The sequence below is a fragment of the Leuresthes tenuis genome, unplaced genomic scaffold, assembly GCF_036924035.1.
Source record: "Leuresthes tenuis unplaced genomic scaffold, fLeuTen1.0.hap1 SCAF_10, whole genome shotgun sequence".
In the NCBI taxonomy this organism is placed as follows: Eukaryota; Metazoa; Chordata; class Actinopteri; order Atheriniformes; family Atherinopsidae; genus Leuresthes; species Leuresthes tenuis.
Genome location: NW_027325364.1, coordinates 27,543,956 through 27,596,780, shown reverse-complemented (window position 1 = coordinate 27,596,780; position 52,825 = coordinate 27,543,956). Strand labels below are relative to the sequence as shown.

General features: G+C 43.3%; 12 non-coding genes across 12 annotated transcripts; 8 read left to right on the top strand and 4 right to left on the bottom strand.

Annotated features, from left to right (window-relative positions):
* Positions 1-7,603: 7,603 nt before the first annotated feature.
* On the top strand, positions 7,604-7,717 carry LOC140317363 (U5 spliceosomal RNA). Its single transcript, XR_011917684.1, has one exon. It is a non-coding gene; the product is annotated as a U5 spliceosomal RNA (small nuclear RNA).
* Positions 7,718-8,025: 308 nt separating this feature from the next.
* On the top strand, positions 8,026-8,209 carry LOC140317052 (U2 spliceosomal RNA). Its single transcript, XR_011917402.1, has one exon. It is a non-coding gene; the product is annotated as a U2 spliceosomal RNA (small nuclear RNA).
* A 2,272-nt stretch (positions 8,210-10,481) lies between these two features.
* Positions 10,482-10,595, top strand: LOC140317411 (U5 spliceosomal RNA). The gene has a single exon (XR_011917728.1). It is a non-coding gene; the product is annotated as a U5 spliceosomal RNA (small nuclear RNA).
* Positions 10,596-10,911: 316 nt separating this feature from the next.
* LOC140317477 (U2 spliceosomal RNA) lies at positions 10,912-11,102 on the top strand. Its single transcript, XR_011917775.1, has one exon. It is a non-coding gene; the product is annotated as a U2 spliceosomal RNA (small nuclear RNA).
* Positions 11,103-13,734: 2,632 nt separating this feature from the next.
* LOC140317007 (U2 spliceosomal RNA) lies at positions 13,735-13,925 on the bottom strand. Its single transcript, XR_011917361.1, has one exon. It is a non-coding gene; the product is annotated as a U2 spliceosomal RNA (small nuclear RNA).
* Positions 13,926-14,241: 316 nt separating this feature from the next.
* LOC140317362 (U5 spliceosomal RNA) lies at positions 14,242-14,355 on the bottom strand. The gene has a single exon (XR_011917683.1). It is a non-coding gene; the product is annotated as a U5 spliceosomal RNA (small nuclear RNA).
* Positions 14,356-20,248: 5,893 nt separating this feature from the next.
* On the top strand, positions 20,249-20,362 carry LOC140317361 (U5 spliceosomal RNA). The gene has a single exon (XR_011917682.1). It is a non-coding gene; the product is annotated as a U5 spliceosomal RNA (small nuclear RNA).
* A 308-nt stretch (positions 20,363-20,670) lies between these two features.
* On the top strand, positions 20,671-20,854 carry LOC140317103 (U2 spliceosomal RNA). The gene has a single exon (XR_011917450.1). It is a non-coding gene; the product is annotated as a U2 spliceosomal RNA (small nuclear RNA).
* A 1,465-nt stretch (positions 20,855-22,319) lies between these two features.
* Positions 22,320-22,510, top strand: LOC140317476 (U2 spliceosomal RNA). The gene has a single exon (XR_011917774.1). It is a non-coding gene; the product is annotated as a U2 spliceosomal RNA (small nuclear RNA).
* A 2,634-nt stretch (positions 22,511-25,144) lies between these two features.
* On the bottom strand, positions 25,145-25,335 carry LOC140317475 (U2 spliceosomal RNA). Its single transcript, XR_011917773.1, has one exon. It is a non-coding gene; the product is annotated as a U2 spliceosomal RNA (small nuclear RNA).
* A 316-nt stretch (positions 25,336-25,651) lies between these two features.
* On the bottom strand, positions 25,652-25,765 carry LOC140317410 (U5 spliceosomal RNA). Its single transcript, XR_011917727.1, has one exon. It is a non-coding gene; the product is annotated as a U5 spliceosomal RNA (small nuclear RNA).
* Positions 25,766-44,179: 18,414 nt separating this feature from the next.
* On the top strand, positions 44,180-44,294 carry LOC140317295 (U5 spliceosomal RNA). The gene has a single exon (XR_011917621.1). It is a non-coding gene; the product is annotated as a U5 spliceosomal RNA (small nuclear RNA).
* Positions 44,295-52,825: the final 8,531 nt, after the last annotated feature.

Below are 52,825 nucleotides of genomic sequence, written 5' to 3'. Positions count from 1 at the left end.
ATGTCCGACAATGTATGATCAAAAGAGAGAGCGGAGGTTTTCGGATACAAGAAGGTTTGAATGTCCCACCATAGTTTGTAAAAAGCGGGTAAGAAAAGGTTCGAATGCCCGACTATACACAATCAATAGCGGGAGCGGATGTGTTCGGCTACAAGAAGGTGTGAAAGTCCGATCATGGTTTGTAAAAACCGGGAAGAAAAGGCTCGAAAGCCCGACTATACACCATCAAAAAGAAGGTTTGAATGTCCATCAATAATTGCTTTAAAACAAGAAAGTAAATTTTCGAATATCAAACCGTACATGATCATAAGCGGGAGAGGAGGTGTTCCGCTGTAAGACAGTGTGAATGTCCGACCATAGTTGGTAAAAAGCGGGTAAGAAAAGGTTAAAATACCTGACTGTACACAATCAATAGCGGGAGCGGAGGTGTTCGGCTACTAAAAGGTGTGAAAGTCCGACCCTGGTTTGTAAAAAGCGGGTAAGAAAAGGTTCGAATGCCCTAACATACACCATCAAAAGAGGGAGCGGAGGTGTTCCGCTGTAAGACGGTGTGAATGTCCGATCATAGTTGGTAAAAAGCGGGTAAGAAAAGGTTAAAATACCCGACTGTACACAATCAAAAGAGGGAGCGGAGTTGTTCAGCTAAGAGAAGGTGTGAAAGTCCGACCATGGTTTGTAAAAAGCGGGTAAGAAAAGGTTCGTATGCCCGAATATACACTATCAAAACCGGAAGCGTAGGTGTTCGGCTTCAAGAAGGTGTGAACGTCCGACCAAAGTTTGTAAAAAAGCAGTTAAGAAAAGGTTCGAATATCTAACCAAACATAATCAAAAGCGGGAGCAGAGCTGTTCGACTGCAAGTAGGTGTGAATGTCAGAGAATAATTTGCAAAAAGCTGATGAAAAAGGGTGAGAAATCCCGACTATACACCATCAAATGCGGTAGCGGAGTTGTTCGGCTGTGAGTAGGTGTGATTCTCCAACCATAATTGCTGAAAAATGTGTTAGAAAAGGTAAGAATGCCGGTCCATACATCATCAAAAGCGGGAGAGGTGGTGTTCGGCTGCAAGTAGGTGTGAATGTCCATTAATAATTGCTTTAAAACATGAAAGAAAATTTTCGAATATCAAACCTTACATGATCATTATCGGGAGAGGAGGTGTTCAGCTGCAAGAAGATGTGAATATCCACCCATAATTACTGAAAAATGGGTAGGAAAAGATGCGAATGTCCAACCATAAATTATCAAAAGCAGGAGTGGAGTTGTTCAGCTACAAGAAGGTATGAAAGTCCAACCATGGTTTGTAAAAAGCGGGTAAGAAAAGGTTCGAATACCCGAATATATACCATCAAAAGCGGAAGCGGGGGTGTTCGGCTGCAAGAAGGTGTGAACGTCCGACCAAAGTTTGTAAAAAGCAGTTAAGAAAAGGTTTGAATATCCAACCGAACATAATCAAAAGCGGGAGCAGAGCTGTTCGACTGCAAGTAGGTGTGAATGTCAGATCATAATTGCTGAAAAATGTGATAGAAAAGACTAGAATGCCGGACAATACATCATCAAAAGCGGGAGAGGTGGTTTTCGGCTGCAAGGTCTGAATGTCCAACCATAATTTATAAAAATCGGGGAAGAAAAGGCTCGAAAGCCCGACTATACACCATCAAAAGCGGGAGCAGAGGTGTTCAGGTGCAAGAAGGTCTGAATGTCCGACCACTAATTACTGAAAAATGGGTAAGAAAAGGTGCGAATGCCAAATCATACATCATCAAAAGCAGGAGCGGATGTGTTCGGCTACAAGAAGGTTTGAATGTCCAACCATAGTAAGTAATAGGTGGGTAAGAAAAGGCTCGAATGCCCGACTATACACCATCAAAAGCGGAAGCGGAGGTGTTCGGCTGCAAGACGGTGTGAACGTCCGACCAAAGTTTGTAAAAAGCATTAAGAAAATGTTCGAATATCCAACCAAACATAATCAAAAGCGGGAGCAGAGCTGTTCGACTGCAAGTAGGTGTGAATATCAGATCATAATTTGCAAAAAGCTGATGAGAAAGGGTGAGAATGCCCGACTATACACTATCAAATGTGGGAGCGGAGGTGTTCGTCTGTGAGTAGGTGTGAATGTCCGACCATAATTGCTGAAAAATGTGTTAGAAAAGGTAAGAATGCCGGACCATATATCATCAAAAGCGGGAGAGGTTGTGTTCGGCTGCAAGAAGGTGTGAATGTCCAGCCATAATTACTCACAAACGGGTAAGAAAAGGTACTATTGCCAGACCATATATGATCAAAACAGGGAGCGGAGGTGGTTCAGCTGCAAGAAGGTTTGAATGTCAAACTAAAGTTTGTAAAAAGCGGGTAAGACAAGGTGTGAATGCCCGACAATGTATGATCAAAAGAGGAGCGGAGGTTTTCGGCTGCAAGAAGGTCTGAATGTCCACCCATAATTACTGAAAAATGGGTAAGAAAAGGTGCGAAAGCCCAACTGCACATGATCATAAGTGGATGAGAAGGTAGTAAGTAGTGCAAGTAGGTGTGAATCTAAGATCATAATTTGTAAAAAGCGGGTAAGAAAAGGTAAGAATGCCCAACCATAAATTATCAAAAGCGGCAGCAGAGTTTCGGCTGGTATTTATCAATGTCTAGATAGATTTCAACAAAAAACAACGTTGTACTTTGCAGTAAAAGAAAGTGCAAATCAAAAGTTTTAGGAATCCGAGAATAAGCTTATTTTCATGAGTTCTGCACGATTTCGGATTTTATGTATAAAATGAATTTCTTCCCGCAAACTAAGTTAACACTGCTTTGTCCTTCATATGTACCCATTTCTACATATATTTCAAGCATAAACTTCCTCATACTACCCTGAATGAGAAAGAGCCACACTTGTGATTAAGCCATACCTCCCTTTTGAGGAGTTCTGCATGATTTGGGATTTTATCTATAAAATTAATTCCTTCACTCAAACTATGTTAAAACGGCTTTTACCTTCATATTTATCAATGTCTCGATAGATTTAAACAAAAAAAACAACGTTGTACTTTGCAATAAAAGAAAGAGCAAATCAAAAGTTTTAGGAATCCGAGAATAAGCTTATTTTCATGAGTTCTGCACGATTTCAGATTTTATGTATACAATGAATTCATTCACTCAAACCAAGTTAAAACTGCTTTTTCCTTCATATTTATCAATGTCTAGATCGACTTCAACAAAGAACAACACTGTATTTTGCAGTAGAAGAAAGAGCAACACTGAAGGATCAGGAATCCGAGAATAAGCTTATTTTCTTATGGGCAAGTGGGAACTGCTTTGTCCTTCATATTTATCAATGTGTAGATGGATTTCAACTTCTTCTACTGCATCTTCTTCACACCTCCTTGTAGCCGAACACTTCCGCTCCCGCTATTGATTGTGTACAGTCGGGTATTTTAACCTTTTCTTACCCGCTTTTTACCAACTATGGTCGGACATTTACACCGTCTTACAGCGGAACACCTCCGCTCCCGCTTTTTATGGTGTATAGTCGGGCATTCGAACCTTTTCTTACCCGCTATTTACAAACTAGGGTAGGACATTCAAACCTTCGTGTATCCGAAAACCTCGGCTCTCTCTTTTGATCATACATTGTCGGACATTCGCACCTTTTCTTACCCGCTTTTTACAAACCATGGTCGGACTGTCACACCTTCTTGTAGCCGAACACATCCGCTCCCGCTATTGATTGTGTACAGTCGGGTATTTTAACCTTTTCTTACCCGCTTTTTACCAAGTATGGTTGGACATTCACACCTTCGTACAGCGGAACACCTCCGCTCCCTCTTTTGATGGTGTATGTTTGGGCATTCGAACCTTTTCTTACCCGCATTTTACGAACTATGGTCGGACATTCAAACCTTCTTTTAGCCGAACACATCCACTCCTGCTTTTGATGATGTATGGTTGAGCATTCGCACCTTTTCTTACCCATTTTTTACAAACTATGGTCGGACATTCACACCTTCTTGCAGCTGAACACCTCCTCTCCCGCTTATGATGATGTGTGGTTTGATATTCGAAAATTCTCTTCCATGTTTTCTAGCAATTATTGATGGACATTCAGACCTTCTTGCAGCTGAACACCTCCGCTCCAGCTGTTGATGGTGTATAGTCGGGCTTTCGAGCCTTTTCTTCCCCGATTTTTACAAATTATGGATGGACATTCAGACCTTCTTTCAGCTGAAAACCTCCGCTACCTCTTTTGATCATACATTGTCGGGCATTCGCACCTTTTCTTACCTGCTTTTTCAATTCATGGTCGGACTTTCACACCTTTTAGTAGCGGAACAACTCTGCTCCCGCTATTGATTGTGTACAATAGGGTATTTTAACCTTTTCTTACCCGCTTTTTGCCAATTACTGTTGGACATTCACACCTTCTTACAGCGGAACACCTCCGCTCCCTCCTTTGATGGTGTATGTTCGGGCATTCGAACCTTTTCTTACCCGCTTTTTACAAACTATGGTCAGACATTCAAACCTTCTTGTAGCCGAACACATCCACTCCTGCTTTTGATGATGGGTATTCAAACCTACTTGTTGCCCGCTTTTCATTAATTATGGGTGGACATACACACCTTGTCGCAGCCAAACACCTCCGCTCCCTGTTAGGATCATGTATGGTTGGGCATTCGTACCTTTTCTTACCCATTTTGCAGTAATTATGGGTGGACATTCACACCTTCTTGCATTTGAACACCTCCTCTCCCGCTTATGATCATGTGCGGTTTGATATTCGAAAATTCTCTTCCATGTTTTCTAGCAATTATTGATGGACATTCAGACCTTCTTGCAGCTGAACACCTCCGCTCCAGCTGTTGATGGTGTATAGTCGGGCTTTCGAGCCTTTTCTTCCCAGATTTTTACAAAATATGGATGGACATTCAGACCTTGTTTCAGCCGAAAACCTCCGCTCCCTCTTTTGATCATACATTGTCGGGCATTCGCACCTTTTCTTACCCGCTTTTTACAAACCATGGTCGGACTTTCACACCTTTTAGTAGCGGAAAAACTCTGCTCCCGCTATTGATTGTGTACAATCGGGTATTTTAACCTTTTCTTACCTGCTTTTTGCCAACTATGGTCGGACATTCACACCTTCTTACAGCGGAACACCTCCGCTCCCTCCTTTGATGGTGTATGTTCGGGCATTCGAACCTTTTCTTACCCGCTTTTTACAAACTATGGTCAGACATTCACACCTTCTTGCAGCCGAACACTTCCGCTCTACCTTTTAGTGTTCTATGGGGTATTCACACCTTTTTTTTCACCGCATTTTATAGATTATGGTTGTAAATTCTCACCCACTCTTATCCGAAGACCTCTCCTCCTGCTTTGGTTAATATATAGTCGGGCATTCGAACCTTTTCTTACCCGCTTTTTACAAATTATGGTCGAACATTCACACCTACTTGCAGCCGAACACCTCCGCTCCCGCTTTTGATGGTGTATAGTCGGGCTTTCGAGCCTTTTCTTCCCCGGTTTTTACAAATTATGGTTGGACATTCAGACCTTGCAGCCGAAAACCTCCGCTCCCTCTTTTGATCATACATTGTCAGGCATTCGCACCTACTTGCAGCCGAATACTTCCGCTCCACCTTTTAGTGATGTATGGTTGGCATTTGCACCTTTTCTTACCCTTTCTTACCCTACTGATTGCTTAAGATTAAGTTGTTTTTTCTCAAACTACAACATTTTTTTAATTGTTGAAACTTGATTTGAAGTGGATAAATAAGGAGGACAAACAGTTTTGAGTCAGGCTGATAGAAGGAATTAATTTTATAGCAAAATCTGTATTTCGTCATATGTCGAGAGATGCTTATTGCTGAAGAAGTACAAAGTACAACGTTGTTTATCGTTGAAACTTGATTAGACATGAATAAATATGAAGGACAAAGCAGTCTTAACTTGGTTAGAGTTAAGGTTTTATAGGAGAATCCGAATTCGTGCATAACTCGTAAAATAGAGCTTATTTTCGGATTCCTGAAGAATGAGTCTAGTTCTTTCTCATAATACAAAGTTTGTTGTTTATTGTTGAAACTTCATCAGAAGTGAAGAAGTAAATGAATGCCTATCAACAAATGTGGGATCTAAACTCTAGTGCTTCCTCTAAAATAATTTCCTTTCTCAATTCAGAAATGTGTGTGTGTAAGTTACAACACCCGTGACACCAAAACAGCTTTCTTTTCTCTCTTTTCTCTACACTCTGCACTGTGAGAACACACACCAAATCAGAAAGGCTTTTTTCTCTCTTTTCTACATTATGGACTGTGGGGACACAAAACCGCTCTCTCTTTTTTTTTTGATTGTGTGCCAGGGCGTTGTCTCACGTATTAGATTATGCTTACGATACGAATGGGTTTATCAGTCACATCAGAATCCATACATACTGATCCTCCCGTAATAAAATGGTCGGATCTTATCAAACACACTTTGTTTCTTGTGACAATCAAGTCAGCGAAACAGCGTATACACGTCAAGACACTGAATCAAGTTTGCCACAAGAACTCATAAGTTTGGCAGTATTGCTCTGCCGTCAGCAATCATACACCCATTTTATTTTCGTGAGACATGTGCAGGCACCTGTTCATCTACTGTTCTATCACTATGAATTAGTTTATCTATTATCAATAAGGATACTTCTACAACTACTATCAAAGTATGTCCAGACTTCTTATGTTGTCAGTTGCTATATATGAATAAGTGGGTAGCTACTGACAAGCATTAAGCATGTCACACAGCCCAAACATATAACATTTCAGGACACACCACACAGTTAACAACCACCGTGAAGTGTCAAAGCCCAAACATGTAACATTCAACAGGACACTTACACAACACATTCAAATCAAACAGTCAGACAACATACAAGAACATATACCCCAGCCGGCATTGCTCCCTGCCTATTTTCCTACAGCTCACTATGTGTGCGCACACCTTTATTCACAAATTCTTCAACTTATACTCTTTTACCAAAGCTGCTACAGCTCGATTGGCCGAATACCCTTAGATCCTATTTCGGTGAATTTGACATCTGCCTTACATGTAACAGATTAGCGGTTTAGCAGTTTTAATTTAGTTTGAGTGAAGGAATTCATTTTATAGCAAAATCCGAAATCGTGAAGAACTCATGAAAGTAAGCTTATTCTCGGATTCCTGAAACTTTAGATTTGCTCTTTCTTTTACTGCAAAGTACAACGTTGTTTTTTTTTTTGTTTAAATCTTTCTAGACATGGTAAATATGAAGGACAAAGCAGTTTTAACATAGTTTGAGTGAAGGAATTCATTTTATAGATAAAATCCCAAGAGTCTGCTGAGAAAAGAGAGTGAATGCGAAGTAGATTTTAACACGGCTCTGGGAGCGAGCCGAGTGTGGGCTAACCAGGAGAATTGCTTGAAAGAAACGCGACACCGAATGAGCGGTCAGAACAAAGCCTCAATACGGTGTTCCCGTGGTGTTTTTGTTGCTGCCTTGTCGATTGCACAGGGGCAAGCGTTTCAACCAAGCAACGCTCACCATGGGGAAGGTGGTTATGGCAACTAGCCTGATGCCCTGCTCCCGCAGTGACGGATAATCGTACTCTGGTTTCTCTTCATAACATACAAGTCTTTCGCCTTTTACTAAAGACTTTCGTGGAGAGCAGCACTAATGAGTTGTTTCTATTTTTGGCAGGCTTTACCTTTGCGGGTGAAGCCCTTTCTGTCTGTGCAAAAGAAATCTTGTTACTGTGCAGAGTGACTTCTCTGAGTAGAGTCGCCTTACTTGTTGCGATTGTGCCGATGTTCGAAGCTGGAGTGCAAAGTTGTTGCTTGAATGGTGCTTGCTGGAGCATGCGGGAGTGCAAAGTTATACCATTTAAAAGGGCTGAAGAGTGCTCAGTGCAGCGGGTGGGCGGAGGTGCAACGTGACACTCTGGCCACCTATGGCCATAAAAAGAACACTGCTACAAGTGCGCATTGTGCCAGCAAGGGCCCTCGGACCTGAAACAGTGGACAGTTATCGCTTCTCGGCCTTTTGGCTAAGATCAAGTGTAGTATCTGTTCTTATCAGTTTAATATGTCCTCTATACGAGGACTACATATTAAATGGATTTTTAAGAATAGGAGTTGAAAAAGAAGCTTGCTCCGTTCACTCCAAGCATCGACCCAGTACTGCAGTGCCGCTGGGAACGGTGCGCTCTTCTCTGCTCTTGTGAAAAAGCAAACAGCGGTGCAGGATGGAAGTTTCAGGGAGCCCAAGATGAAACTTTCTTTTAATCTGCTGAGAAAAGAGAGTGAATGCGAAGTAGACTTTAACACAGCTCTGGGAGCGAGCCGAGTGTGGGCTAACCGGGAGAATTGCTTGAAAGAAACGCGACACCGAATGAGTGGTCAGAACAAAGCCTCAATACGGTGTTCCCGTGGTGTTTGTGGCTGCCTTGTCTTTTGCACAGAGTAAAAGACAAGGCAGCCATCGAATAGGGCCCGATTGTTCCTACTTGGTCAGCCGAGGAGCAAGGGGGGGGAGCAAGCGTCTCAACCAAGCAAATCTCACCAAGTAGGAACAATCGGGCCCTATTCGATGGCTGCAACACCTGAAAGAGATATTGATGCGAGACCCGATCAAAAGCTTTTTCAAAGTCTAAATTTAAGATGACAAGCAGGGTGTTTCTGTCTCTAGCGTAATCAATGATGTCTATAATCAGTACGAGGCTGTCGGTGAGTTGTCTCTCTGAGATGGCACAAGCCTGGTCTGGGTGAATTACCTCCTCTAAAACAGAGGACATCCGTGTCGATAAAACCTTGCTAAAAAGTTTACAGTCAAAGTTTAAAAGTGTGATGGGCCTCCAATTCTTTAGGTCAGTCTTATCATTTTTATCAGAAGTGAAGAAATAAATGAATGCCTATCAACAAATGTGGGATCTAAACTCTAGTGCTTCCTCTAAAATAATTTCCTTTCTCAATTTAGAAATGTGTGCGTGTAAGTCACAACACCCGTGACACCAAAACGGCTTTCTTTTCTCTACACTCTGCACTATGAGCACACACACCAAATCAGAAAGGCTTTTCTCTCTCTTTTCTACATTATGGACTGTGGGGACACAAAACCGCTCTCTCTTTTTTTTTTATCATGTGCCAGGGCGTTGTCTCACGTATTAGATTGTGCTTAAGATACGAATGGGTTTATCAGTCACATCAGAATCCATACATACTGATCCTCCCGTAATAAAATGGTCGAATCTTATCATACACACTTTGTTTCTTGTGACAATCAAGTCAGCGAAACAGCGTATACACGTCAAGACACTGAATCAAGTTTGCCACAAGAACTCATAAGTTTGGCAGTATTGCTCTGCCGTCAGCAATCATACACCCATTTTATTTTCGTGAGACATGTGCAGGCACCTGTTCATCTACTGTTCTATCACTATGAATTAGTTTATCTATTATCAATAAGGATACTTCTACAACTACTCTATCAAAGTATGTCCGGACTTCTTACGTTGTCAGTTGCTATATATGAATAAGTGGGTAGCTACTGACAAGCATTAAGCATGTCACACAGCCCAAACATATAACATTTCAGGACACACCACACAGTTAACAACCACAGTGAAGCGTGTCAAAGCCCAAACATGTAACATTCAACAGGACACTTACACAACACATTCAAATCAAACAGTCAGACAACATACAAGAACATATACCCCAGCCGGCATTGCTCCCTGCCTATTTTCCTACAGCTCACTATGTGTGCGCACACCTTTATTCAGAAACTCTTCAACTTATACTGTTTTACCGAAGCTGCTACAGCTCGATTGGCCGAATACCAAATAATCCTAATTCGGTGAATTTGACATCTGCCTTACATGTAACAGATTAGCGGTTTAGCAGTTTTAATTTAGTTTGAGTGAAGGAATTCATTTTATAGCAAAATCCGAAATCGTGAAGAACTCATGAAAGTAAGCTTATTCTCGGATTCCTGAAACTTTAGATTTGCTATTTCTTTTACTGCAAAGTACAACGTTGGTTTTTTTGTTTAAATCGTTCAAGACATGGTAAATATGAAGGACAAAGCAGTTTTAACATAGTTTGAGTGAAGGAATTCATTTTATTGATAAAATCCCAAGAGTCTGCTGAGAAAAGAGAGTGAATGCGAAGTAGACTTTAACACGGCTCTGGGAGCGAGCCGAGTGCGGGCTAACCGGGAGAATTGCTTGAAAGAAACGCGACACCGAATGAGCGGTCAGAACAAAGCCTCAATACGGTTTTCCCGTGGTGTTTTTGTTGCTGCCTTGTCTTTTGCACAGAGTAAAAGACAAGGCAGCCATCGAATAGGGCCCGATTGTTCCTACTTGGTCAGCCGAGGAGCAAGGAGGGGGGGGGAGCAAGCGTTTCAACCAAGCAAAGCTCACCATGGGGAAGGTGGCTATGCCAACTAGCCTGATGCCCTGCTCCCGCAGTGACGGATAATCGTACTCTGGTTTCTCTTCATAACGTACAAGTCTTTCACCTTTTACTAAAGACTTCTGTGGAGAGCAGCACTAATGAGTTGTTTCTATTTTTGGCAGGCTTTACCTTTGCGGGTGAAGCCCTTTCTGTCTGTGCAAAAGAAATCTTGTTACTGTGCAGAGTGACTTCTCTGAGTAGAGTCGCCTTACTTGTTGCGACTGTGCCGATGTTCGAAGCTGGAGTGCAAAGTTGTTGCTTGAATGGTGCTTGCTGGAGCGTGCGGGAGTGCAAAGTTATACCATTTAAAAGGGCTGAAGAGTGCTCAGTGCAGTGGGTGGGCGGAGGTGCAAAGTGACACTCTGGCCACCTATGGCCATAAAAAGAACAGGGGTGTTAGCGGACAAGTGCGCATTGTGCCAGGAAGGGCCCTCGGACGTGAACCAGTGGACAGTTGTCGCTTCTCGGCCTTTTGGCTAAGATCAAGTGTAGTATCTGTTCTTATCAGTTTAATATCTGATATGTCCTCTATACGAGGACTACATATTAAATGGATTTTTAGCAATAGGAGTTGAAAAAGTAGCTTGCTCCGTTCACTCCAAGCATTGACCCCGTACTGCAGTGCCGCTGGGAACGGTGCGCTCTTCTCTACTCTTGTGAAAAAGCAAACAGCGGTGCAGGATACAAGTTTCAGGGAGCCCAAGACGAAACTTTCTTTTAGTCTGCTGAGAAAAGAGAGTGAATGCGAAGTAGACTTTAACCCGGCTATGGGAGCGAGCCGAGTGTCGGCTAACCGGGAGAATTGCTTGAAAGAAACGCCATACCAAATGAGCGGTCAGAACAAAGCCTCAATACGGTGTTCCCGTTGTGTTTTTGTTGCTGCCGCTGTTTGCTTTTTCACAAGAGCGCACCTGTTGAGGGGGGGCCTGGGGGGGCCTGGGTGATGGTGGGTCTCAGGCCCGGGCTGCTGCGACTGGTGTGACCGGGTGGTTTGTTTGTTTGTTTTTTGTTGTTGTTTGTTTGTTTTTTGTAGAGGTCCTCCGGAGTGGGGTTGGGTTGAGTGGGGTGGGGCGGGATGGGTACCTTCTGGGGGTACAGTAGCTCCCAGAATATGGTCGCTGCAGGCCCCGAGCCTGGTGGACATCAGGCCCTCCTGTCCTGTGTTGGTTCCCTGGTAGCGGGGATGCCTATTGCAGCCAGTCCCTGGCTGCCCCCAGTGTATATCCCCATACCCCTCTCCCTTCTGGCTCCTGTACACAGCACACACTCACACATGAAGGGTTTTGGGGGCGTGTGTGTTCGGTGGGGTGTAGTGGACTCTGCAGTAGTTGCACTCTGCAGTTCCCACCCCTGTTTTAATTACACCTTAGACATTACTACTTATCAAACACACTCACACACACACATTAGCTCTTGGGGGGTGGTTACACTGAGTGGCATCTGGTGGGCGGGGCTCTTTGGGTATGTAGGCTGCCCAGAGGGCCACGCTCCCAGTTCTACAAGTTTGGCTGCCCCTCAATTTTAATTGCTCACTATTAGAAAATATTGAAGAGCCAGAAGGGTGAGGGGAGGGGTCTTCTTCGCACACCCCTGCTTCCTGGTTGCTGCTCGGGGCGGGAGGGGCCAGGAGGATTAATTAATTGTTCTGCTGGTTTGGGGTCTGTGGTGGCTGGGGGGCTGCTGGCCCCCTGGTGTGCCCGCTGCACTACACCCCAGCGGAGTCGAGGGAGGGAGGACGTGTGGATGTATGGGACATGAAAGTGTGTGTGGTAATGATTGGGCCTGGATCTTGGACTTGCTGTCGCCTGGCCTGCCTGTGCTTCTCCCGATGGGGGGGGCGGCGTGGCCTCTCTCCGCTGCTCGCGACTTCACCCACCTGTGGGCACGTCTTGACTCCCAGGGCACTTGGCCAGGGGTGCTGGGGCAGGCGCTGACCCACTGTGTGGCTGTCTGGGGCGCTTGGCCCTCCTGGGTATTGGGTGGGGCCTCTGTCGGGGGGTTTGGGGGCGCTCGGGCTCCTGGGGCCCGGATCCAGTGCACGGCCCATGTCTGGGCGGCTGGGGCCTGGCGACGTCGGTGGGCTGTTGCCCCTGGCTCCCGGAGGGCCTCTGCCCTATGCTTATGGGGGCTCTTTCCGGGGGCTTCCTCTGCAGTCTTCTGGGTGGATGCGTGGTTGCCCCTGCGGTGGGCTTCCTGGGTTCTGTGCTCTGTGGGGACTGCTGGTGGCCTGGGTCTTGTGGCCCTCTCTGCCTGCTTCTGATTGCTTGGGGGGGCTGTGGATTGTGGCCCTGTACGCTTATACACTCATAACTAAGCACGGTTATCATGTAGGTCCTGTGCCATGGGTGTTGCATGTTCTCACACACACACAACCACATTCATTAGTCCAGTAGCATGGTCGCTAAGCAGTTGATGTATTATCATGTCGTCTCAGGTCATCTATATCCACAGCTGTGTTGTATGCGATGTATGTTCTGTTTTTCTCTTCTTTCCTCTTCTTCTTTCCTTGTCCCCCGGTCCGGTTCAGTTCTATTACATGTCATATATTGTAAACAGAAATAAATAAATGGGCATCAAGGGGAGCTTTACATTTATAAAACTTCCCTTGGCAAAGCAAATCTGTTTGGCATCAAAGGTATTCAGACTACAATTCTGCTGCCATAATGCTGAACACGATAAGGGGAAAAAAAAAAAAAGTAAAGAAGACAGTTCTGCCGAAAGCCAGACCTGTTCTAAGTTCTGTACTTTTTAAAAGGGAGCCAACACAGGACAGGAGGGCCTGATGTCCACCAGGCTCGGGGCCTGCAGCGACCATATTCTGGGAGCTACTGTACCCCCAGAAGGTACCCATCCCGCCCCACCCCACTCAACCCAACCCCACTCCGGAGGACCTCTACAAAAAACAAACAAACAACAACAAAAAACATACAAACAAACCACCCGGTCACACCAGTCGCAGCAGCCCGGGCCCAAGACCCACCATCACCCAGGCCCCCCCAGGCCCCCCCTCAACAGGTGCGCTCTTGTGAAAAAGCAAACAGCGGCAGCAACAAAAACACAACGGGAACACCGTATTGAGGCTTTGTTCTGACCGCTCATTTGGTATGGCGTTTCTTTCAAGCAATTCTCCCAGTTAGCCCGCACTCGACTCGCTCCCAGAGCCGTGTTAAAGTCTACTTCGCATTCACTCTCTTTTCTCAGCAGACTAAAAGAAAGTTTCATCTTGGGCTCCCTGAAACTTGCATCCTGCACCGCTGTTTGCTTTTTCACAAGAGTAGAGAAGAGCGCACCGTTCCCAGCGTCACTGCAGTACGGGGTCAATGCTTGGAGTGAACGGAGCAAGCTACTTTTTCAACTCCTATTGCTAAAAATCCATTTAATATGTAGTCCTCGTATAGAGGACATATCAGATATTAAACTGATAAGAACAGATACTACACTTGATCTTAGCCAAAAGGCCGAGAAGCGACAACTGTCCACTGGTTCACGTCCGAGGGCCCTTCCTGGCACAATGTGCACTTGTCCGCTAACACCCCTGTTCTTTTTATGGCCATAGGTGGCCAGAGTGTCACTTTGCACCTCCGCCCACCTGCTGCACTGAGCACTCTTCAGCCCTTTTAAATGGTATAACTTTGCACTCCCGCACGCTCCAGCAAGCACCATTCAAGCAACAACTTTGCACTCCAGCTTCGAACATCGGCACAATCGCAACAAGTAAGGCGACTCTACTCAGAGAAGTCACTCTGCACAGTAACAAGATTTCTTTTGCACAGACAGAAAGGGCTTCACCCGCAAAGGTAAAGCCTGCCAAAAATAGAAACAACTCATTAGTGCTGCTCTCCACGAAAGTCTTTAGTAAAAGGCGAAAGACTTGTATGTTATGAAGAGAAACCAGAGTACGATTATCCGTCACTGCGGGAGCAGGGCATCAGGCTAGTTGCCATAGCCACCTTCCCCATGGTGAGCGTTGCTTGGTTGAAACGCTTGCCCCTGTGCAATCGACAAGGCAGCAACAAAAACACCACGGGAACACCGTATTGAGGCTTTGTTCTGACCGCTCATTCGGTGTCGCGTTTCTTTCAAGCAATTCTCCCGGTTAGCCCACACTCGGCTCGCTCCCAGAGCCGTGTTAAAGTCTACTTCGCATTCACTCTCTTTTCTCAGCAGACTCTTGGGATTTTATCTATAAAATGAACTCCTTCACTCAAACTATGTTAAAACTGCTTTGTCCTTCATATTTACCATGTCTAGAAAGATTTAAACAAAAAAAAAACAACGTTGTACTTTGCAGTAAAAGAAAGAGCAAATCTAAAGTTTCAGGAATCCGAGAATAAGCTTACTTTCATGAGTTCTTCACGATTTCGGATTTTGCTATAAAATGAATTCCTTCACTCAAACTAAATTAAAACTGCTAAACCGCTAATCTGTTACATGTAAGGCAGATGTCAAATTCACCGAAATAGGATCTAAGGGTATTCGGCCAATCGAGCTGTAGCAGCTTTGGTAAAAGAGTATAAGTTGAAGAGTTTGTGAATAAAGGTGTGCGCACACATAGTGAGCTGTAGGAAAATAGGCAGGGAGCAATGCCGGCTGGGGTATATGTTCTTGTATGTTGTCTGACTGTTTGATTTGAATGTGTTGTGTAAGTGTCCTGTTGAATGTTACATGTTTGGGCTTTGACACTTCACGGTGGTTGTTAACTGTGTGGTGTGTCCTGAAATGTTATATGTTTGGGCTGTGTGACATGCTTAATGCTTGTCAGTAGCTACCCACTTATTCATATATAGCAACTGACAACATAAGAAGTCTGGACATACTTTGATAGTAGTTGTAGAAGTATCCTTATTGATAATAGATAAACTAATTCATAGTGATAGAACAGTAGATGAACAGGTGCCTGCACATGTCTCACGAAAATAAAATGGGTGTATGATTGCTGACGGCAGAGCAATACTGCCAAACTTATGAGTTCTTGTGGCAAACTTGATTCAGTGTCTTGACGTGTATACGCTGTTTCGCTGACTTGATTGTCACAAGAAACAAAGTGTGTTTGATAAGATCCGACCATTTTATTACAGGAGGATCAGTATGTATGGATTCTGATGTGACTGATAAACCCATTCGTATCGTAAGCATAATCTAATACGTGAGACAACGCCCTGGCACACAATCAAAAAAAAAAGAGAGAGCGGTTTTGTGTCCCCACAGTCCATAATGTAGAAAAGAGAGAAAAAAGCCTTTCTGATTTGGTGTGTGTTCTCACAGTGCAGAGTGTAGAGAAAAGAGAGAAAAGAAAGCCGTTTTGGTGTCACGGGTGTTGTAACTTACACACACACATTTCTGAATTGAGAAAGGAAAATATTTTAGAGGAAGCACTAGAGTTTAGATCCCACATTTGTTGATAGGCATTCATTTATTTCTTCACTTCTGATGAAGTTTCAACAATAAACAACAAACTTTGTATTATGAGAAAGAACCAGACTCATTCTTCAGGAATCCGAAAATAAGCTCTATTTTACGAGTTATGCACGAATTCGGATTCTCCTATAAAACCTTAACTCTAACCAAGTTAAGACTGCTTTGTCCTTCATATTTATTCATGTCTAATCAAGTTTCAACGATAAACAACGTTGTACTTTGTACTTCTTCAGCAATAAGCATCTCTCGACATATGACGAAATACAGATTTTGCTATAAAATTAATTCCTTCTATCAGCCTGACTCAAAACTGTTTGTCCTCCTTATTTATCCACTTCAAATCAAGTTTCAACAATTAAAAAAATGTTGTAGTTTGAGAAAAAACAACTTAATCTTAAGCAATCAGTAGGGTAAGAAAGGGTAAGAAAAGGTGCAAATGCCAACCATACATCACTAAAAGGTGGAGCGGAAGTATTCGGCTGCAAGTAGGTGCGAATGCCTGACAATGTATGATCAAAAGAGGGAGCGGAGGTTTTCGGCTGCAAGGTCTGAATGTCCAACCATAATTTGTAAAAACCGGGGAAGAAAAGGCTCGAAAGCCCGACTATACACCATCAAAAGCGGGAGCGGAGGTGTTCGGCTGCAAGTAGGTGTGAATGTTCGACCATAATTTGTAAAAAGCGGGTAAGAAAAGGTTCGAATGCCCGACTATATATTAACCAAAGCAGGAGGAGAGGTCTTCGGATAAGAGTGGGTGAGAATTTACAACCATAATCTATAAAATGCGGTGAAAAAAAAGGTGTGAATACCCCATAGAACACTAAAAGGTAGAGCGGAAGTGTTCGGCTGCAAGAAGGTGTGAATGTCTGACCATAGTTTGTAAAAAGCGGGTAAGAAAAGGTTCGAATGCCCGAACATACACCATCAAAGGAGGGATTTTTTTTTACAAATTATGGATGGACATTCAGACCTTCTTTCAGCCGAAAACCTCCGCTCCCTCTTTTGATCATACATTGTCGGGCATTCGCACCTTTTCTCACCCGCTTTTTACAATTCATGGTCGGACTTTCACACCTTTTAGTAGCGGAACAACTCTGCTCCCGCTATTGATTGTGTACAATAGGGTATTTTAACCTTTTCTTACCTGCTTTTTGCCAATTATGGTTGGACATTCACACCTTCTTACAGCGGAACACCTCCGCTCCCTCCTTTGATGGTGTATGTTCGGGCATTCGAACCTTTTCTTACCCGCTTTTTACAAACTATGGTCAGACATTCAAACCTTCTTGTAGCCGAACACATCCACTCCTGCTTTTGATGATGGGTATTCAAACCTACTTGTTGCCCGCTTTTCATTAATTATGGGTGGACATACACACCTTGTCGCAGCCAAACACCTCAGCTCCCTGTTAGGATCATGTATGGTTGGGCATTCGTACCTTTTCTTACCCATTTTGCAGTAATTATGGGTGGACATTCACACCTTGCATTTGAACACCTCCTCTCCCGCTTATGATCATGTGCGGTTTGATTTTCGAAAATTCTCTTCCATGTTTTCTAGCAATTATTGATGGACATTCAGACCTTCTTGCAGCTGAACACCTCCGCTCCAGCTGTTGATGGTGTATAGTCGGGCTTTCGAGCCTTTTCTTCCCAGATTTTTACAAAATATGGATGGACATTCAGACCTTGTTTCAGCCGAAAACCTCCGCTCCCTCTTTTGATCATACATTGTCGGGCATTCGCACCTTTTCTTACCCGCTTTTTACAAACCATGGTCGGACTTTCACACCTTTTAGTAGCGGAACAACTCTGCTCCCGCTATTGATTGTGTACAATCGGGTATTTTAACCTTTTCTTACCTGCTTTTTGCCAACTATGGTCGGACATTCACACCTTCTTACAGCGGAACACCTCCGCTCCCTCCTTTGATGGTGTATGTTCGGGCATTCGAACCTTTTCTTACCCGCTTTTTACAAACTATGGTCAGACATTCACACCTTCTTGCAGCCGAACACTTCCGCTCTACCTTTTAGTGTTCTATGGGGTATTCACACCTTTTTTTTCACCGCATTTTATAGATTATGGTTGTAAATTCTCACCCACTCTTATCCGAAGACCTCTCCTCCTGCTTTGGTTAATATATAGTCGGGCATTCGAACCTTTTCTTACCCGCTTTTTACAAATTATGGTCGAACATTCACACCTACTTGCAGCCGAACACCTCCGCTCCCGCTTTTGATGGTGTATAGTCGGGCTTTCGAGCCTTTTCTTCCCCGGTTTTTACAAATTATGGTTGGACATTCAGACCTTGCAGCCGAAAACCTCCGCTCCCTCTTTTGATCATACATTGTCAGGCATTCGCACCTACTTGCAGCCGAATACTTCCGCTCCACCTTTTAGTGATGTATGGTTGGCATTTGCACCTTTTCTTACCCTTTCTTACCCTACTGATTGCTTAAGATTAAGTAGTTTTTTCTCAAACTACAACATTTTTTTAATTGTTGAAACTTGATTTGAAGTGGATAAATAAGGAGGACAAACAGTTTTGAGTCAGGCTGATAGAAGGAATTAATTTTATAGCAAAATCTGTATTTCGTCATATGTCGAGAGATGCTTATTGCTGAAGAAGTACAAAGTACAACGTTGTTTATCGTTGAAACTTGATTAGACATGAATAAATATGAAGGACAAAGCAGTCTTAACTTGGTTAGAGTTAAGGTTTTATAGGAGAATCCGAATTCGTGCATAACTCGTAAAATAGAGCTTATTTTCGGATTCCTGAAGAATGAGTCTGGTTCTTTCTCATAATACAAAGTTTGTTGTTTATTGTTGAAACTTCATCAGAAGTGAAGAAATAAATGAATGCCTATCAACAAATGTGGGATCTAAACTCTAGTGCTTCCTCTAAAATAATTTCCTTTCTCATTTCAGAAATGTGTGTGTGTAAGTTACAACACCCGTGACACCAAAACGGCTTTCTTTTCTCTCTTTTCTCTACACTCTGCACTGTGAGAACACACACCAAATCAGAAAGGCTTTTTTCTCTCTTTTCTACATTATGGACTGTGGGGACACAAAACCGCTCTCTCTTTTTTTTTTTGATTGTGTGCCAGGGCGTTGTCTCACGTATTAGATTATGCTTAAGATACGAATGGGTTTATCAGTCACATCAGAATCCATACATACTGATCCTCCCGTAATAAAATGGTCGGATCTTATCAAACACACTTTGTTTCTTGTGACAATCAAGTCAGCGAAACAGCGTATACACGTCAAGACACTGAATCAAGTTTGCCACAAGAACTCATAAGTTTGGCAGTATTGCTCTGCCGTCAGCAATCATACACCCATTTTATTTTCGTGAGACATGTGCAGGCACCTGTTCATCTACTGTTCTATCACTATGAATTAGTTTATCTATTATCAATAAGGATACTTCTACAACTACTATCAAAGTATGTCCAGACTTCTTATGTTGTCAGTTGCTATATATGAATAAGTGGGTAGCTACTGACAAGCATTAAGCATGTCACACAGCCCAAACATATAACATTTCAGGACACACCACACAGTTAACAACCACCGTGAAGTGTCAAAGCCCAAACATGTAACATTCAACAGGACACTTACACAACACATTCAAATCAAACAGTCAGACAACATACAAGAACATATACCCCAGCCGGCATTGCTCCCTGCCTATTTTCCTACAGCTCACTATGTGTGCGCACACCTTTATTCACAAACTCTTCAACTTATACTCTTTTACCAAAGCTGCTACAGCTCGATTGGCCGAATACCCTTAGATCCTATTTCGGTGAATTTGACATCTGCCTTACATGTAACAGATTAGCGGTTTAGCAGTTTTAATTTAGTTTGAGTGAAGGAATTCATTTTATAGCAAAATCCGAAATCGTGAAGAACTCATGAAAGTAAGCTTATTCTCGGATTCCTGAAACTTTAGATTTGCTCTTTCTTTTACTGCAAAGTACAACGTTGTTTTTTTTTTGTTTAAATCTTTCTAGACATGGTAAATATGAAGGACAAAGCAGTTTTAACATAGTTTGAGTGAAGGAATTCATTTTATAGATAAAATCCCAAGAGTCTGCTGAGAAAAGAGAGTGAATGCGAAGTAGACTTTAACACGGCTCTGGGAGCGAGCCGAGTGTGGGCTAACCGGGAGAATTGCTTGAAAGAAACGCGACACCGAATGAGCGGTCAGAACAAAGCCTCAATACGGTGTTCCCGTGGTGTTTTTGTTGCTGCCTTGTCGATTGCACAGGGGCAAGCGTTTCAACCAAGCAACGCTCACCATGGGGAAGGTGGCTATGGCAACTAGCCTGATGCCCTGCTCCCGCAGTGACGGATAATCGTACTCTGGTTTCTCTTCATAACATACAAGTCTTTCGCCTTTTACTAAAGACTTTCGTGGAGAGCAGCACTAATGAGTTGTTTCTATTTTTGGCAGGCTTTACCTTTGCGGGTGAAGCCCTTTCTGTCTGTGCAAAAGAAATCTTGTTACTGTGCAGAGTGACTTCTCTGAGTAGAGTCGCCTTACTTGTTGCGATTGTGCCGATGTTCGAAGCTGGAGTGCAAAGTTGTTGCTTGAATGGTGCTTGCTGGAGCATGCGGGAGTGCAAAGTTATACCATTTAAAAGGGCTGAAGAGTGCTCAGTGCAGCGGGTGGGTGGAGGTGCAACGTGACACTCTGGCCACCTATGGCCATAAAAAGAACACTGCTACAAGTGCGCATTGTGCCAGGAAGGGCCCTCGGACCTGAAACAGTGGACAGTTATCGCTTCTCGGCCTTTTGGCTAAGATCAAGTGTAGTATCTGTTCTTATCAGTTTAATGTGTCCTCTATACGAGGACTACATATTAAATGGATTTTTAAGAATAGGAGTTGAAAAAGAAGCTTGCTCCGTTCACTCCAAGCATCGACCCAGTACTGCAGTGCCGCTGGGAACGGTGCGCTCTTCTCTGCTCTTGTGAAAAAGCAAACAGCGGTGCAGGATGGAAGTTTCAGGGAGCCCAAGATGAAACTTTCTTTTAATCTGCTGAGAAAAGAGAGTGAATGCGAAGTAGACTTTAACACAGCTCTGGAAGCGAGCCGAGTGTGGGCTAACCGGGAGAATTGCTTGAAAGAAACGCGACACCGAATGAGTGGTCAGATCAAAGCCTCAATACGGTGTTCCCGTGGTGTTTGTGGCTGCCTTGTCTTTTGCACAGAGTAAAAGACAAGGCAGCCATCGAATAGGGCCCGATTGTTCCTACTTGGTCAGCCGAGGAGCAAGGGGGGGGAGCAAGCGTCTCAACCAAGCAAATCTCACCAAGTAGGAACATTCGGGCCCTATTCGATTGCTGCAACACCTGAAAGAGATATTGATGCGAGACCCGATCAAAAGCTTTTTCAAAGTCTAAATTTAAGATGACAAGCCGGGTGTTTCTGTCTCTAGCGTAATCAATGATGTCTCGAATCAGTACGAGGCTGTCGGTGAGTTGTCTCTCTGAGATGGCACAAGCCTGGTCTGGGTGAATTACCTCCTCTAAAACAGAGGACATCCGTGTCGTTAAAACCTTGCTAAAAAGTTTACAGTCAAAGTTTAAAAGTGTGATGGGCCTCCAATTCTTTAGGTCAGTCTTATCATTTTTGTCAGAAGTGAAGAAATAAATGAATGCCTATCAACAAATGTTGGATCTAAACTCTAGTGCTTCCTCTAAAATAATTTCCTTTCTCAATTTAGAAATGTGTGTGTGTAAGTCACAACACCCGTGACACCAAAACGGCTTTCTTTTCTCTACACTCTGCACTGTGAGCACACACACCAAATCAGAAAGGCTTTTTTCTCTCTTTTCTACATTATGGACTGTGGGGACACAAAACCGCTCTCTCTTTTTTTTTTTATCGTGTGCCAGGGCGTTGTCTCACGTATTAGATTGTGCTTAAGATACGAATGGGTTTTATCAGTCACATCAGAATCCATACATACTGATCCTCCCGTAATAAAATGGTCGGATCTTATCAAACACACTTTGTTTCTTGTGACAATCAAGTCAGCGAAACAGCGTATACACGTCAAGACACTGAATCAAGTTTGCCACAAGAACTCATAAGTTTGGCAGTATTGCTCTGCCGTCAGCAATCATACATCCATTTTATTTTCGTGAGACATGTGCAGGCACCTGTAGAGTCGCCTTACTTGTTGCGACTGTGCCGATGTTCGAAGCTGGAGTGCAAAGTTGTTGCTTGAATGGTGCTTGCTGGAGCATGCGGGAGTGCAAAGTTATACCATTTAAAAGGGCTGAAGAGTGCTCAGTGCAGCAGGTGGGCGGAGGTGCAAAGTGACACTCTGGCCACCTATGGCCATAAAAAGAACAGGGGTGTTAGCGGACAAGTGCGCATTGTGCCAGGAAGGGCCCTCGGACGTGAACCAGTGGACAGTTGTCGCTTCTCGGCCTTTTGGCTAAGATCAAGTGTAGTATCTGTTCTTATCAGTTTAATATCTGATATGTCCTCTATACGAGGACTACATATTAAATGGATTTTTAGCAATAGGAGTTGAAAAAGTAGCTTGCTCCGTTCACTCCAAGCATTGACCCCGTACTGCAGTGCCGCTGGGAACGGTGCGCTCTTCTCTACTCTTGTGAAAAAGCAAACAGCGGTGCAGGATGGAAGTTTCAGGGAGCCCAAGATGAAACTTTCTTTTAATCTGCTGAGAAAAGAGAGTGAATGCGAAGTAGACTTTAACACGGCTCTGGGAGCGAGTCGAGTGCGGGCTAACCGGGAGAATTGCTTGAAAGAAACGCCATACCAAATGAGCGGTCAGAACAAAGCCTCAATACGGTGTTCCCGTTGTGTTTTTGTTGCTGCCGCTGTTTGCTTTTTCACAAGAGCGCACCTGTTGAGGGGGGGCCTGGGGGGGCCTGGGTGATGGTGGTTCTCAGGCCCGGGCTGCTGCGACTGGTGTGACCGGGTGGTTTGTTTGTTTGTTTTTTGTTGTTGTTTGTTTGTTTTTTGTAGAGGTCCTCCGGAGTGGGGTTGGGTTGAGTGGGGTGGGGCGGGATGGGTACCTTCTGGGGGTACAGTAGCTCCCAGAATATGGTCGCTGCAGGCCCCGAGCCTGGTGGACATCAGGCCCTCCTGTCCTGTGTTGGCTCCCTTTTAAAAAGTACAGAACTTAGAACAGGTCTAGTCCCTGGCTTTCGGCAGAACTGTCTTCTTTACTTTTTTTTTTTTTCCCCTTATCGTGTTCAGCATTATGGCAGCAGAATTGTAGTCTGAATACCTTTGATGCCAAACAGATTTGCTTTGCCAAGGGAAGTTTTATAAATGTAAAGCTCCCCTTGATGCCCATTTATTTATTTCTGTTTACAATATATGACATGTAATAGAACTGAACCGGACCGGGGGACAAGGAAAGAAGAAGAGGAAAGAAGAGAAAAACAGAACATACATCGCATACAACACAGCTGTGGATATAGATGACCTGAGACGACATGATAATACATCAACTGCTTAGCGACCATGCTACTGGACTAATGAATGTGGTTGTGTGTGTGTGAGAACATGCAACACCCATGGCACAGGACCTACATGATAACCGTGCTTAGTTATGAGTGTATAAGCGTACAGGGCCACAATCCACAGCCCCCCCAAGCAATCAGAAGCAGGCAGAGAGGGCCACAAGACCCAGGCCACCAGCAGCCCCCACAGAGCACAGAACCCAGGAAGCCCACCGCAGGGGCAACCACGCATCCACCCAGAAGACTGCAGAGGAAGCCCCCGGAAAGAGCCCCCATAAGCATAGGGCAGAGGCCCTCCGGGAGCCAGGGGCAACAGCCCACCGACGTCGCCAGGCCCCAGCCGCCCAGACATGGGCCGTGCACTGGATCCGGGCCCCAGGAGCCCGAGCGCCCCCAAACCCCCCGACAGAGGCCCCACCCAATACCCAGGAGGGCCAAGCGCCCCAGACAGCCACACAGTGGGTCAGCGCCTGCCCCAGCACCCCTGGCCAAGTGCCCTGGGAGTCAAGACGTGCCCACAGGTGGGTGAAGTCGCGAGCAGCGGAGAGAGGCCACGCCGCCCCCCCCATCGGGAGAAGCACAGGCAGGCCAGGCGACAGCAAGTCCAAGATCCAGGCCCAATCATTACCACACACACTTTCATGTCCCATACATCCACACGTCCTCCCTCCCTCGACTCCGCTGGGGTGTAGTGCAGCGGGCACACCAGGGGGCCAGCAGCCCCCCAGCCACCACAGACCCCAAACCAGCAGAACAATTAATTAATCCTCCTGGCCCCTCCCGCCCCGAGCAGCAACCAGGAAGCAGGGGTGTGCGAAGAAGACCCCTCCCCTCACCCTTCTGGCTCTTCAATATTTTCTAATAGTGAGCAATTAAAATTGAGGGGCAGCCAAACTTGTAGAACTGGGAGCGTGGCCCTCTGGGCAGCCTACATACCCAAAGAGCCCCGCCCACCAGATGCCACTCAGTGTAACCACCCCCCAAGACCTAATGTGTGTGTGTGAGTGTGTTTGATAAGTAGTAATGTCTAAGGTGTAATTAAAACAGGGGTGGGAACTGCAGAGTGCAACTACTGCAGAGTCCACTACACCCCACCGAACACACACGCCCCCAAAACCCTTCATGTGTGAGTGTGTGCTGTGTACAGGAGCCAGAAGGGAGAATGGGGATATACACTGGGGGCAGCCAGGGACTGGCTGCAATAGGCATCCCCGCTACCAGGGAGCCAACACAGGACAGGAGGGCCTGATGTCCACCAGGCTCGGGGCCTGCAGCGACCATATTCTGGGAGCTACTGTACCCCCAGAAGGTACCCATCCCGCCCCACCCCACTCAACCCAACCCCACTCCAGAGGACCTCTACAAAAAACAAACAAACAACAACAAAAAACAAACAAACAAACCACCCGGTCACACCAGTCGCAGCAGCCCGGGCCTGAGACCCACCATCACCCAGGCCCCCCCAGAGCCCCCCTCAACAGGTGCGCTCTTGTGAAAAAGCAAACAGCGGCAGCAACAAAAACACAACGGGAACACCGTATTGAGGCTTTGTTCTGACCGCTCATTTGGTATGGCGTTTCTTTCAAGCAATTCTCCCGGTTAGCCGACACTCGGCTCGCTCCCATAGCCGGGTTAAAGTCTACATCGCATTCACTCTCTTTTCTCAGCAGACTAAAAGAAAGTTTCATCTTGGGCTCCCTGAAACTTGCATCCTGCACCGCTGTTTGCTTTTTCACAAGAGTAGAGAAGAGCGCACCGTTCCCAGCGGCACTGCAGTACGGGGTCAATGCTTGGAGTGAACGGAGCAAGCTACTTTTTCAACTCCTATTGCTAAAAATCCATTTAATATGTAGTCCTCGTATAGAGGACATATCAGATATTAAACTGATAAGAACAGATACTACACTTGATCTTAGCCAAAAGGCCGAGAAGCGACAACTGTCCACTGGTTCACGTCCGAGGGCCCTTCCTGGCACAATGCGCACTTGTCCGCTAACACCCCTGTTCTTTTTATGGCCATAGGTGGCCAGAGTGTCACTTTGCACCTCCGCCCACCCGCTGCACTGAGCACTCTTCAGCCCTTTTAAATGGTATAACTTTGCACTCCCGCACGCTCCAGCAAGCACCATTCAAGCAACAACTTTGCACTCCAGCTTCGAACATCGGCACAGTCGCAACAAGTAAGGCGACTCTACTCAGAGAAGTCACTCTGCACAGTAACAAGATTTCTTTTGCACAGACAGAAAGGGCTTCACCCGCAAAGGTAAAGCCTGCCAAAAATAGAAACAACTCATTAGTGCTGCTCTCCACAGAAGTCTTTAGTAAAAGGTGAAAGACTTGTACGTTATGAAGAGAAACCAGAGTACGATTATCCGTCACTGCGGGAGCAGGGCATCAGGCTAGTTGGCATAGCCACCTTCCCCATGGTGAGCTTTGCTCGGTTGAAACGCTCTCTCCCCCCCTCCCCCCCCCCCCTTGCTCCTCGGCTGACCAAGTAGGAACAATCGGGCCCTATTCGATGGCTGCCTTGTCTTTTACTCTGTGCAAAAGACAAGGCAGCAACAAAAACACCACGGGAAAACCGTATTGAGGCTTTGTTCTGACCGCTCATTCGGTGTCGCGTTTCTTTCAAGCAATTCTCCCGGTTAGCCCGCACTCGGCTCGCTCCCAGAGCCGTGTTAAAGTCTACTTCGCATTCACTCTCTTTTCTCAGCAGACTCTTGGGATTTTATCAATAAAATGAATTTCTTCACTCAAACTATGTTAAAACTGCTTTGTCCTTCATATTTACCATGTCTTGAAAGATTTAAACAAAAAAACCAACGTTGTACTTTGCAGTAAAAGAAATAGCAAATCTAAAGTTTCAGGAATCCGAGAATAAGCTTACTTTCATGAGTTCTTCACGATTTCGGATTTTGCTATAAAATGAATTACTTCACTCAAATTAAATCAAAACTGCTAAACCGCTAATCTGTTACATGTAAGGCAGATGTCAAATTCACCGAATTAGGATTATTCGGTATTCGGCCAATCGAGCTGTAGCAGCTTCGGTAAAAGAGTATAAGTTGAAGAGTTTGTGAATAAAGGTGTGCGCACACATAGTGAGCTGTAGGAAAATAGGCAGGGAGCAATGCCGGCTGGGGTATATGTTCTTATATGTTGTCTGACTGTTTGATTTGAATGTGTTGTGTAAGTGTCCTGTTGAATGTTACATGTTTGGGCTTTGACACTTCACGGTGGTTGTTAACTGTGTGGTGTGTCCTGAAATGTTATATGTTTGGGCTCTGTGACATGCTTAATGCTTGTCAGTAGCTACCCACTTATTCATATATAGCAACTGACAACATAAGAAGTCTGGACATACTTTGATAGTAGTTGTAGAAGTATCCTTATTGATAATAGATAAACTAATTCATAGTGATAGAACAGTAGATGAACAGGTGCCTGCACATGTCTCACGAAAATAAAATGGGTGTATGATTGCTGACGGCAGAGCAATACTGCCAAACTTATGAGTTCTTGTGGCAAACTTGATTCAGTGTCTTGACGTGTATACGCTGTTTCGCTGACTTGATTGTCACAAGAAACAAAGTGTGTTTGATAAGATCCGACCATTTTATTACGGGAGGATCAGTATGTATGGATTCTGATGTGACTGATAAACCCATTCGTATCGTAAGCATAATCTAATACGTGAGACAACGCCCTGGCACACAATCAAAAAAAAAAAGAGAGAGCGGTTTTGTGTCCCCACAGTCCATAATGTAGAAAAGAGAGAAAAAAGCCTTTCTGATTTGGTGTGTGTGCTCACAATGCAGAGTGTAGAGAAAAGAAAGCCGTTTTGGTGTCACTGGTGTTGTGACTTACACACACACATTTCTGAATTGAGAAAGGAAATTATTTTAGAGGAAGCACTAGAGTTTAGATCCCACATTTGTTGATAGGCATTCATTTATTTCTTCACTTCTGATGAAGTTTCAACAATAAACAACAAACTTTGTATTATGAGAAAGAACCAGACTCATTCTTCAGGAATCCGAAAATAAGCTCTATTTTACGAGTTATGCACGAATTCGGATTCTCCTATAAAACCTTAACTCTAACCAAGTTAAGACTGCTTTGTCCTTCATATTTATTCATGTCTAATCAAGTTTCAACGATAAACAACGTTGTACTTTGTACTTCTTCAGCAATAAGCATCTCTCGACATATGACGAAATACAGATTTTGCTATAAAATTAATTCCTTCTATCAGCCTGACTCAAAACTGTTTGTCCTCCTTATTTATCCACTTCAAATCAAGTTTCAACAATTAAAAAAATGTTGTAGTTTGAGAAAAAACAACTTAATCTTAAGCAATCAGTAGGGTAAGAAAGGGTAAGAAAAGGTGCAAATGCCAACCATACATCACTAAAAGGTGGAGCGGAAGTATTCGGCTGCAAGTAGGTGCGAATGCCTGACAATGTATGATCAAAAGAGGGAGCGGAGGTTTTCGGCTGCAAGGTCTGAATGTCCAACCATAATTTGTAAAAACCGGGGAAGAAAAGGCTCGAAAGCCCGACTATACACCATCAAAAGCGGGAGCGGAGGTGTTCGGCTGCAAGTAGGTGTGAATGTTCGACCATAATTTGTAAAAAGCGGGTAAGAAAAGGTTCGAATGCCCGACTATATATTAACCAAAGCAGGAGGAGAGGTCTTCGGATAAGAGTGGGTGAGAATTTACAACCATAATCTATAAAATGCGGTGAAAAAAAAGGTGTGAATACCCCATAGAACACTAAAAGGTAGAGCGGAAGTGTTCGGCTGCAAGAAGGTGTGAATGTCTGACCATAGTTTGTAAAAAGCGGGTAAGAAAAGGTTCGAATGCCCGAACATACACCATCAAAGGAGGGAGCGGAGGTGTTCCGCTGTAAGAAGGTGTGAATGTCCGACCATAGTTGGCAAAAAGCAGGTAAGAAAAGGTTAAAATACCCGATTGTACACAATCAATAGCGGGAGCAGAGTTGTTCCGCTACTAAAAGGTGTGAAAGTCCGACCATGGTTTGTAAAAAGCGGGTAAGAAAAGGTGCGAATGCCCGACAATGTATGATCAAAAGAGGGAGCGGAGGTTTTCGGCTGAAACAAGGTCTGAATGTCCATCCATATTTTGTAAAAATCTGGGAAGAAAAGGCTCGAAAGCCCGACTATACACCACCAACAGCTGGAGCGGAGGTGTTCAGCTGCAAGAAGGTCTGAATGTCCATCAATAATTGCTAGAAAACATGGAAGAGAATTTTCGAATATCAAACCGCACATGATCATAAGCGGGAGAGGAGGTGTTCAAATGCAAGAAGGTGTGAATGTCCACCCATAATTACTGCAAAATGGGTAAGAAAAGGTACGAATGCCCAACCATACATGATCCTAACAGGGAGCGGAGGTGTTTGGCTGCGACAAGGTGTGTATGTCCACCCATAATTAATGAAAAGCGGGCAACAAGTAGGTTTGAATACCCATCATCAAAAGCAGGAGTGGATGTGTTCGGCTACAAGAAGGTTTGAATGTCTGACCATAGTTTGTAAAAAGCGGGTAAGAAAAGGTTCGAATGCCCGAACATACACCATCAAAGGAGGGAGCGGAGGTGTTCCGCTGTAAGAAGGTGGGAATGTCCAACAGTAATTGGCAAAAAGCGGGTAAGAAAAGGTTAAAATACCCTATTGTACACAATCAATAGCGGGAGCAGAGTTGTTCCGCTATTAAAAGGTGTCAAAGTCCGACCATGAATTGAAAAAGCAGGTAAGAAAAGGTGCGAATGCCCGACAATGTATGATCAAAAGAGGGAGCGGAGGTTTTCAGCTGAAAGAAGGTCTGAATGTCCATCCATATTTTGTAAAAATCTGGGAAGAAAAGGCTCGAAAGCCCGACTATACACCATCAACAGCGGGAGCGGAGGTGTTCCGCTGTAAGAAGGTCTGAATGTCCATCAATAATTGCTAGAAAACATGGAAGAGAATTTTCGAATATCAAACCGCACATGATCATAAGCGGGAGAGGAGGTGTTAAAATGCAAAAAGGTGTGAATGTCCACGACTATACACCATCAAATGCGGGAGCGGAAGTGTTCGGCTGTGAGTAGGTGTGAATGTCAAACCATAATTGCTGAAAAATGTGTTAGAAAAGACTAGAATGCTGGACCATACATCATCAAAAGCTGGAAAAGTGGTGTTCGGCTGCAAGTAGGTGTGAATGTCCAGCCATAATTACTCACAAACCGGTAAGAAAAGGTAGTATTGCCAGACCATACATTATCAAAACAGGGAGCGGAGGTGGTTCAGCTGCAAGGTGTGAATGTCTGACTAAAGTTTATAAAAAGCGGGTAAGACAAGGTGCGAATGCCTGACAATGTATGATCAAATGAGGGAGCGGAGGTTTTCGGCTGCAAGGTCTGAATGTACAACCATAATTTGTAAAAACCGGGGAAGAAAAGGCTCGAAAGCCCGACTATACACCATCAAAAGCGGGAGCGGAGGTGTTCGGCTGCAAGTAGGTGTGAATGTTCGACCATAATTTGTAAAAAGCGGGTAAGAAAAGGTTTGAATGCCCGACTATATATTAACAAAAGCAGGAGGAGAGGTCTTCGGATAAGAGTGGGTGAGAATTTCCAACCATAATCAATAAAATGCGGTGAAAAAAAAGGTGTGAATACCCCATAGAACACTAAAAGGTGGAGCAGAAGTGTTCGGCTGCAAGAAGGTGTGACTGTTCGACTATATTTGGTGAAAAGCAGGTGAAGCAAGGTCTGAATGCCCAACCTTACATCATCAAAAACGAGATCAGAGGTGTTTGGCTGCAAGAAAGCCATAGTTTGCCAAAAGCGGGTAAGCTGCGAATGACCGACTAAATATCAACAAAAGTGGGGGCGGAGGTCTTCGGATGCAAGTGGGTGTGAATATCCCACCATACAAGTATGGTGGAGAGGAAGCTGTGAATGGCCGACCATAGTAAAAAGCGGGTGAGAAAAGGTGCGAATGTCCAATCATACATGATCAAAACAGGGAGCGGAGGTGTTTGGCTGCGACAAGGTGTGTATGTCCACCCATAATTAATGAAAAGCGGGCAACAAGTAGGTTTGAATACCCATCATCAAAAGCAGGAGTGGATGTGTTCCGCTACAAGAAGGTTTGAATGTCTGACCATAGTTTGTAAAAAGCGGGTAAGAAAAGGTTCGAGTGCCCGAACATACACCATCAAAAGAGGGAGCGGAGGTGTTCCGCTGTAAGACGGTGTGAATGTCCAACAATAGTTGGTAAAAAGCGGGTAAGAAAAGGTTAAATTACCCGACTGTACACAATCAAAAGAGGGAGCGGAGTTGTTCAGCTAAGAGAAGGTGTGAAAGTCCGACCTTGGTTTGTAAAAAGCGGGTAAGAAAAGGTTCGTATGCCCGAATATACACCATCAAAAGCGGAAGCGGAGGTGTTCGGCTGCAAGATATTGTGAACGTCCGACCAAAGTTTGTAAAAAGCAGTTAAGAAAAGGTTCGAATATCTAACCAAACATAAGAATGAGTCTTTTCCGCTGTAGAATGCCCGACTATAGACCATCAAATGCGGGAGCGGAGGTGTTCGGCTCTGAGTAGGTGTGAATGTCCGACCATAATTGCTGAAGAATGTGTTAGAAAAGGTAAGAATGCTGGACCATACATCATCAAAAGCGGTAGAGATGGTGTTCGGCTGCAAAAAGGTGTGACTGTTCGACTAAAGTTTGTAAAAAGTGGGTAAGACAAAGTGCGAATGCCTGACAATGTATGATCAAAAGCGGGAGCGGAGGTGTTCAGCTGCAAGAAGGTCTACATGTCCATCAATAATTGCTAGAAAACATGAAAGAAACTTTTCGAAAATCAAACCGCACATGATCATAAGTGGGATAGGAGGTGTTCAGCTGCAAGGTGTGAATGTCCACCCATAATTCCTGAAAAATGGGCAAAAAAAAGGTGTGAATGCCCAACCATACATCATCAAAAGCAGGAGTGGAAGTGTTCAGCTACAAGAAGGTGTGAACGTCCAACCAAAATATGTAAAAAGAAGTTAAGAAAAGGTTCGAATATCCAACCAAACATAATCAAAAGCGGGAGCAGAGCTGTTCGACTGCAAGTAGGTGTGAATGTCAGATCATAATTTGCAAAAAGCTGATGAGAAAGGGTGAGAATGCCCGACTATACATCATCAAATGCGGGAGCGGAGTTGTTCGGCTGTGAGTAGGTGTGAATCTCCGACCATAATTGCTGAAAAATGTGTTAGAAAAGGTAAAAATGCCGGTCCATACATCATCAAAAGCGAGAGAGGTTGTGTTCGGCTGCAAGTAAGTGTGAATGTCCAGCCATAATTACTCACAAACGGGTAAGAAAAGGTAGTATTGCCAGACCATATATGATCAAAACAGGGAGCGGAGGTGGTTCAGCTGCAAGAAGGTTTGAATGTCAAACTAAAGTTCAAATATATTAACAAAAGCGGGAGGAGAGGTCTTCGGATGAAATTGGTTGAAAATTTCCAACCATAATGTATAAAATGCGGTGAAAAAAAAGGTGTGATAGAACACTAAAAGGTGGAGCGGAAGTGTTCGGCTGCAAGAAGGTGTGAATGTCCGACTATATTTGGTGAAAAGCAGGTGAAGCAAGGTCTGAATGCCCAACCTTACATCATCAAAAGCAAGATCAGAGTTGTTTGGCTGCAAGAAGGCCATAGTTTGCCAAAAGCGGGTAAGGTGCGAATGTCCGACTAAATATCAACAAAATTTGGGGCGGAGGTTTTCGGATGCAAGTGGGTGGGAATATCCCACCATACAAGTATGGTGGAGAGGAAGCTGTGAATAGCCGACCATAGTTTGGAAAAAGCGGGTAAGAAAAGGTTTGAATGCCCGAACATACACCATCAAAAGAGGGAGCGGAGGTGTTCCGCTGTACGAAGGTGTGAATGTCCGACCATACTTGGTAAAAAGCGGGTAAGAAAAGGTTAAAATACCCGACTGTACACAATCAATAGTGGGAGCGGATGTGTTCGGCTACAAGAAGGTGTGACAGTCCGACCATGGTTTGTAAAAAGCGGGTAAGAAAAGGTGCGAATGTCCGAAAATGTATGATCAAAAGAGAGAGCGGAGGTTTTCGGATACACGAAGGTTTGAATGTCCTACCATAGTTTGTAAATAGCGGGTAAGAAAAGGTTCGAATGCCCGACTATACACCATAAAAAGCGGGAGCGGAGGTGTTCCGCTGTAAGACGGTGTGAATGTCCGACCATAGTTGGTAAAAAGCGGGTAAGAAAAGGTTAAAATACCCGACTGTACACAATCAATAGCGGGAGCGGAAGTGTTCGGCTACAAGAAGGTGTGAAGAAGATGCAGTAGAAGAAGTTGAAATCCATCTACACATTGATAAATATGAAGGACAAAGCAGTTCCCACTTGCCCATAAGAAAATAAGCTTATTCTCGGATTCCTGATCCTTCAGTGTTGCTCTTTCTTCTACTGTAAAATACAGTGTTGTTCTTTGTTGAAGTCGATCTAGACATTGATAAATATGAAGGAAAAAGCAGTTTTAACTTGGTTTGAGTGAATTAATTCATTTTATACATAAAATCCGAAATCGTGCAGAACTCATGAAAATAAGCTTATTCTCGGATTCCTAAAACTTTTGATTGGCTCTTTCTTTTACTGCAAAGTACAACGTTGTTTTTTTGTTTAAATCTATCGAGACATTGATAAATATGAAGGTAAAAGCCGTTTTAACATAGTTTGAGTGAAGGAATTGATTTTATAGAAAAAAATCCCAAATCATGCAGAACTCCTCAAAAGGGGCGTATGGCTTAATCACAAGTGTGGTTCTTTCTCATTCAGGGTAGTATGAGGAAGTTTATGCTTGAAATATATGTAGAAATGGGTACATATGAAGGACAAAGCAGTGTTAACTTAGTTTGAGAGAAGGAATTCATTTTATACATAAAATCCCAAATCATGCAGAACGTATGAAAAGAAGCTTATTCTCGGATTCCTGATCCTTCAGTTTTGCTCTTTCTTCTACTGCAAAATACAATGTTGTTCTTTGTTGAAGTCGATCTAGACATTGATAAATATGAAGGAAAAAGCAGTTTTAACTTGGTTTAAGTGAATGAATTAATTTTATACATAAAATCCGAAATCGTGCAGAACTCATGAAAATAAGCTTATTCTCGGATTCCTAAAACTTTTGATTTGCTCTTTCTTTTATTGCAAAGTACAACGTTGTTTTTTTGCTTAAATCTATTGAGAAATTGATAAATATGAAGGTAAAAGCCGTTTTAACATAGTTTGAGTGAAGGAATTAATTTTATAGATAAAATCCCAAATCATGCAGAACTCCTCAAAAGGGAGGTATGGCTTAATCACAAGTGTGGCTCTTTCTCATTCAGGGTAGTATGAGGAAGTTTATGCTTGAAATATATGTAGAAATGGGTACATATGAAGGACAAAGCAGTGTTAACTTAGTTTGCGTGAAGAAATTCATTTTATACATAAAATCCGAAATCGTGCAGAACTCATGAAAATAAGCTTATTCTCGGATTCCTGATCCTTCAGTTTTGCTCTTTCTTTTACTGCAACGTACAACGTTGTTTTTTGTTGAAATCTATCTAGACATTGATAAATACCAGCCGAAACTCTGCTGCCGCTTTTGATAATTTATGGTTGGGCATTCTTACCTTTTCTTACCCGCTTTTTACAAATTATGATCTTAGATTCACACCTACTTGCACTACTTACTACCTTCTCATCCACTTTTGATCATGTGCGGTTGGGCTTTCGCACCTTTTCTTACCCATTTTTCAGTAATTATGGGTGGACATTCAGACCTTCTTGCAGCCGAAAACCTCCGCTCCTCTTTTGATCATACATTGTCGGGCATTCACACCTTGTCTTACCCGCTTTTTACAAACTTTAGTCGGACATTCAAACCTTCTTGCAGCTGAACCACCTCCGCTCCCTGTTTTGATCATATATGGTCTGGCAATAGTACCTTTTCTTACCCATTTGTGAGTAATTATGGCTGGACATTCACACCTTCTTGCAGCCGAACACAACCTCTCCCGCTTTTGATGATATATGGTCCGGCATTCTTACCTTTTCTAACACATTTTTCAGCAATTATGGTCGGAGATTCACACCTACTCACAGACGAACACCTCCGCTCCCACATTTGATAGTGTATAGTCGGGCATTCTCACCCTTTCTCATCAGCTTTTTGCAAATTATGATCTGATATTCACACCTACTTGCAGTCGAACAGCTCTGCTCCCGCTTTTGATTATGTTTGGTTGGATATTCGAACATTTTCTTAATGCTTTTTACAAACTTTGGTCGGACGTTCACACCGTCTTGCAGCCGAACACCTCCGCTTCCGCTTTTGATGGTGTATAGTCGGGCATTCGAGCCTTTTCTTACCCACCTATTACTTACTATGGTTGGACATTCAAACCTTCTTGTAGCCGAATACATCCGCTCCTGCTTTTGATGATGTATGATTTGGCATTCGCACCTTTTCTTACCCATTTTTCAGTAATTATTGGTCGGACATTCAGACCTTCTTGCACCTGAACACCTCTGCTCCCGCTTTTGATGGTGTATAGTTGGGCTTTCGAGCCTTTTCTTCCCCGATTTTTACAAATTACGGTTGGACATTCAGACCTTGCAGCCGAAAACCTCCGCTCCCTGTTTTGATCATGTGTGGTCTGGAAATACTACCTTTTCTTCCCCCGTTTGTGAGTAATTATGGCTGGACATTCACATCTACTTGCAGCCGAAAAACAATCTCTCCCGCTTTTGATGATGTATTGTCCGGCATTCTAGTCTTTTCTATCACATTTTTCAGCAATTATGATCTGACATTCACACCTACTTGCAGTCGAACAGCTCTGCTCCCGCTTTTGATTATGTTCGGTTGGGTATTCAAACCTTTTCTTAACTGCTTTTTACAAACTTTGGTCGGACGTTCACACCTTCTTGCAGCCGAACACCCCCGCTTCCGCTTTTGATGGTATATATTCGGGTATTCGAACCTTCTCTTACCCGCTTTTTACAAACCATGGTTGGACTTTCATACCTTCTTGTAGCTGAACAACTCCACTCCTGCTTTTGATAATTTATGGTTGGACATTCGCATCTTTTCCTACCCATTTTTCAGTAATTATGGGTGGATATTCACATCTTCTTGCAGCTGAACACCTCCTCTCCCGCTAATGATCATGTAAGGTTTGATATTCGAAAATTTTCTTTCATGTTTTAAAGCAATTATTAATGGACATTCACACCTACTTGCAGCCGAACACCACCTCTCCCGCTTTTGATGATGTATGGACCGGCATTCTTACCTTTTCTAACACATTTTTCAGCAATTATGGTTGGAGAATCACACCTACTCACAGCCGAACAACTCCGCTACCGCATTTGATGGTGTATAGTCGGGATTTCTCACCCTTTTTCATCAGCTTTTTGCAAATTATTCTCTGACATTCACACCTACTTGCAGTCGAACAGCTCTGCTCCCGCTTTTGATTATGTTTGGTTAGATATTCGAACCTTTTCTTAACTGCTTTTTTACAAACTTTGGTCGGACGTTCACACCTTCTTGCAGCCGAACACCTACGCTTCCGGTTTTGATAGTGTATATTCGGGCATACGAACCTTTTCTTACCCAGCTTTTTACAAACCATGGTCGGACTTTCACACCTTCTCTTAGCTGAACAACTCCGCTCCCTCTTTTGATTGTGTACAGTCGGGTATTTTAACCTTTTCTTACCCGCTTTTTACCAACTATGATCGGACATTCACACCGTCTTACAGCGGAACACCTCCGCTCCCTCTTTTGATGGTGTATGTTCGGGCATTCGAACCTTTTCTTACCCACTTTTTACAAACTATGGTGGGATATTCAAACCTTCTTGTATCCGAAAACCTCCGCTCTCTCTTTTGATCATACATTGTTGGACATTCGCACCTTTTCTTACCCGCTTTTTACAAACCATGGTCGGACTTTCACACCTTCTTGTAGCCGAACACATCCGCTCCCGCTATTGATTGTGTACAGTCGGGTATTTTAACCTTTTCTTACCCGCTTTTTACCAACTATGGTCGGACATTCACACCTTCGTACAGCGGAACACCTCCGCTCCCTCTTTTGATGGTGTATGTTCGGGTCTTCAAACCTTTTCTTACCCGCTTTTTCCAAACTATGGTCGGCTATTCACAGCTTCCTCTCCACCATACTTGTATGGTTGGATATTCACACCCACTTGCATCCGAAGACCTCTGCCCCAAATTTTGTTGATATTTAGTCGGACATTCGCACCTTACCCGCTTTTGGCAAACTATTGCCTTCTTGCAGCCAAACACCTCTGATCTCGCTTTTGATGATGTAAGGTTGGGCATTCAGACCTTGCTTCACCTGCTTTTCACCAAATATAGTCGGACATTCACACCTTCTTGCAGCCGAACACTTCCGCTCCACCTTTTAGTGTTCTATCACACCTTTTTTTCACCGCATTTTATACATTATGGTCGGAAATTTTCAACCACTCTCATCCGAAGACCTCTCCTCCCGCTTTCTTTAATATATTTGAACTTTAGTCGGAGACATTCAAACCTTCTTGCAGCTGAACCACCTCCGCTCCCTGTTTTGATCATATATGGTCTGGCAATACTACCTTTTCTTACCCGTTTGTGAGTAATTATGGCTGGACATTCACACCTACTTGCAGCCGAACACAACCTCTCTCGCTTTTGATGATGTATGGACCGGCATTTTTACCTTTTCTAACACATTTTTCAGCAATTATGGTCGGAGATTCACACCTACTCACAGCCGAACAACTCCGCTCCCGCATTTGATGATGTATAGTCGGGCATTCTCACCCTTTCTCATCAGCTTTTTGCAAATTATGATCTGACATTCACACCTACTTGCAGTCGAAAAGCTCTGCTCCCGCTTTTGATTATGTTTGGTTGGATATTCAAACCTTTTCTTAACTGCTTTTTACATATTTTGGTTGGACGTTCACACCTTCTTGTAGCCGAACACTTCCACTCCCGCTTTTGATGATGTATGGTTGGGCATTCACACCTTTTTTTTGCCCATTTTTCAGGAATTATGGGTGGACATTCACACCTTGCAGCTGAACACCTCCTATCCCACTTATGATCATGTGCGGTTTGATTTTGGAAAAGTTTCTTTCATGTTTTCTAGCAATTATTGATGGACATGTAGACCTTCTTGCAGCTGAACACCTCCGCTTCCGCTTTTGATCATACATTGTCAGGCATTCGCACCTTGTCTTACCCACTTTTTACAAACTTTAGTCGAACAGTCACACCTACTTGCAGCCGAACACAACCTCTCTCGCTTTTGATGATGTATGGACCGGCATTCTTACCTTTTCTAACACATTTTTCAGCAATTATGGTCGGAGATTCACACCTACTCACAGCCGAACAACTCCGCTCCCGCATTTGATGGTGTATAGTCGGGCATTCTCACCCTTTCTCATCAGCTTTTTGCAAATTATGATCTGACATTCACACCTACTTGCAGTCGAACAGCTCTGCTCCCGCTTTTGATTATGTTTGGTTGGATATTCGAACCTTTTCTTAACTGCTTTTTACAAACTTTGGTTGGACGTTCACACCTTCTTGTAGCCGAACACATGCACTCCTGCTTTTGATGATGTATGGTTGGGCATTCGCACCTTTTTTTTACCCATTTTTCAGGTATTATGGGTGGACATTCACACCTTCTTGCAGCTGAACACCTCCTCTCCCACTTATGATCATGTGTGGTTTGATTTTCGAAAATTTTCTTTCATGTTTTCTAGCAATTATTGATGGACATTTAGACCTTCTTGCAGCTGAACACCACCTCTCCCGATTTTGATGATGTATGGACCGGCATTTTTACCTTTTCTAACACATTTTTCAGCAATTATGGTCGGAGATTCACACCTACTCACAGCCGAACAACTCCGCTCCCGCATTTGATGATGTATAGTCGGGCATTCTCACCCTTTCTCATCAGCTTTTTGCAAATTATGATCTGACATTCACACCTACTTCCAGTTGAACAGCTCTGCTCCCGCTTTTGATTATGTTTGGTTAGATATTCGAACCTTTTCTTAACTGCTTTTTACAAACTTTGGTCGGACGTTCACACCTTCTTGCAGCCGAACACCTACGCTTCCGGTTTTGATAGTGTATATTCGGGCATACGAACCTTTTCTTACCCGCTTTTTACAAACCAAGGTCGGACTTTCACACCTTCTCTTAGCTGAACAACTCCGCTCCCTCTTTTGATTGTGTACAGTCGGGTAATTTAACCTTTTCTTACCCGCTTTTTACCATCTATGGTCGGACATTCACACCGTCTTACAGCGGAACACCTCCGCTCCCTCTTTTGATGATCTATGGTTAGGCATTCGCACCTTTTCTTACCCATTTTTCAGTAATTATGGGTAGACATTCACACCTTCTTGCAGCTGAACACCTCCTCTCCCGCTTATGATCATGTGCAGTTTGATATTCGAAAATTTTCTTTCATGTTTTCTAGCAATTATTGATAGACATTCAGACCGTCTTGCAGCTGAACACCTCCGCTCCCACTTTTGATGGTGTATAGTCGGGCTTTCGAGCCTTTTCTTCCCCGGTTTTTACAAATTATGGTTGGACATTCAGACCTTCTTGCAGCCGAAAACCTCCACTCCCTCTTTTGATCATACATTGTCGGGCATTCGCACCTTTTCTTACCCGCTTTTTACAAACCATGGTCGGACTTTCACACCTTTTAGTAGCCGAACAACTCCGCTCCCGCTATTGATTGTGTACAGTCGGGAATTTTAACCTGTTCTTACCCGCTTTTTACCAACTATGGTTGGACATTCACACCTTCTTACAGCAGAACACCTCCGCTCCCTGTTTTGATTATGTATGGTTTGACATTCGCACCTTCTCTCACCCGCCTTTTACTATGGTCGGCCATTCACAGCTTCCTCTCCACCATACTTGTATGGTGGGATATTCACACCCACTTGCATCCGAAGACCTCCGCCCCCACTTTTGTTGATATTTAGTCGGTCATTCGCACCTTACCCGCTTTTGGCAAACTATGGCCTTCTTGCAGCCAAACACCTCTGATCTCGCTTTTGATGATGTAAGGTTGGGCATTCAGACCTTGCTTCACCTGCTTTTCACCAAATATAGTCGGACATTCACACCCACTTGCATCCGAAGACCTCCGCCCCAAATTTTGTTGATATTTAGTCGGACATTCGCACCTTACCCGCTTTTGGCAAACTATGGCCTTCTTGCAGCCAAACACCTCTGATCTCGCTTTTGATGATGTAAGGTTGGGCATTCAGACCTTGCTTCACCTGCTTTTCACCAAATATAGTCGAACATTCACACCTTCTTGCAGCCGAACACTTCCGCTCCACCTTTTAGTGTTCTATCACACCTTTTTTTCACCGCATTTTATACATTATGGTTGGAAATTTTCAACCACTCTCATCCGAAGACCTCTCCTCCCGCTTTTGTTAATATATTTGAACTTTAGTCGGACATTCAAACCTTCTTGCAGCTGAACCACCTCCGCTCCCTGTTTTGATCATATATGGTCTGGCAATACTACCTTTTCTTACCCGTTTGTGAGTAATTATGGCTGGACATTCACACCTACTTGCAGCCGAACACAACCTCTCTCGCTTTTGATGATGTATGGACCGGCATTCTTACCTTTTCTAACACATTTTTCAGCAATTATGGTCGGAGATTCACACCTACTCACAGCCGAACAACTCCGCTCCCGCATTTGATGGTGTATAGTCGGGCATTCTCACCCTTTCTCATCAGCTTTTTGCAAATTATGATCTGACATTCACACCTACTTGCAGTCGAACAGCTCTGCTCCCGCTTTTGATTATGTATGGTTGGATATTCGAACCTTTTCTTAACTGCTTTTTACAAACTTTGGTTGGACGTTCACACCTTCTTGTAGCCGAACACATGCACTCCTGCTTTTGATGATGTATGGTTGGGCATTCGCACCTTTTTTTTACCCATTTTTCAGGTATTATGGGTGGACATTCACACCTTCTTGCAGCTGAACACCTCCTCTCCCACTTATGATCATGTGTGGTTTGATTTTCGAAAATTTTTTTCATGTTTTCTAGCAATTATTGATGGACATTTAGACCTTCTTGCAGCTGAACACCACCTCTCCCGATTTTGATTATGTATGGACCGGCATTTTTACCTTTTCTAACACATTTTTCAGCAATTATGGTTGGAGATTCACACCTACTCACAGCGGAACAACTCCGCTACCGCATTTGATGGTGTATAGTCGGGCATTCTCACCCTTTCTCATCAGCTTTTTGCAAATTATGATCTGACATTCACACCTACTTCCAGTCGAACAGCTCTGCTCCCGCTTTTGATTATGTTTGGTTAGATATTCGAACCTTTTCTTAACTGCTTTTTACAAACTTTGGTCGGACGTTCACAATATCTTGCAGCCGAACACCTCCGCTTCCGCTTTTGATGGTGTATATTCGGGCATACGAACCTTTTCTTACCCGCTTTTTACAAACCAAGGTCGGACTTTCACACCTTCTCTTAGCTGAACAACTCCGCTCCCTCTTTTGATTGTGTACAGTCGGGTAATTTAACCTTTTCTTACCCGCTTTTTACCATCTATGGTCGGACATTCACACCGTCTTACAGCGGAACACCTCCGCTCCCTCTTTTGATGATGTATGGTTAGGCATTCGCACCTTTTCTTACCCATTTTTCAGTAATTATGGGTAGACATTCACACCTTCTTGCAGCTGAACACCTCCGCTCCCACTTTTGATGGTGTATAGTCGGGCTTTCGAGCCTTTTCTTCCCCGGTTTTTACAAATTATGGTTGGACATTCAGACCTTCTTGCAGCCGAAAACCTCCACTCCCTCTTTTGATCATACATTGTCGGGCATTCGCACCTTTTCTTACCCGCTTTTTACAAACCATGGTCGGACTTTCACACCTTTTAGTAGCCGAACAACTCCGCTCCCGCTATTGATTGTGTATAGTCGGGTATTTTAACCTTTTCTTACCCGCTTTTTACCAACTATGGTTGGACATTCACACCTTCTTACAGCAGAACACCTCCGCTCCCTTTTTTGATTATGTATGGTTTGACATTCGCACCTTCTCTCACCCGCCTTTTACTATGGTCGGCCATTCACAGCTTCCTCTCCACCATACTTGTATGGTGGGATATTCACACCCACTTGCATCCGAAGACCTCCGCCCCCACTTTTGTTGATATTTAGTCGGTCATTCGCAGCTTACCCGCTTTTGGCAAACTATGGCCTTCTTGCAGCCAAACACCTCTGATCTCGCTTTTGATGATGTAAGGTTGGGCATTCAGACCTTGCTTCACCTGCTTTTCACCAAATATAGTCGGACATTCACACCTTCTTGCAGCCGAACACTTCCGCTTTTAGTGTTCTATGAGGCATTCACATATTTTTTTTCACCGTATTTTATAGATTATGGTTGGAAATTCTCACCCACTCTCATCCGAAGACCTCTCCTCCCGCTTTTGTTAATATATAGTCGGGCATTCGAACCTTTTCTTACCCGCTTTTTACAAATTATTGTCGAACATTCACACCTACTTGCAGCTGAATACTTCCGCTCCACCTTTTAGGTATGTATGGTTGGCATTTGCACCTCTTTTTATACTGATTGCTGAAGATTAAGTTGTTCTTTCTCAAACTACAACATTTTTTTAATTGTTGAAACTTGATTTGAAGTGGATAAATAAGGAGGACAAACAGTTTTAAGTCAGGCTGATAGAAGGAATTAATTTTATAGCAAAATCTGTATTTCGTCATATGTCGAGAGATGCTTATTGCTGAAGAAGTTCTTTCTCATTCTACAAAGTACAACGTTGTTTATCGTTGAAACTTGATTAGACATGAATAAATATGAAGGACAAAGCAGTCTTAACTTGGTTTGAGTTAATGAATTCGTTTTATAGGAGAATCCGAATTCGTGCATAACTCATAAAATAGAGCTTATTTTCGGATTCCTGAAGAATGAGTCTGGTTCTTTCTCATAATACAAAGTTTGTTGTTTATTGTTGAAACTTCATCAGAAGTGAAGAAATAAATGAATGCCTATCAACAAATGTGGGATCTAATCTCTAGTGCTTCCTCTAAAATAATTTCCTTTCTCAATTTAGAAATGTGTGTGTGTAAGTCACAACACCCGTGACACCAAAACGGCTTTCTTTTCTCTACACTCTGCACTATGAGCACACACACCAAATCAGAAAGGGTTTTTTCTCTCTTTTCTACATTATGGACTGTGGGGACACAAAACCGCTCTCTCTCTTTTTTTTTTTTTATCGTGTGCCAGGGCGTTGTCTCACGTATTAGATTATGCTTAAGATACGAATGGGTTTATCAGTCACATCAGAATCCATACATACTGATCCTCCCGTAATAAAATGGTCGGATCTTATCAAACACACTTTGTTTCTTGTGACAATCAAGTCAGCGAAACAGCGTATACACGTCAAGACACTGAATCAAGTTTGCCACAAGAACTCATAAGTTTGGCAGTATTGCTCTGCCGTCAGCAATCATACACCCATTTTATTTTCGTGAGACATGTGCAAGCACCTGTTCATCTACTGTTCTATCACTATGAATTAGTGATCTATTATCAATAAGGATACTTCTACAACTACTATCAAAGTATGTCCGGACTTCTTATGTTGTCAGTTGCTATATATGAATAAGTGGGTAGCTACTGACAAGCATTAAGCATGTCACACAGCCCAAACATATAACATTTCAGGACACACCACACAGTTAACAACCACAGTGAAGCGTGTCAAAGCCCAAACATGTAACATTCAACAGGACACTTACACAACACATTCAAATCAAACAGTCAGACAACATACAAGAACATATACCCCAGCCGGCATTGCTCCCTGCCTATTTTCGTACAGCACACTATGTGTGCGCACACCTTTATTCACAAACTCTTCAACTTATACTCTTTTACCGAAGCTGCTACAGCTCGATTGGCCGAATACCCTTTGATCCTATTTCGGTGAATTTGACATCTGCCTTACATATAACAGATTAGCGGTTTAGCAGTTTTAATTTAGTTTGAGTGAAGGAATTCATTTTATAGCAAAATCCGAAATCGTGAAGAACTCATGAAAGTAAGCTTATTCTCGGATTCCTGAAACTTTAGATTTGCTCTTTCTTTTACTGCAAAGTACAACGTTGTTTTTTTTGTTTAAATCTTTCTAGACATGGTAAATATTAAGGACAAAGCAGTTTTCACATAGTTTGAGTGAAGGAATTCATTTTATAGATAAAATCCCAAGAGTCTGCTGAGAAAAGAGAGTGAATGCGAAGTAGACTTTAACACGGCTATGGGAGCGAGCCGAGTGTGGGCTAACCGGGAGAATTGCTTGAAAAAAACGCGACACCGAATGAGCGATCAGAACAAAGCCTCAATACGGGATTCTCGTGGTGTTTTTGTTGCTGCCTTGTCTTTTGCACAGAGTAAAAGACAAGGCAGCCATCGAATAGGGCCCGATTGTTCCTAGTTGGTCAGCCGAGGAGCAAGGGGGGGGGGAGCAAGCGTCTCAACCAAGCAAAGCTCACCATTGGGAAGGTGGCTATGCCAACTAGCCTGTTGCCCTGCTCCCGCAGTGACGGATAATCGTACTCTGGTTTCTCTTCATAACGTACAAGTCTTTCGCCTTTTACTAAAGATTTCTGTGGAGAGCAGCACTAATGAGTTGTTTCTATTTTTGGCAGGCTTTACCTTTGCGGGTAAAGCCCTTTCTGTCTGTGCAAAAGAAATCTTGTTACTGTGCAGAGTGACTTCTCTGAGTAGAGTCGCCTTACTTGTTGCGACTGTGCCGATGTTCGAAGCTGGAGTGCAAAGTTGTTGCTTGAATGGTGCTTGCTGGAGCATGCGGGAGTGCAAAGTTATACCATTTAAAAGGGCTGAAGAGTGCTCAGTGCAGCGGGTGGGCGACACTCTGGCCACCTTGAAAACCGAGGTTACATCCACTACCAGGGTTAGCCCAAGTTCTGCCGCAAGTGTGGTGAGCATGGGCACCTGGTTGAGGCTTGTACCAAGGTGTTATGTGGGAAGAGCAGAGAAATTGGGCAAACTTTTGGAGAGTGTCCAAATGGCAGGAAATGTAATCTCTGTGGAGAATTAAATCACCTCTTCAGAGATTGCCCTAAATCTTTTGCCAACAAATTAAAGACGGTAAAGCCACAGTCAAGCCAACAAAGAGAAGGACCAAAGGTGGCAGTTGGTGAACAAAGTGAAGAGGTTGACCCAATAAATTCAAACTTCCCGCCAAAAGCTTGGATTGGAAGTGAGGAGCAAAAAGGGGAGGGGCCTGTAGAGGCCTCACCACTCAGTGTTGAAGTCTGTGAGAATTCACAGGCAGAGGGTGGAGCTACGCTAAATGAGGAGGAAGAGCAGACAGGTGAGTCTAGTGAAGATACTCACCTCCCCGAAGGTCAACAGCCGAAGAGGACGGCATCTGAGCCTCTGATTCCCCAGTGGTATCAGAGAAGAGGGGAAGAGTTAGGTCCCTTTCAGACAGTTCTTCAGTGGAAGAACCTAGAGTCTTCCCCTCCGACTCACCAAATGAGGTCTCCTTTTTAACTTCAGCTCTGCAATCAACCCCCAGGGACTCAAAGTTAAATGCAACATTGCGTCAGAGGCCAACACCGAGAGTCCGAAAAGGAAATATAGATCACCCTACTCACTTTTCACCTAAAGAAATGAAGGAAGAGCTAGTTTCCCAAGAAATAACCTGTGTGTAATTTGTTTTGATAACTTAGAAAAACGAAAATGACATACCTACTTTCCTTTATGCTTTTAATGGTTCTCACCTTCTCAACACTAAATGTGAGAAGTGTGAAATCAAAGACAAGAGCCCAGAGTATTTTATCCTTCTTAGACTCCATAAAATCAGATGTGTTTTTAATACAAGAATGTGGACTACCTTTTTTAAAAAACCATAGACAATGGGAGGAAATGTGGCCCCATTTATCGATATGGAGTGGCTCAAATCAAAATAAAAATGATGGTGTGGCCATTCTAATTAAAAATCCGCATGTTCTGGTGAAAGGTAGCACAATGGTGAGAGACGGACGGGCACTTTTAGCACACTTGAATTTTATGGGTCAAGACTTTAACCTCTTAAATATTTATGGTTTCAATGGAAAAAATGAAAGGTATGACCTTTTAGAAGATATACAGCTTTACATGCTAGGGCAAGTACCTTTAGTTGTAGGAGGGGATTTTAACTGTATCTTGAGCAGGAAAGATAGAAAAAGAGCAGGGGTAGATTTTAAAGTGGATAAGACTTCGATTTTACTTCAGGGCATATGCAGGGATTTTAAGCTTACTGACTGTTTTAAAACCATGCATCCCAGAGAGGAGGGCTTCACCTGGTTTAGTCATGATGGCACCAGAGCCTCTCGCATTGATTATTTCTTTACTAGAGATTGCCCACCCACTGATGTTAGATTAACCCCTGTTTTCTTTTCAGACCACCTTATGCTCTCCTGCACCCTTTCACCCCCTTCTGGTGTGACGGTAGGAAGTGGTCTGTGGAAACTCAACTGTTCCCTGTTGGAGGATGAAATCATAGTCAGTCAGTACAGGGAATGTTATAAAGAGTGGCAGACCCTTCAAGACCTCTACGAAACACATGCACAATGGTGGGAAATGGTGAAGGAAACGACCCAGACTTTTTTTAAACAGCAAGGTAAACGTAAAAAAAGGAAAGAGAATAGATGTATGATGGGACTACATAAACGCTTACAGCGCTACTTTAAACTAAATCAGTGTGGCATAGACTTTAAAGAAGAAATCAAAGATGTCAAAAAGGAAATGTCAGTTTTAGCAGAAATAAAGAGTAAAGGAATTTTTGTAAGAAGCAGGGAGCAGGAAATTGAGGAAGGTGAAAAAGAAAGAAAGTTATAAATAAAAAGGAGTGTATTCAAAATCTAAAAAGAGAAGATGGGTTTTTAACAAAATCCACACAAGAGATGATTGAAACTGTACATACCTTTTATAGTAACATGTACAAAGAGAAACCAGTGCACTTGGAAACATCGGCAGAAATCTTAAAATTCGTTGACAAAACCGTAAAAGAGAATGCACACTTGACACAGAATTTTACTGCTTTAGAGTTAAAAAAATGCCTAACAGGTTTTAAGAGAAGTCGAGCTCCGGGTTTAGACGGGCTTCCTGCAGAATTCTATCTGACCTATTGGGACCTTTTATCATCAGACATTTTAGATGTTTTTAAAGATTTTGAAAAACTCGACCGACTGCCTGACAGTTTTAGAGTGGGAATAGTGACTCTACTTTATAAAAAAAATGATAAGACTGACCTAAAGAATTGGAGGCCCATCACACTTTTAAACTTTGACTGTAAACTTTTTAGCAAGGTTTTAGCGACATGGATGTCCTCTGTTTTAGAGGAGGTAATTCACCCAGACCAAGCTTGTGCCATCTCAGGGAGACAACTCACCGACAGCCTCGTACTGATTCGAGACATCATTGATTACGCTAGAGACAGAAACACCCGGCTTGTCATCTTAAATTTAGACTTTGAAAAAGCATTTGATCGGGTCTCGCATCAATATCTCTTTCAGGTGTTGCAGCCATCGAAAAGGGCCCGATTGTTCCTACTTGGTGAGCTTTGCTTGGTTGAGACGCTTGCCCCCCCCCCCCCCCCCCCCCCTGCTCCTCGGCTGACCAAGTAGGAACAATCGGGCCCTATTCAATGGCTGCCTTGTCTTTTACTCTATGCAAAAGACAAGGCAGCAACAAAAACACCACGAGAATCCCGTATTGAGGCTTTGTTCTGACCGCTCATTCGGTGTCGCGTTTCTTTCAAGCAATTCTCCCGGTTAGCCGGCTCGCTCCCATAGCCGTGTTAAAGTCTACTTCGCATTCACTCTCTTTTCTATGCAGACTCTTGGGATTTTATCTATAAAATGAATTCCTTCACTCAAACTATGTTAAAACTGCTTGTCGTTCATATTTACCATGTCTAGAAAGATTTAAACAAAAAAAACAACGTTGTACTTTGCAGTAAAAGAAAGAGCAAATCTAAAGTTTCAGGAATCCGAGAATAAGCTTACTTTCATGAGTGCTTCACGATTTCGGATTTTGCTATAAAATGAATTCCTTCACTCAAATTAAATTAAAACTGCTAAACCGCTAATCTGTTACATGTAAGGCAGATGTCAAATTCACCGAAATAGGATCTAAGGGTATTCGGCCAATCAAGCTGTAGCAGCTTTGGTAAAAGAGTATAAGTTGAAGAGTTTGTGAATAAAGGTGTGCGCACACGTAGTGAGCTGTAGGAAAATAGGCAGGGAGCAATGCCGGCTGGGGTATATGTTCTTGTATGTTGTCTGACTGTTTGATTTGAATGTGTTGTGTAAGTGTCCTGTTGAATGATTGGGCTTTGACACTTCACTGTGGTTGTTAACTGTGTGGTGTGTCCTGAAATGTTATATGTTTGGGCTGTGTGACATGCTTAATGCTTGTCAGTAGCTACCCACTTATTCATATATAGCAACTGACAACATAAGAAGTCTGGACATACTTTGATAGTAGTTGTAGAAGTATCCTTATTGATAATAGATAAACTAATTCATAGTGATAGAACAGTAGATGAACAGGTGCCTGCACGTCTCACAAAAATAAAATGGGTGTATGATTGCTGACGGCAGAGCAATACTGCCAAACTTATGAGTTCTTGTGGCAAACTTGATTCAGTGTCTTGACGTGTATATGCTGTTTCGCTGACTTGATTGTCACAAGAAACAAAGTGTGTTTGATAAGATCCGACCATTTTATTACGGGAGGATCAGTATGTATGGATTCTGATGTGACTGATAAACCCATTCGTATCTTAAGCATAATCTAATACGTGAGACAACGCCCTGGCACACAATCAAAAAAAAAAAGAGAGAGCGGTTTTGTGTCCCCACAGTCCATAATGTAGAAAAGAGAGAAAAAAGCCTTTCTGATTTGGTGTGTGTGCTCATAGTGCAGAGTGTAGAGAAAAGAGAGAAAAGAAAGCCGTTTTGGTGTCACGGGTGTTGTGACTTACACACACACATTTCTGAATTGAGAAAAGAAATTATTTTAGAGGAAGCAGTAGAGTTTAGATCCCACATTTGTTGATAGGCATTCATTTATTTCTTCACTTCTGATGAAGTTTCAACAATAAACAACAAACTTTGTATTATGAGAAAGAACCAGACTCATTCTTCAGGAATCCGAAAATAAGCACGAATTCGGATTCTCCTATAAAACGAATTAATTAACTCAAACCAAGTTAAGACTGCTTTGTCCTTCATATTTATTCATGTCTAATCAAGTTTCAACGATAAACAACGTTGTACTTTGTAGAATGAGAAAGAACTTATTCAGCAATAAGCATCTCTCGACATATGACGAAATACAGATTTTGCTATAAAATAAATTTCTTCTATCAGCGTGACTTAAAACTGTTTGTCCTCCTTATTTATCCACTTCAAATCAAGTTTCAACAATTAAAAAAAAATTGTAGTTTGAGAAAGAACAACTTAATCTTCAGCAATCAGTATAAAAAGAGGGTAACAAAAGGTGCAAATGCCAACCATACATCATTAAAAGGTGGGGCGGAAGTATTCAGCTGCAAGTAGGTGTGAATGTTCGACCATAATTTGTAAAAAGTGGGTAAGAAAAGGTTCGAATGCCCGACTAAATATTAACAAAAGCGGGAGGAGAGGTCTTCGGATGAGAGTGGGTGAGAATTTCCTACCATACAAGTATGGTGGAGAGGAAGCTGTGATTGAACGACAATAGTAAAAAGCAGGTGAGAAAAGGTGCGAATGTCAAAACATACATGATCAAAACAGGGAGCGGAGGTGTTTGGCTGCAAGAAGGTGTGAATATCCACCCATAATTACTGAAAAATGGGTAAGAAAAGGTGCGAATGCCCAACCATACATCATCAAAAGAAGGAGTGGATGTGTTCGGCTACAAGAAGGTGTGAATGTCCAACCATAGTTTGTAAAAAGCGGGTAAGAACAGGTTTGTATGCCCGACTGTACACAATCAAAAGAGGGAGCGGAGTTGTTCAGCTACAAGAAGGTGTGAAAGTCCGACCATGGTTTGTAAAAAGCGGGTAAGAACAGGTTCGTATGCCCGAATATACACCATCAAATGCTGGAGCGGAGGTGTTCGGCTGTGAGTAGGTGTGAATCTCCAACCATAATTGCTGAAAAATGTGTTAGAAAAGGTAAGAATGCCGGTCCATACATCATCAAAAGCGGGAGAGGTGGTGTTCGGCTGCAAGTAGGTGTGAATGTCCAGCCATAATTACTCACAAATGGGTAAGAAAAGGTAGTATTGCCAGACCATACATGATCAAAACAGGGAGCGGGGGTGGTTAAGCTGCAAGAAGGTGTTAATGTCTGACTAAAGTTTGTAAAAAGCGGGTAAGAAAAGGTGCGAATGCCCGACAATGTATGATCAAAAGAGGGAGCGGAGGTTTTCAGCTGAAAGAAGGTCTGAATGTCCAACCATAATTTGTAAAATCCGGGGAAGAAAAGGCTCGAAAGCCCGACTATACACCATCAAAAGCTGAAGCGGAGGTGTTCAGCTGCAAGAAGGTCTGAATGTCCATCAATAATTGCTAGAAAACATGAAAGAGAATTTTCGAATATCAAACCGCACATGATAATAAGCGGGAGAGGAGGTGTTCAGCTGCAAGAAGGTGTGAATGTCCACCCATAATTACTGAAAAATGGGTAAGAAAAGGTGCGAATTCCCAACCATACATCATCAAATGCACGAGTGGATGTGTTCGGCTACAAGAAGGTTTGAATGTCCGACCATAGTTTGTAAAAAGCGGGTAAGAAAAGGTTCGAATGCCCAAACATACACCATCAAAAGAGGGAGCGGAGGTGTTCCGCTGTAAGAAGGTGTGAATGTCCGACCATAGTTGGTAAAAAGCGGGTAAGAAAAGGTTAAAATACCCGACTGTACACAATCAATAGCGGGAGCGGAGTTGTTCGGCTACTAAAAGGTGTGAAAGTCCGACCCTGGTTTTAAAAAGCGGGTAAGAAAAGGTTCGAATGCCCGAACATACACCATCAAAAGAGGTAGCGGAGGTTTTCCGCTGTAAGACGGTGTGAATGTCCGATCATAGTTGGTAAAAAGCGGGTAAGAAAAGGTTAAAATACCCGACTGTACACAATCAAAAGAGGGAGCGGAGTTGTTCAGCTAAGAGAAGGTGTGAAAGTCCGACCATGGTTTGTAAAAAGCGGGTAAGAAAAGGTTCGTATGCCCGAATATACACTATCAAAACCGGAAGCGTAGGTGTTCGGCTGCAAGAAGGTGTGAACGTCCGACCAAAGTTTGTGAAAAAGCAGTTAAGAAAGGGTTCGAATATCTAACCAAACATATTCAAAAGCGGGAGCAGAGCTGTTCGACTGCAAGTAGGTGTGAATGTCAGAGAATAATTTGCAAAAAGCTGATGAGAAAGGGTGAGAAATCCCGACTATACACCATCAAATGCGGTAGCGGAGTTGTTCGGCTGTGAGTAGGTGTGATTCTCCAACCATAATTGCTGAAAAATGTTTTAAAAAAGGTAAGAATGCCGGTCCATACATCATCAAAAGCGGGAGAGGTGGTGTTCGGCTGCAAGTAGGTGTGAATGTCCGACCATAGTTGGTAAAAAGCGGGTAAGAAAAGGTTAAAATACCCGACTGTACACAATCAATAGCGGGAGCGGAGTTGTTCGGCTACTAAAAGGTGTGAAAGTCCGACCCTGGTTTTAAAAAGCGGGTAAGAAAAGGTTCGAATGCCCGAACATACACCATCAAAAGAGGTAGCGGAGGTTTTCCGCTGTAAGACGGTGTGAATGTCCGATCATAGTTGGTAAAAAGCGGGTAAGAAAAGGTTAAAATACCCGACTGTACACAATCAAAAGAGGGAGCGGAGTTGTTCAGCTAAGAGAAGGTGTGAAAGTCCGACCATGGTTTGTAAAAAGCGGGTAAGAAAAGGTTCGTATGCCCGAATATACACTATCAAAACCGGAAGCGTAGGTGTTCGGCTGCAAGAAGGTGTGAACGTCCGACCAAAGTTTGTGAAAAAGCAGTTAAGAAAGGGTTCGAATATCTAACCAAACATATTCAAAAGCGGGAGCAGAGCTGTTCGACTGCAAGTAGGTGTGAATGTCAGAGAATAATTTGCAAAAAGCTGATGAGAAAGGGTGAGAAATCCCGACTATACACCATCAAATGCGGTAGCGGAGTTGTTCGGCTGTGAGTAGGTGTGATTCTCCAACCATAATTGCTGAAAAATGTTTTAAAAAAGGTAAGAATGCCGGTCCATACATCATCAAAAGCGGGAGAGGTGGTGTTCGGCTGCAAGTAGGTGTGAATGTCCATTAATAATTGCTTCAAAACATGAAAGAAAATTTTCGAATATCAAACCTTACATGATCATTAGCGGGAGAGGAGGTGTTCAGCTGCAAGAAGGTGTGAATATCCACCCATAATTACTGAAAAATGGGTAGGAAAAGATGCGAATGTCCAACCATAAATCATCAAAAGCAGGAGTTGAGTTGTTCAGCTACAAGAAGGTATGAAAGTACAACCATGGTTTGTAAAAAGCGGGTAAGAGAAGGTTCGAAAACCCGAATATATACCATCAAAAGCGGAAGCGGAGGTGTTCGGCTGCAAGAAGGTGTGAACGTCCGACCAAAGTTTGTAAAAAGCAGTTAAGAAAAGGTTTGAATATCCAACCGAACATAATCAAAAGTGGGAGCAGAGCTGTTCGACTGCAAGTAGGTGTGAATGTCAGATCATAATTGCTGAAAAATGTGATAGAAAAGACTAGAATGCCGGACAATACATCATCAAAAGCGGGAGAGGTGGTTTTTCGGCTGCAAGTAGGTGTGAATGTCCAGCCATAATTACTCACAAACGGGGGAAGAAAAGGTAGTATTTCCAGACCACACATGATCAAAACAGGGAATGGAGGTGGTTCAGCTAGAAGGTGTGAATGTCTGAATAAAGTTTGTAAAAACCGTGTAAGACAAGGGGCGAATGCCCGACAATGTATGATCAAAAGAGGGAGCGGAGGTTTTCGGCTGCAAGGTCTGAATGTCCAACCACAATTTGTAAAAATCGGGGAAGAAAAGGCTCGAAAGCCCGACTATACACCATCAAAAGCGGGAGCAGAGGTGTTCAGGTGCAAGAAGGTCTGAATGTCCGACCAAAAATTACTGAAAAATGGGTAAGAAAAGGTGCGAATGC